This window comes from Setaria viridis, chromosome 4 (assembly GCF_005286985.2).
Source record: "Setaria viridis chromosome 4, Setaria_viridis_v4.0, whole genome shotgun sequence".
Taxonomy (NCBI): Eukaryota; Viridiplantae; Streptophyta; class Magnoliopsida; order Poales; family Poaceae; genus Setaria; species Setaria viridis.
The window spans coordinates 21086557-21158645 of NC_048266.2; the positions used below are offsets into that span (position 1 = coordinate 21086557).

The 72089-nt window shown below is 46.4% G+C and overlaps 2 protein-coding genes across 2 annotated transcripts; one reads left to right on the forward strand and one right to left on the reverse strand.

Moving 5' to 3' along the window:
* Positions 1–23938: 23938 nt before the first annotated feature.
* LOC140222608 (uncharacterized) lies at positions 23939–25276 on the forward strand. Its single transcript, XM_072293441.1, has 3 exons — positions 23939–24165; positions 24247–24572; positions 24786–25276. The coding sequence occupies exons 1-3, from the start codon at positions 23939–23941 to the stop codon at positions 25274–25276; spliced, it is 1044 nt and encodes a 347-aa protein (XP_072149542.1).
* A 4354-nt stretch (positions 25277–29630) lies between these two features.
* LOC140222502 (uncharacterized) lies at positions 29631–35059 on the reverse strand. The gene is made up of 3 exons (XM_072293193.1): positions 34705–35059; positions 30231–30433; positions 29631–30131 (listed from the first exon to the last, which is right to left on the reverse strand). Exons 1-3 carry the CDS (start codon positions 34807–34809, stop codon positions 29867–29869), a joined length of 573 nt encoding a protein of 190 aa, XP_072149294.1. The 5' UTR covers positions 34810–35059; the 3' UTR covers positions 29631–29866.
* Between the last annotated feature and the right edge of the window lie 37030 nt (positions 35060–72089).

Sequence of the window (72089 nt, forward strand, 5' to 3'; positions counted from 1 at the left end):
ACTCGTCGGCAACTCAGCCACTCGAGCACTCCAGCTTTGCGAGCTCCTGTGCCCCGCTACCCGTTCTCGACTCAACTTCATCAAGACTCCGAGTCATCACAACTCACAAAGGTACCCACAATTACTGAAGCTCCAGTTCGAGTTCTTAACTCGTCTCCACAAGACTAAAGCAGGCTTCACAAAGCCACGACTACATCATTAGGCTTCACAAAGCAAGATTGACACAACCATCGGATAAGTACTCAATTGCATCTTTTGCATTGAATAATTTCCACAGTTACATGCAACTACTTAACGAAGTCAGGGTACACAAAATACAATACAACAGCACAACAACGACTACAAGCAACTGCCTACTGGTAGTCTGCATAGAAGTCCCAAGCTTTTATTATATCACAAGGATACACAGGCCTGGCGACTACTAGATCACCAAGGTGTAAGCAGTGTGAAAATGTAGGACCTGCACGTGAAAGCACTCAACCACAACGGATAAAAGTGAACAGTTCACCCGTGCACTCCTCTCAAAGTACAAAGGAAATTCAGAATGCCTTCAACAGCAACACCAATAATTGATGACGCAACAGATACTATGACTACTCGATTACTTGGACTTGTTCTTCCTGACTACAAAGATCAGCCAGGATAAAAGATCATCGATCACAATTCAGACTTCAAATAAAATTCAGAGAATTGTTTTGAGTACTCCCACAAAGTACTCGACAGGTTACAACTCAAAAAGTTTACAAGACTAAGGCTCTTCTAAAGATACAAACTCAGACATCTTCGAAGCAATTGGCTCAGCCTCCTCAAGATACTGCACATAGGCATCCTCTGTGCAGTTCCGAGCAACTCCATCACCAACCACCGTCAAATCTGCCCTCGGGTAATATGACTTGACCACTGCAAGGACTTGTTTGCAGACAACCTTACAGAGCCCAACAACTTTACCCGGAGTAGCTCTTAGTGTCTCGACTAGTAAGTGAGGACCAGCATCATCTTCAAGTGGAGCAATGGCATTGACTACATCTTGCGCAGCACTCTGTCAACTCTTGGAGCTCGCCTTGCAGTCTCTCTATGGTCCTACCGTGGTCCCTACATGCCACCATTGCCATAGCAAGCATAACTCCATTTTGATTCTTCCTGTTCCTCTCATGCTCATATGCAGACTGAACCTCAGCCAGCGATGCCCGGAGATGGGCAGCCTCATTAGCTACTCGATCATGAGTGTTCCTCCAATCAAGAACTTGACTACTCGCAGCAGTCTCTTCTCTCTTGAGCTCTGCGCCAAGCATCACAGATCAGAACCTACCGCTATAGTCAAACATACTCAAAAGATTATGAGTACTCACCCTGATATTTCTTGTTCAAAGATTTATAGCGATTCTCCAATCGCTCTTGAAGGACTTCATGGTCATTCTGCTCCACTGCAAAGGACTTTGCAGCCCCCTCATGAACTTTCAAGGACTCTGTAAGTCGGCTACATTCTTGCTCCAGTTGCACCACTCGCTTCATGGTGTCATTACGCTCCTGGAGGGCCCTAGTATTTCTTTGGGCTCTGTCATACAAGTCCTGCAAGCAACTCAAAATAAGTCGTCAAGACTTGTCAAAACACAATTAGTAAAAAGAAAATAGTTCACACACACCTGAAAGCTCTGGATAGCTCTTCGAAACTCTGTCTCCGACGGCAGCTCGTGTACCAGACCCTCGGTATTCTTAGCAATTTGAGGCTTCGGACTTTCACCCACAACAGCCCCTGACAACAAAAACTCATGGGTCATTATAGGATACAAAAGAAATCCCCTTCAAAGCATCTATACTCCAGTAACATACCCGGTGCGCCGACTTCACCCACTTTAGTTGCATCAACTAAAGCCAAGGCACCACCAACAATCGTTGAAGACTGCACACCCCCAGAACTCGAGGGAACTGTTGGGCCCTCCACTAAGCGGATAACTTCTTGCAGCATGGAGATAATGGCACCAAGACGACTTGTGTCTCCAACCTCAAGTGCGTCATCCATCGACAAGTCGACCAAGGGACCAGAGAGTGTAGTCGGAAGACCAGCCTCCACTCCTGTATCCATGGGAATGGTATCCTCATCATCCCTAGGTCAAAACACGAGGTCATCATTCGTTTTTCAAAAATTCAAGAAACAATCAAAAGGAAAGATCACATAAAAACTCACCAGGATGATCGCGGCGATAATCGCACATGTTTCTTCTCAGTAACCGATAGTTGAATACTCAGCACCACAGAGGCCATGGGAGGTACGACCTCTACTCCTTCGTCAAGTCCTGAAAAAACCAAGGCTGAAGTACGTACGTAAGACTACCAAAATAAACAGAGTACTCACCACTAGCGATAACATCAGATAACAAGGCACCAACAGCAACCACTGGTGTCTTCACGACATCCGCCACCTCAGAAGACGTAACCCCGGTGTTGACGCCAGATTTTGACACGAGTAAAATCGGCGTTAAGAGAAGAAGTGATTGGAAGACGCGGCGAGATACAAGGGCGATGATTGGAAATCGGCCGATTGGTGCTACAGTCAAGGATCGGCCAATTGATGCTACAGTCGAGGATCGGCCGATTGATCCTTGGAGTTCCGCCTCGCCCGATCCCTGAGGCTTGGGATCGGACGCGCCCGACCCTCCAAGGGAGGATCTCCGCCTCGCCCGACCCCTAGGGTTTGGGATCGGACGCGCCCGACCCTCCAAGGGAGGATCTCCGCCTCGCCCGACCCTCCAAGGGAGGATCTCCGCCTCGCCCGACCCCTGGGGTTTGGGATCGGACATGCCCGACCCTCCAAGGGAGGATCTCCGCCTCGCCCGACCCCTGAGGTTTGGGATCGGATGCGCCCGACCCTCTAAAGGAGGATCTCCGCCTCGTCCGACCTTAGTCCCCAGAGTCGGGATGAGTCTGAGCCCTCGACGTGTGGGTCTTGATCGGTTACCCCCTTGCCAAAGAGGTGATCGGCCGGTTAGGAGGTTAGAATAGTTGGGCCGATGTGGGCTTAAAAAGGATTATGAAGATGAAGAAGGGGTCAGCCCATGAAGCGCGTGAAAATAGTACGAATCGTACTTGTAAATATTCGTTTTCCGTTTAAACTTAGGGATAGAGTTCTAGTCTTCTAGTCGGATAGGGAGTCGTTTGTACGGGGCTATAAATAGCCACCCTTATGGATCTGTAATCATAATCAACTCAATACAACAAACTACTTTTTCCTCGTACTTACTCTCAAGCAGGCGACTTCGCCAACACTTTTTCTCCTTTTTCACGAGTTCGTACGGGTTGGAGGGGCTGCATCAACTTGACCTCCGGCCGATCTTGTAAGTTCCGTTTATCGAGTAATTTCTAAGCTTTAACTTCGGGCGCATTGCTGTCGTTTCGTTTAGATTTATTCACCAGTTATCGATATTTACTAGAATTCTAGGTTTTACCTGTTGTTCTAGTTTTATCACCAGTTATCCAGCTAAGAATCAGTATTTTCGGCTTTTCTTGTATTTTGCTGTTTAATTTACCTATTTCATGCATAGCCGATCAGATCTGTTCCTAGTGTTGCTACCGTAGCGTTGTTTAGATTACTCTAGTAGTTTTCTTTATAAACATTGCCTAGTAATCGGTTGCATCATAGCCGATTTCCTTATTACTGTAAATCGGCCGATTCGCTGATAAGCCTTCTCAAGATCGGAATCTTAGCCGATCGCAACCTCTGGGAACTGACACGTTTATTTCCTTGCCAATCAACAGGTCAGATTGGCTGGCACGCCGCGCGAACCGCACCAGAACGATCACCCGAACAGGAGTTAAGCAGATTCTCCTAGGTCGTGTGTCCGACGCTGGGAATTCGATCAGTGATTTCTAGCGCCAACACACTTTTGACACGCCCGGTGGGACCAATACAACCGCCACCATGTCGAAAGCTGCTGAAGTCTCCGAAGATAACGTCATCGAAGTGATAGAGGCAGATCTCAGGGATGACCAGAAGGAAGAACTAGAGAGGCAGACGGCATACTACCGGAAGACATGTCTGCAGTCCTTCAGTTGCACCAGGAGCGGGGAAACTATCAAAAAGGCTCTGTTTCCAACTCCTCGCCAGACACAATCACCGAGGACTTGGACAAGATGTCCGAGATGGTCCAGCAATCCATCTATCAAGCTTTCATCGATCAATCCCCGGTGCTTGCTAATACGGTATACAATGCCGTCATCAGCTCCTTGGCTAGCGGTGTATCTCAAGGGTATCAGGGACCGGCATATGCTCCGCCGATTACGGCTCCGAACAAGAATACACCTTATTCGGCTTCTCAGCCGATCCAATTTCCAGTTGGGGGTTCTGGCGCTTCCTCATCATCGACCCCTATGGGGTTTAATGGCCCGCAACACCTCCAGCCACGTCCCATTCAGTTGTCCTCTGCGCAGTTTCCTCCGGTTAATCCAGCGCCTTGGGGGGCACCATCAGTGACGGCCGTCCAGGATCAATCAGCCAATCATGGAAGCCCTCAATTCCAGGCTTCTTTCCAGGCGGCCACTCGACCAACCATGCCGCAGTACCAGCCTGTCGCACCAGAGATGAGCAAAGCAGCAGAGCTCGTACTATATGATGAAATGAACGGCTCATTCAAACAGCTGACCCTGAATACGCAGCCAGCTATGACACATCAAATGCCACATGCTTTCACTCAGCATCAAGTCATCTCGCCGCCAATATACCAGCACGTACCAGTCCCTTAGCCGACGGTTTACCAGCAACAGCTGGACTGGTCGGCACGTATAGCAGAGGTGATTCAGGAACAATTCGGCTTGAAGCCGAAGGCGCAGACCTACACCTACAGGACAACATACCCGTCTACATACGATTTACTGCCGTTTCCCCATCGGTATAAAGTTCCTGATTTCACCAAGTTTTCGGGGCTGGACGACACCTCAACCGTAGAACACGTGAACAGATTCATCATCCAATGCGGAGAGGCAGTAGCGCAGGATGCTCTACGGGTGCGACTTTTCTTGTCATCCCTGTCTGGTTCGGCCTTCCAGTGGTTCACAACTGATGAGGACACCACAAGTGCATCTACATCAGCAGCACCTCAGGCACCTCCAGTTGCTCCTCCACCTCAGGCGCCTACAGTTGATCATCCAGTTGGGCCAATCACTCGGGCCCGTGCGAGAGAATTAAACTTCATCATGGTGTTAAGGAACGAAGGCCCATCGGAATAAGAAGATGGCCCAACAAGGCAGCCCAGGTGGGGCACCTAGGGTTGGGCGCGCGTGACCCCTTCGGACTCCAGGGGCTGCGCCCCCTTTATTTAGTCTGAGTCCTTTTTGTTTACGACTTGAGTTTTGTTTTACATCTAGCTTTAGCTACTCTTGAACACGCGCAAATACGCGTTGTCCTTGTGTGATTCAGAACTCCACCTTCGAGTGATATTTAGATTGCTCGCCTCTTTTTCTTGTTCGTTCTTCGATTGCGGACAGGAATTGATCTTCGTGATCAGGCTGATCTCGCACCGGCGAGGTTGGTAACCATCGGGAGTTGGTTCAGCGATTGCATTGGCGCTTCGGGTTCGCTCGTCGTAGTCGGATCGTGAGGGTCTACTTCCACCAAGTCGAATTTATCTCCACTCACCGAAAGATCGGGCACTCCGACTCTATCAAGTGGTATCAGCTTTCCAGGTTGATCGGTGAGTTTTACCGAGTGTTTTTCCCTTCCTACAGTCCACAAAAACCAAAACAAATTTTTTTCAGGTTAGATCCTTTGTCCCAGCAACCGTTTAGCCTCGCACATTCTTTCAATAAGTGTCTTTGTTGAATTTGTGTGCCACTCGTTCAATTGTTGCTGGTTACTTGTGTTTAATCTCTTGTTTCTCGTTTTTCCTCTAACCCTAGTTTTCGCCGCCGCCGCCGTCCCGCTGCTCGCCAACCCTACCAGCCACGCCCACCGCACCCCCCCCCCCTCGCGACAACCGCGCCGCGCCATCCCACCACTCCGATCGCCCCTCCCCTGTCCAAAAAAAAGATAGACAGCAATAAAAAAAAAGGAAAGTGCAAAAAAAAAAGGAAAGAAGCAAAACAACAAAACAATCCAACAGGGAGATGGAAGGTGATCCGGTTTTGTTTCAGTGGAAACTCCTTGCGCGTGCTGTGAACTCCGGGGCAACTCCGTCACCCCCCCACGCATACCACGCCCTTCCCCACGCATCCCGTGCCAGCTTTTCATATCCATATCTCTCTTTCTTGGTCCTTTTTTCTGAGGTTCGCCTTACTCTGTTCTTTCGATTTCCCTTGTTACCAGCAACTCTTGTTACGTGTTTGGCACTATCTTTCAACTTTGCATTATTGTTTGATTGTGCTAATCCTTCATTTGAGTGCAGCCTTCCCAGAACTCCACATAGTTCTACAACGAGCATATTTTGTTTCTCCAGGCAATCGTTCCTCCAATCTTTCGCGAGTTCCACCGGTTGGTTGCAGTTCGCCCCTGTGTGCGTGGTAAGAACGGATAAGAATTTGATAACAGCACAAGTGTGAGCGCCTTGTGAGCCGTTACACCCCTGTTTTGTCGTCGCTTGTGTTCTTGTATTTGCGCTAACCATGGCAGATGATGTCGACGCGGGGGCTAACCAGCTACAGGGCATACGGGCACAAGTTGAAGGGCTTGTCACCGACATTCAGACGATTCATGAACGGCTGGACTCGACGATCTCCTCGACGACCGAGCGGTGTGATCAGCTCGACCTTGCACAGACGGCCGCTAAGGCCACACTCGACTCAGTTGTGGCAAGACTCGATGCATTGCACACAATAGTCGCAGAGTTGCAGCAGGGTTATGGTGGTGACTCGGACCAGGACGATGGCGACCGCCGAGGCCGTGCCCGCCGCGTGCCACGCCGTCCCGGTAATGATTCCTTTTCCAAGATTAAATTTAAAATTCCACCTTTTAATGGCAAATATGATCCTGCCGCATATCTTGATTGGGAATTAGAAGTTGAACAGAAATTTTCATGCCATGATATTCTTGCTAATTCTCAAGTTAAAGCTGCTATTAGTGAATTTACTGATTTTGCTTTAATTTGGTGGCGTGAATATAAACACAAACATCCCAATACCATTCCAACCACTTGGGAGCAATTAAAAACTGCTATGCGCCACAGATTTGTGCCTTCTTATTATGCTCGCGATTTGCTTAATAAAATGCAACGTTTTCAGCAAGGTTCCAAATCTGTTGAGGAATATTTCCAGGAATTACAAATAGGCATGATTCGTTGTGGGTTATTGGAGGAAAACGACGCTGCTATGGCACGTTTTCGTGGTGGTTTGAACCGCGAAATTCAGGATATACTTGATTATAAGGACTACACAGATATGACAACATTATTTGAATATGCTTGCAAAGCTGAACGTGAAGTGCAGGGACGCCGCTCGAAGACATATGCTAACTCTTTTGCAGGAAGAAGCTCGACATCCAACTCCGCACCCGCTCTCCCTGCGCCACCCACGCCCACCACTACACCGCGCGAGCGAACGGCCAAACCTGCCAGCGCTGCCCCTTCCACAGGCGCCGCCCCTCCCACAAGCCGTACACGGGATATTCAGTGTCATCGTTGCAAAGGATTTGGCCATGTGATTCGGGACTGTCCGAACAAGCGCACTTTGCTTCTTCGTGACGATGGTGAGTACTCTTCCGCTAGTGATTCTGAAGATACTCGACCTACGATGCTTGCCACTGACCATGCAGCTATGGAGGTACATGTCAACCCGGGCGACGCCGATAGGTATAAAAGTCTTGTTGTGCAGCGTGTTCTTAGTACACAGGTCGCCCCGTCCGAGAAGAATCAGCGACACACTCTTTTCCATACCAAGGGCGTTGTGCAGGAGCGGTCGATTCGCATCATCATCGACAGCGGCAGCTGCAACAATTTGGCGAGTACCACGCTGGTTGAAAAGTTGTCTTTACCCACTCGTAAGCATCCACATCCATATCACATTCAATGGCTTAATGATGGTGGGAAAATTAGAATTACTCGATCAGTCCGTGTTCCTTTCTCCATGGGTGCTTATTCTGATTTTGTCGATTGTGATGTTATTCCCATGGAAGCATGCTCTCTGTTACTTGGGCGACCTTGGCAATATGATACTGATAGCTTGCATCATGGTCATTCAAATCACTATTCTTTCATGTTTAAGGGTCAAAAAATAATTATACATCCAATGACACCTGAACAAATTCTTAAAGATGATCTTGCTAGAGCTGCTAAAACTGCTAAACAACTTGAACCATCGAAATCTATTAATTCTGAAATCAAGTTGAATGCTCCTGTTTTGCTTGCCACACGTGCTGATTTTGATGAGTTACGCGATGCTCCTTTGCCATGCTATGCCCTTATATGCTCTAGTGTGCTCGTTTCACTTGATGCTGCACCATCTTTGGATATTCCCCCTGCGGTTGCTAACATTTTGCAGGAGTACGCTGATGTCTTTCCAAAAGATTTGCCACCAGGACTCCCACCACTTCGTGGCATTGAGCACCAGATCGACCTCATTCCCGGCGCACAGCTTCCGAACCGCGCACCGTACCGTACAAATCCGGATGAGACGAAGGAAATCCAGCGCCAGGTACAGGCGTTGCTTGACAAGGGTTATATTCGTGAGTCTCTTAGCCCTTGCTCCATTCCCATGTTACTTGTTCCAAAGAAAGATGGCTCTTGGCGTATGTGTGTAGACTGTCGTGCTATTAATAACATTACCATTCGCTACCGATACCCTATACCACGCCTTGATGATATGCTAGATGAGCTTAGTGGTGCCATTCTTTTCACTAAGATTGATTTGCGTAGTGGCTACCATCAGATTCGCATGAAATTAGGTGATGAATGGAAAACGGCTTTTAAAACGAAATTTGGGTTATATGAATGGTTGGTTATGCCGTTTGGTTTGACAAATGCGCCCAGCACATTTATGCGTTTGATGAATGAAGTTCTGAGGCCCTTCATAGGATTGTTTGTAGTTGTCTATTTTGATGATATCCTCATTTACAGCAAGTCTATGGAAGAGCATTTAGAACATTTGCGTGCTGTTTTTGATGCATTGCGTGCGGCCCATTTATTTGCTAACCTCGAAAAATGCATGTTTTGCACACAACGTGTCTCGTTTCTTGGCTATGTTGTTACTCCACAGGGCATTGAGGTGGATAGCAGCAAGATTGATGCCATTCGGGAGTGGCCTACACCGACGACGGTCACACAAATTCAAAGCTTTCTTGGCCTTGCAGGTTTCTACCGCCGGTTTGTTCGTGATTTTAGCTCCATTGCAGCGCCTCTACATGAGCTTACAAAGAAGGATGTTCCCTTTGCTTGGAGGGATTCGCAAGAGGTTGCGTTCAGCACCTTGAAAGATAAGTTAACCAATGCTCCTCTCTTGCAGTTGCCTGATTTTACTAAAGTGTTTGAGCTTGAATGCGATGCTAGCGGTATTGGGCTAGGTGCTGTTTTGTTACAAGAAGGAAAACCTGTTGCTTACTTTAGCGAGAAATTAAGTGGTGCTAGCTTGAATTATTCTACTTATTGGTCCCTCCTCAAACTGGTAAGCCGTTTAAACTATATTTATCAGCCGATGAACGAGCTATTGGGTCGGCTCTGGTCCAGGAGTTCGAAGGAAAGGAACGGGTAATTTATTATGTCAGTAGAAGACTCCTGGACGCCGAAACAAGGTATCCTCCAGTGGAACGGTTGTGCCTATGCCTTTACTTCTCATGCACCAAACTCAGGTACTATTTGCTGTCAGCAGAATGTGTGGTCGTATGCAAGGACGACGTGGTAAAATACATGCTGTCACTGCTGATTTTGAAGGGATGAATCGGAAAATGGATCTTGGCTCTGTCGGAGTTTGACCTTCGATATGAATCGGCAAAGGCCGTTAAGGGTTAGGTCATGGCCGATTTCGTTGCCCAACACTGCGGACCAGAGACTACCTTCGTGGAACCGGTACCTTGGACCTTATACTTTGATGGATCGTCATGTGGGGCCGGATCAGGAATCGGCATCGTCCTCATATCGCCTCGGGGGGCAAGCTATGATTTTTCTCTGCCGATAGAAGCATCTGCCACTAACAATCAAGCAGAGTACCGAGCTATACTGAAGGGATTACAATTGCTAAGAGAAGTCAAGGCCGATTCTGTCAAAGTTTTTGGAGATTCTATGCTTATTGTGGATCAATTAACAGGGAAGTTCGAATGCAAGGACGATGTGTTGAGGATTTATTACGAAGATTGCCTGCAGCTTCTGAAAGAATTCAAATCGGCAGTTATTGAACACATCCCAAGGAATCACAACGAGGATGCCAATAAGCTCACCCAACACGCATCTAGGTATCGGCCGATTCAAGGCGCTATGGCTCTAGAGCTCGCAGCCGATGACTGGCAAAAAGAGATTGCCGATTACCTGAAAGATCCATCCAAGAAAGTGGATCGGCGGGTGCATTTCCATGCTACCAAATACGTGTTACTGGAGGATGACTTGTTCTATCGAACAATCGATGGTGTCCTACTCAAGTGTCTAGGAACGGAGGAGGCTAAGACTCTGATGGGAGAAATCCATGAAGGAGTGTGTGGAGCCCACCAATCGGCACATAAGATGAAATGGATGATTAGGAATAATGGGTATTACTGGCCGACGATCCTCGAAGATTGCTTCAAATATTATAAAGGATGCCAGGATTGTCAAAAATACGGGAATGTCCAGCATGCACCCGCATCGGCCATGAATCCCATTATCAAACCATGGCCGTTCAGAGGTTGGGGAATAGACCTCATCGGCCAAATTTATCCTCCGTCAAATAAAGGGCACAAGTTCATTCTGGTGGCCATCGATTATTTCACCAAATGGGTGGAGGCAATTCCGTTAAGGGCCGTAACATCGGCTGCCATGGTTGACTTCGTAAGGGACCATATCGTCTACCGCTTCGGCATCCCCTAGACTATCACAACCGATCAAGGGACGATGTTTACGTCAGGAGAATTCGAGGAGTTCACGGCCGATATGGGAATCAAATTGTTAAACACCTCTCCGTATTATGCCCAAGCTAACGGCTAGGCCGAATCCTCTAATAAAGGGATAATAAAGTTAATCAAGAGGAAGATAGAGGAGCAGCCGAAAAAGTGGCATCTATGTCTGACTGAAGCCCTATGGGCGTAAAGGATGGCTTGCCATGGGGCCACCAAGTTGTCCCCTTAGTACTACCATGGGAATTGAGGGCGGGGTCGAGACGCACTTCGCTCCAGGACCAGTTGACGGCCGACGACTACTCCTTGCTCATGAAAAGGGAACTTGATGACTTGGCTGGCCAACAATTGAGAGCTTTGATAAGCATCGAAGAAAACAAGAACAAAGTGGCTAGGTGGTATGATAAGAAGGTCAAAGTCAAACAATTCTCTCCGGGGGTCCTGGTTTGGAAGTTAGTGTTGCCGATTGGGTCGAAAGATCCTAAATTCAGTAAGTGGTCCCCTACATGGGAAGGGCCGTATAAAATCGGCAGATGTGCTCTAGGAAATGCTTATATTCTGGAAACAATCGAAGGAGAAGAGTTTACTAGGGCTCTGAACGGAAGATACTTAAAAAGGTACTACCCTAGTATATGAGTCGGAGCATAAGGATCTACCACGATGAACAACACACAGCCGATGCAAAAGGATTCGTCTAGAGAAAACACGTAATCGTCCAAATCGGCCGATATATTTCATTCGGTACGGACGGTGGGTTACACGGCCGACAAGGTACAAGTCGCCCTTAGAACAAAAAATAATTAATCACGCTTTTTCTTACGCTCTCTCTCAGCCCGACCTAGTGCTATCAGAAGACGGATGTACTCTTCTTCTATCTCTTTCATCGAAGCCTCCGCTTCGACTTGACGGGGGAGAGGGTGACTCCGGTCCATGGCCGGGCGTGATGTTCCTGCTGCTGCATCTTCGAGGACGATTTGATGGGGAAGCGGATGACTTCGGTCGGCTTGAAGTCGCCGGTGGTCGTTGCCGTCCAGAAAATCCCAGATTCGGCGAACGTCAGCAGGGACGTGCTCTTGAAGTTCGTCGCGATGAGCCCTGATTAAGTCCTTGTCTTCTTACGACAGCGGTTCGTCGGAATGCATGAGTCCGATGGCTCGTTCGAGTTCAGGGCTAAGACGCCGCGGCTGCGGAGAACAACAATATACGTATAGTCGCCAAAAAGGTGATTTCCTTCAGAGGAGTCAAATTAAGAAAGAGAATGAAGGCAAATCTTTTACCTGATTAACAGAAGAGGTAGAAGATGAAGAAGACATGACTGAAAGGCGCACCGACGAAAATAGGTTGGGAAGATGAAGCCGAGCTAGACAGGTGCTCTCGGAACAGGGACCTAGGCCGGCATTTATAAGAAAGGAAGGCGTGAATGTTTGGTAAGACGCGTCCCATCGGAAGTGGAAAAGGTAATAAATAAAGGGGGCGCCGCGAAGGACGGTCAAAGGAGGCATTAAATGTTTGTACAAGAACTGCCAGTACTTTTACAGGTCACCCAGAAGGGCATCGATAGCTGCGACCGCTCAGCGCCGGATCTGATCGGCAGAGTCCAGGACCCGTTGTTCATCCTCTGCCGATCCGGGGACTTCTGACATGTGGCGGTGGAGTCTGAGGGCTTCGTGAGCCAGGTGCTGCCTCTCCCGTTTCAGATCGGCAATGACGGAAGGGAGTTCTTGAAGCCTCTTCTCTTCGGCATCTATTGCTTTGGTCACCTGCTCCATCTCCTTGGCAAGCTCTGCCCTTCGGCGTTTTAGGCGATCTATCGTGCCAACGATCCCTGGGCGAGAGTCTTCTAGAAAGTGAATCCGTTGATGCACCTCTTGAGCTTGACGCTTGTACGTGTCTTCTTCTTCACGAGTCTTGGTCAGCTTGGCGCAATCGGCCATGTGGCGCAGGGCCCTAAAGACCGGAATCCTCATCGACTCGATGTATGCGGCCAGCGCCAAGGCCTCTTCCGCTTCTTCTGGTACTCGCTCGCTGACGTCACCAAAAAGTTGCCGAATCAGCGAGGCGTCTTCTACTAATCGGCCGATGTCCTCTTAAAGAAGGGATCGGATGCTTGCGAGTTTGGCACGGACGTCATCAGGAACAGAGCTCAAGGTGACCTGGCAAGAGGCGACTTCCTCGTCATCGGAGAGTACGACCGCAAATGAGAAAAGGCTGTTGTTGGGGGTGTCCTGTTCCTGAAAAATAATAAGCCAAGAAGAAAAACAAATCAGCCGATGATGATAGCAAATCGGCCGAGTAAGGGTGAAAAGTCTCTTACCTCCTTGAAACGGATTTCTTCAAACTGTGTTTGAGAGGCTGTTATCCTCGATTCAGGGGCCTGTATCATTGGTTCGCCAGAAGTAGAAGACTCCACCATGATTGGTGCTTTGCTCGGGCCAGCTTCTCGAAAGATGACCATTGGTTGGCTAGGTAGAGCGCTAAGTGTACCGGTGACCTGTGACAAAAGATTGAATAAGAATATTATCCAAATACTGGAAAAATCGGTTGAAGAGTAGTCTACCTCGGCAGATGGAAGCGTGGGCGTGTTGATGACCGATTGGGTTGCTGCCGATTGTTGTGAGTCCATAGAAGTAAGTTGTGCAGTCTAAAATAAGATGAGTCAGTATAGGGATGGCAATCGGTAGGATCAGACAACAAGTTTACCTGCATAGCCTCCACCAGTAATGATGCAGCGACCGCTCCAGCTTGCGTGATGACTTGAGTATCCACTTCTCCAGCAGCTGGAAGGGGCAAGGCGGCCAAAGTTTCTGCCGATGTGATCATAGGAGGGTCGGCCGGTTCTATACGAGTTCGTACTCGGCGATTGGTCTTCTTGGTAACCTTCTTCCGCGCCTGCTTCGATCGGCCGGCAATCACATCCACGGAAGGGGCATCATAGCCGATAAGGGGGAAGATGGTGTATGGGTGATGATCCTCTAACGGCCGGCCACTCCGACTGTGTGTTGGGGGAACGCGGTTTTCAGACTGAAGTAACAGCAAGATGTTAGTGTATATATTTAACCGCATTAATAAAGGAATGAAGATCGGCTAGGGGGAAAAATACCTCGGTGTTCGGATCGATGTTGGCTGGGTCCAAGAGATTGCAGTATGTCAATGCTGAGGCGCAGAACAGGTACTGTTTCCATTCGGCCCACCATAGCTTGAATTGTTGGACAGCAAAGGGGGCTACTATCTAGTCATTCAAGTCTATGGTGCTGGAGTCTGGTATCCGATCTCGCAGCCGACTATAGTCAAGGCCCTTGGTGAGCTCATCTCTGAACTTTGCTCGGCCGATGAAGTATGCCTGAATCGGCAGTTGACCCATGCCGAATTGCCATGCTGCAACAGAGGGGTTGTAGAATTCATATGTAGGGGCATCTTTTCCTGAGAAGAAGTTGGCCGGTAAGATCCCCGGTTTAATTAACTTATCTGTAAGATCTTCGTCGAATCGGCCGGTGGTTGAGTCGAAGCAAGAAGGGAGTTCAAAGATTGGGTCATCTCTCCGATAAGGGAACCATACGGTTGCATCTTCATTGAAGCCGTTATAAAAACACCGGAAGTATTCGGCCACCTTGGTCGCAGAGTATGAGCAACCAGAGAAGGCCGATGCCGCTTCGCCGAAAGACGTACACCGGCGTCGGACAGTGAGATTCTCTTCCGATTCGACGCTAGGGAATGTCATATTTTCCACTCGCTGCTGAGAGATCTCGCTCATATACTAGTTCAGCCATAAGTTAATGAACCACCAGGGCCCACCTGGGTTTCCAATCGGCTCCCCTTGGGATAGCTTGGTGCCGATTTGGTGAAGCATGTGGTAGACTGCTCCCAGTAAGTGCTTTCCAAGAGGAACAGGAGTCCCTATTGATAGTGCTTCGGCCAGAGCTTGGGTATTGGTAGATGGACCAGCTGCTCTCCCACAGAAGAAGTGCTTCTCTAGCCACATCATCAGGAAGGCCGTATACTCTCTGTTCTCGACAGATCCGGCCCTTTTGTTGCATCTGATGAAACCTTTCCACCCGCCGATTCCCCTGGTGTCCAGCCGATGTGATGTTGCGGCTATAAGGTGGAAAGGGGTGTCCGGGGAAGAAATGTCCATGCCGGTCAGCAAGACTACATCGGCCAATGTGGGGGTCATAGGTCCGTGTCCAAACAAGAATGCGTTGAGAGCATCGGACCAGAAGTAAGAAGCTGCCATCACTAACGGCTCATTCCGTTCCATTTGGGACAAGGACAAATCAATGCATTGGCCAATTTTGAGCTCGTCCCACTGGACCTTCTTGGAGGCGGCTATCCGCTGGTACCATTCCCTCCAACCGGGAGTTTCGTTCGGCCAAGACCTAAAGGTACCCGACCAGTGATCTAGGTCCATAGTTGATTGTTTGAAGGGGATCCTATGGGTTTCCAAATTGATTAAGTCAGTTGGATCTGGATTTCCCATGGGCCTGAGGCAGATAAGGCCGAGGCTTTCTGTAAGGCGAATGGTGATGCGATGCCTAACTGCCTAAAAAAGAAAAAGGGGGTGCGAGGGTAAGAAATAGATCTAAGGTAAATGCATTACTAATAAAGGAAAGTTTCGGTAATGACCTCCGGGATGAAGCTCCTCGTAATCGGCGGAGTCGCCGGTGCAACTACAGATGATGAAGCTGCCAATGGGATCTCGGATGAAGATTCAGCTTTCGCCGATGGAGCTCCTTCTTCCGTCAATGGAGCCGCCGCTATCGCTTCTGGAATCTCCGCCGAAGGCGCCATTTCTGGAGCTTCGCGCGTTTGTGAGGTGTCTGAAGGTGCCACCATTGGAAAAGTAGGAGGGAATGCGAAGGGAAGGAGGCGCTGGAGAATTGGAGGATTGAGGAAAGTGTTGGAGGGAGAAGAAAGCCTGTGCGCTGAAGAAGAAGGACGTGAACTCGTAGGGAGTACGGGATGTGCTGATATTTAAAGAAGGTCTGAGAAGGGGTAAAAGCGGAATTTTTACCGCGCCGGCGTTTTGAGTTTTTCGGGAGTAGTGGTTGTCGTGGGCGCCCATTTCAAAAAGATTGCAATCATCAGGTTGGAGACCGCGAAATGGAAGGATATTTTCATGGCGTCTGTTTCAGACGGGAAGTTGAAAAGAATTTCGAAGTAAAGACTATGTTTTACTCCGAAACTGGGGGGCATGTGTTGACGCCAGATTTTGACACGAGTAAAATCAGCGTTAGGAGAAGAAGAGATTGGAAGATGCGGCGAGATACAAGGGCGATGATTGGAAATCAGCCGATTGGTGCTACAGTCAAGGATCGGCCAATTGATGCTACAGTCGAGGATCGGCCGATTGATCCTTGGAGTTCCGCCTCGCCCAACCCCTGAGGCTTGGGATCGAACGCGCCCGACCCTCCAAGGGAGGATCTCCGCCTCGCCCGACCCCTGGGGTTTGGGATCGGACGCGCCCGACCCTCCAAGGGAGGATCTCCGCCTCGCCCGACCCCTGGGGTTTGGGATCGGACGCGCCCGACCCTCCAAGGGAGGATCTCCGCCTCGCCTGACCCCTGAGGTTTGGGATCGGATGCGCCCGACCCTCTAAAGGAGGATCTCCGCCTCGTCCGACCTTAGTCCCCAGAGTCGGGATGAGTCTGAGCCCTCGACGTGTGGGTCTTGATCGGTTACCCCCTTGCCAAAGAGGTGATCGGCCGGTTAGGAGGTTAGAATAGTTGGGCCGATGTGGGCTTAAAAAGGATTATGAAGATGAAGAAGGGGTCAGCCCATGAAGCGTGTGAAAATAGTACGAATCGTACTTGTAAATATTCGTTTTCCGTTTAAACTTAGGGATAGAGTTCTAGTCTTCTAGTCGGATAGGGAGTCGTTTGTACGGGGCTATAAATAGCCACCCTTATGGATCTGTAATCATAATCAACTCAATACAACAAACTACTTTTTCCTCGTACTTACTTTCAAGCAGGCGACTTCGCCAACACTTTTTCTCCTTTTTCACGAGTTCGTACGGGTTGGCGGGGCTGCATCAACTTGACCTCCGGCCAATCTTGTAAGTTCTGTTTATCGAGTAATTTCTAAGCTTTAACTTCGGGCGCATCGCTGTCGTTTCATTTAGATTTATTCACCAGTTATTGATATTTACTAGAATTCTAGGTTTTACCTGTTGTTCTAGTTTTATCACCAGTTATCCAGCTAAGAATCAGTATTTTCAGCTTTTCTTGTATTTTGCTGTTTAATTTACCTATTTCATGCATAGCCGATCAGATCTGTTCCTAGTGTTGCTACCGTAGCGTTGTTTAGATTACTCTAGTAGTTTTCTTTTTAAACGTTGCCTGGTAATCGGTTGCATCATAGCCGATTTCCTTATTACTGTAAATCGGCCGATTCGCTGATAAGCCTTCTCAAGATCGGAATCTTAGCCGATCGCAACCTCTGGGAACTGACACGTTTATTTCCTTGCCAATCAACAGGTCAGATTGGCTGGCACGCCGCGCGAACCGCACCAGGGCGATCACCCGAACAGGATTTAAGCAGATTCTCCCGGGTCGTGTGTCCGACGCTGGGAATTTGATCAGTGATTTCCAGCGCCAACACCCGGTAACCTACTCGGGCGCTACCAACTCAGGAGCTGCCGATGCCAATGTTGCTCGCTCGGAGGCTGTTGTCTCCGGGTTCGAAAGCGGCACCCCCACAGGCAACTCTTCAACAACCACGACACTGACAACTGCGTCTTTGGCAATTGCGACTACTTCACCATAAGTAGCCTCATCACCCCCGATAGTCAAGTCGTCAGCCTATCCAACCGACTAACATCATCAGCGTTCTACAAAGAAATAACTTTCCAAAAAAGTACTCGAATACACGACTATGTACCTTGGCACTCTGTGACCCCTTGGGGGTCAAACTCGATAAAGAAATAGGCTAAACAGCACCTTTCTTTTGAACTACTCGCCATTTATTGGCAGGAGGAGAAGGATCATCGTTAGTGTCAACCACAGCAATCTCCCTACCCTCAGACGGTGGCAAGAAGCCGAAAAGCACCCGAGACTACAAGCCAATAATTATTACTCGAAAAAGTGTTACCATGCCTTGACTACACAAATTAAGCAAAGGAACATACCTTTGTTGGTCCATACCAACTATCAAATTGACGAAGAACTCCTGGAAATACTGATACCCCTTGATAGTTCTTGAATAACTTCCCCAACAATGCCTCAACATCATCATCAGATATGTCATCAGGGGACATCCGCGACGGGTCATCAAAACCCAAGTACTCCGAGCCTGAGCGAGCTCGTTGTTGCAAAGGCTGAACCCTCCGCTTGAGAAAACTGGCGTCCACATTGATGCCAGTCAAGCCCAACAACTTCAACTCGGCAATCTGAGTCAGCAGGTTAGCAATTTCAGGGGTGTCCTCGGGCTCGCTAACCCAATTATCCGCATGCTTTGGAGCATGACCGGTGACCACTAGCAAGACAGGATCATGATTCCCAACATAAAACCATCTTTTCTTCCAGTCGCCATGAGAGTCAGGCAGGACATTCGAGATAAGCACTCGAGTTCCTCAGCTGAAACCCAGCCCCTCCAAACACCTCTGTCCTAGTTGCACTGGGTTGCGGCTTATAGCGAAACAACTTTCTAAAAAGATCAAGACTAGGAGGGACACCTAGTTACACCTCACACAAGTGTACAAAGATAGCCATATGGAGCACACCATTGGGATTCAAGTGAACTAACTGAAGGTTGTAGTACCCGAGAATACCTCTGAAGAAGTCAAAGGTGGGCACTGTTACTCCTCTCTCAACGAAATGTGTTAGCATGACTGTCTCCTTCAGGTGCTCCTCAAACTGCCATGCATTCCCAAATGCAGGCCTCCACTCGAGTTCAAGTTTTGGTTGAAGAAGCTTTACGTCAACCAAACCCTGGACCGCTGGTTCCTTCATCACAGAGTGCTACCAGGTGATCCCAGGCGGCGGCGATGTAGTCTGATTTGTTGGACCACACTTTGGTGCTGGTAGCGCGAGCTCTTTGCCTTTCTTGGATTTAGATCTTACCTTACTGGTGGCCACGGCTTCACCCTGGGTTTTCTCCGATTTCTTCCCCATCTTCTTGACGCGCATCAGTCAGTCTCAGGAAGGGTGGAGGAGGAGCGACAGCAGATCTCCCTCAAGGGTAAGGACAAGGCAACAATGGCAGTGGCGGTGCAGGGAAGAGTGGCGGCTCTAGATGCACAGGAAAGGGGCGCAAAAAACAGATCTGCTAAAAATGACGTACCACTAATCACCATTGGGCCTCCCTGTTATATCTACATCACCTCCGGATTTCAAGCATCAATCAAGCAACGGTCAGATATAAATCACATTTACCACCATAATTTCCAATGAATACTCTAACCAAAGGTTTGACTCCTTCATCGACTGCAAGTAATCACCTAAGTGCTCGGGGGCTGCGGATACCGTACCTGCTGGATAAAGTTTTCTTTTTTCTGAAGACTACATAAGTGAGAGCGAAGTCACAGATTTGACCCTCAGCCTGATTCTTCGATTCAACCTAAGGCTCGGGGGCTACTCCATATGGAGTGCGATTGTCATCGCACTACCATATAAAAAAAAGTTTCAAGGAAAAGGTTACTCAAACATCGAGGATGCTGAGAGTACCTTCCAGTCATGCGACAACACTAGTACTCGAAGGATTGGCCGCGTCTACAACTTAGAAAGCACCAAGGAGAACTCGAGCGACGTCCTCAAGTACCCGGAGCTATTCCTCTCAACTACAAAGTACTCGGGGGCTTGTCGGGCATACATCCCCAGGCCCACGAGTAGGCCTTGTACGGCCCAATCAGTGACGTACTCGGACGAGATTAGGATATGGGAGGCTACACCGCAGGGTAGCATAGCCTCCATGGACTCCTGAAAACTAGTTGGAATAGACAAGGAAACTACTCTACTGATTAGGAGTAGAACTCTATAACCATGTTCAACTAAGACTCCACCCTGTAACCCTACTCCCCCGACTATATAAGGGCAGGCAGGGATCCCCTCAAAACAGGGGCTAAGAAGTTCAATACAATCAACACACAGGATGTAGGGTATTACACAATCTAGCAGCCCGAACCTGTCTAAATCATGTTCCTTGCATCACCATCGACTCCTTGATTCTCGACGACACCCACCGCACAAAAGACCACCTAGGGTACCCCCTAGGCAGGTTGCCGGTCTAAAACACCAACACGTGGTGCCGGCAAGTCTCTTGCAGTAGTGTACGTCGTGTCTAAAAAACATACATAATTCATGTCTCAGTGCTAGTGCTATCTCAGCACTTTCAAGAGGTCACAGGTTCGAGCCTTGCTATGGACACTCTTTCCTTTTTGTTTTTCTTCCTTTTTTTATCTCAGACTAACATAACAGTGAATTCTGAATGGTAAATATGTTGGAATCAAATTGAAAGTATAAACCAAAGTGGCATAATCAGATGGCATGTCAAGTCATTCATCACAATAAAGTTCACAATCATCATCGTTACTTATCATAATTTGCCAAATAGTACCATCAGCTACCAAAATCAATGCACAATCCCCACTTCTCAACCATCTACCTTAGCAATAACAACAAACATCGCAACAGCAACAAGCCGCAGACATCACAGCAGCAACATGTTTTATAAGATGGCATGTCATAGCCATTCATCATTACAAAGTTCATAATCATCATTAATAGCTATCATAATTTGCCAGATAGTATCATCAGCTACCAAAATACAAGCATGATCCCACCTCTCAACCATCTACCTAGCAATAACAACAAACATCATATTATGCCTTGTCATCGTCCCTGAATGACCTTATATTTGTGGCCTGCAGCAGCGATTGCTTGACCTTCTTCACCCCATTGGTGGCTTGATCCAGGTGTCCCTTCACCTTCTGCAGCTCAACAGCAGTCACTTCAAGCTCCATGTTAGCCTTTGTGCATTCTTCCTTCCATATCCTTGTTGCGTCATTTTCAGCTTTCAGATTCCTGTTACCATTTCCCATTTTTAGGTGAGACATCACTGCATCATGTCTAATTTCTTCCTCATGTTCATCAGCTCATTGGTTGTCTCCCCAAAGTGTCGCTTCATCATGTGCATCTCATAGATTGTGTCATTGGCCTCCATCTTAGCAATTCTGAATTATTCTTCCCACGACCTTGCTTCCTCTTCAGCTTTTTCGTTCATTTTTATCAGCCTGACCAGAATACCTTTAGTCCTAGCATCCCATTCAGGATCAGCCCACTTAAACGCCGCGCATTTAACCCATTCAGGTTGCAGACACCAATTACATTCATACAATTCGCCATTTACCATACTAACATCAAGGGTACAAGCAAGGTTTATTAGAATTGAAATAAGTTATCGTTTACCTCGCAGCAGGATGCATAGCGGCGCCCAGGGTTGTCAAATATCCAATCATACTTCACATGAAGAGGAAACTTGTGCTCGCACTTATTTTCAGGATGCACAACGATAACATTAGGCGACGGCGATCTAGTGCGATTAGTGACTCCAGGTTCATCTGGAAGCTAATAAAATACAAGAACCTATCAAATTATAAACTAACTGCATCACCAAAGTCATCGTAACTTGAAAAATTAATGTTTAGCTTTGCACTTCATAAACTATAGTCTATCAACTTCTAACACCAATCGAAATGCAAATCTAAGGGTACGACGAAATCGGAATCTAGTCTCTTCAACCCAGATTCCCAAATCCAGAAATACCCTTCCCTAGGATGATAGGAGAAAGTAGCAGCACAAACCAGGGGACTGACCTGACCGTACCTCCTCCTCCTCCCATTGCCTCTAGAAGCTGCCATTCCCGCCACTAGCCGTTGTAGATCTACACACTAACGTTAGCTCCAGTCTTTGCCATAGCCAACAGGAGCGTGATGCCGGCGAGTCTCTTGCAGTAGTGTATGCCATATCGAGAAATGAGAAATATCTAGCCAATGCTTGGGCCTGCAACTAGCATGTGGACCACACTTATTAGAAGCAAGATATATAAAATGTATCCTATCTAAAAAATATACATAGTTCATAACTAGTAGTGCTGTCTCAGCACAATCAAGAGGTCACAGGTTCAAGCCTTGCTATGGACACTCATTCCTTTTAATTTTTCTTCCTTTTTTTCATCTCAAACTAACATAACTTACCAAAAATTCTGCCACCAACTCACCTAAAACTTACATGTGCGATCCAGTTGCAGTAATGAATTCCCCTTCGATCGGTAACAGGTTCGACCCACGGGAGGAGCATGTTTTCCATTTTATTTTACCACCCTATTTATCAGCTTCAACTTACATGTGGGACCCTAGTTGGTTTATGACGTTTTCGCGGACCTTATATCGTCACAAAACCACCATGAAAAAGCAAGTGACGATTTCTTTTTGGCTACAGTGGCAACTTTTCTGATATTCCATAAATTTGTCACTAAATTTGCTCGGATATGAAACTTTATGACGTTTTCAGCCAGAAATGTCATAGATATATGACGAGAACAAATGTGTCATAAAATTTTCATCATAGATCGACACATTTCTTATAGTGATAACTTCGCGAAGTTATATTCTTATTGAACTTCCAATACCTAAGATAGTACGTGAAGGTGCTCCATCTCCCTCAACCCCCAACCTTCCATGTACATGAGACAACGCCTCCTCCTCCTCATGGCCCAGTGCGCCGCCGGCCTCGCGCGTGTGCCACATCGATCCCGCACATGTTGCTAGCCTTGCTCGTGTGCACTGCCGGTCTTGTTGCCTCCCCCCTGGAACCGCAGTCGTCGGCCACATCACGACTGTCTCTGTTGCCGCCGCTGCCTATTGCTTCCACCGAGAAATGGTCTACAATTTATTTTTAAAATGTTGATCTAAGTTTCGGCAAATATTGAATGCATTCTTCAAAATATGTGGTTCAAAATGTTGAAGGTAGTGTTGTTCACCATGTTGATATACAATTTAAAAAAATGTTGAATCTAATCTTTTAAAACGTTGGATCTAATTTACTGAAATATTGAATCTAGATATATAATTTGGATCCAATGGACTTTAAAATTATATTCCTTAACGAACTTCCACCAAGTTATATAGGACCTCCGGGAGCGGAGAACAGATCGGATGCTCCAGCTGCTTCGGGTGCTCCCGTGCACCCGAGCACTGGCGTTGGATGCACGATGGACGGATCAGATGCGCACATTTTTTTGATGGCAGGTTTCATTCGTGAAAAGTGCAGGGTTGAAATGTAAAGTGCATCAATCTAAATTGTGCATTTAATCCGTTCGTTGTGCATCTGGTCGGATGCACGAGAGCACCCGAAGCAGCTGGAACACCTGTTCTTTCCAGAGCATGGGGCCGGTGTGCATCCGCGAAACGCATAAGAGTAACTCCAACAGATCCTCAAAAAATTCTTCCCCAAAACGAGGTATTGGAGGCTATGCTAAAAAAAAATTTCCTAAAAAATATATCAGCCCACAGCAGATCGCTAAAAACTACTCCCCAATAATTTAAAAGAGGCCACGTCATCGGATTGAGCCTATTTAGTATCCGTTAATTTTTTTTCTCCAGTACCGGAGCCCGTCAAAAATCTCCGGTACCCTATCACGCCGCTGCCCCGCACGGACGCCGCCAGCCCCCTGTGCGCACGGTGAACAGCTCTGGCACAGGGTGAACAGCTCTGGCAGCCCCTGCGCAGGATTCCTGGTGCTTCCTACGTCCACGTCCTCCTGCGCTGGATGAAGGTAATGATTAGGCATCATTTGTTTTTTGTTTTTTTTACGTCACATGCTATAATGAGGATTCTGTCGTAACGAGGTTTTTTGGCCGCCAATACCTAGGATAAACAGTTGCTTTGATCTCCAACTATAATTCGAGATAGGTGAAAGGGAATTGCTATGAATCGACGAAGCTTTTCGATGCATCTAGTGTTGGATTCGTCGTCAGATGATGACAATGATGATTTCTTAATCTCTATTACTCATGTGGCCGTGAATGCGAATGAGTCCGATGATGAAACAAAACATCGTGGTTCTATCATAGGTCATCAAGTACTTCAGCGAGATAGACAGACAGGGCATCAGAGATTGTATCAAGATTATTTTTCAGATGATCCTACGTACGGACATAGTTATTTCAGACGACGGTATGTAAACAATAGATTTATTTGGACCATTTTTTAAAAAAAATCATATTATACATGTGTCTCATTACTCTTGACATGCAGGTTTCGAATGAGGCGTACACTGTTTGTACGCATATGGAATGCCGTAGAGCAACATGATGAATATTTCGTTCAGAAAAGAAACGCTGCCGGTGTGCTTGGCCTTTCTAGTCTGCAAAAGATTACCGCAGCATTTCGGATGTTAACTTATGGAGTAGCAGCTGATGCTACAGATGATTATATCCGTATTGGTGAGAGTACTGCTATTGAGAGTCTGAGAAAGTTTGTCAGTGCTGTTGTTGAGATTTTTGGAGATGAGTACTTGAGATCACCTAATGAAGATGATACTGCTAGATTACTTGCCATTGGAGAGAGTAGAGGTTTTCCTGGTATGCTTGGGTCGATTGATTGTATGCATTGGAGGTGGAAAAATTGTCCTTCGGCATGGCAAGGTATGTATACCGGGCATGTGCATGAGCCTACAATTATACTTGAAGCTGTTGCAGATAAAGATCTTTGGATTTGGCATGCTTTCTTTAGGATGCCTGGTTCCCACAACGACATCAACGTTTTGCACCGGTCTTCTTTATTCGCTCGGCTAGCTGAAGGTCAAGCTCCAAAGGTGAATTATACCATTAATAATAATGAATATACAATGGGTTATTATCTTGCTGATGGCATATATCCCTCGTGGGCTACAATTGTGAAGAGTATACCTGAACCACAAGGTAGCAAGAAGAAATATTTTGCAACTGCCCAAGAAGCTTGTAGGAAGGACGTGGAACGAGGATTTGGGGTTTTACAGTCTCGTTTCGCTATCGTTAGGGGGGCAGCTCGATTTTGGGATCAAGACACCATCGGACAAATCATGAGGGCTTGTGTCATTATGCACAACATGATAGTTGAGAATGAGCGCGATGATTTAAATTATGATGGGGTGGGAGAAAAGGTGAATATTTCTCACGATGAAACACCTGAACTTGAGGAGTTTATTAAAAATTACAGGGATATAAGGGACAAAGATATTCACAATCAGCTTCAAGATGACCTCATTGAGCACCTGTGGCAACATCATCCAGACCTCTACAAATGATTGTCTATAGTTCATAGTAATTGTCCGGATTTTTTGCTACGTTATGCTTCAATAATTTTTGTTACGTTATAATTTTTTTTTAGTTTAAGATAAACCATACAGACATACATAATTCTCTTTCAATAATTGTTACTTTCATAGGCATTCAGTCTCCATGTATTGCTTCTCCAGTGCCAAGTAAATGCGCTACACATCATCTGGTCAATCGGCACTAAACCAAACAAGCCTTGTGATAAGGACATGCTTACGATGCTCAAAATAAGTCCCAGTCTTTCACAGTACTAGCAGCAAATACTTTCACCGAGTATTTATTTTCAAAAATAGCACAGGCACAAGACCATATCCATGCACTCACGGCAATTAAATTGACATTAATTTATCTCACCAACCACTCACAGAGCGATAGACATATAATAGCTGAGTAAATAGGTTCCAAAGTGAATAAAATAAGTCTGTAGTTGGAAAATAGTTCCTAAATCAACAAAACACAAACATGATAGTAATTAAGCACTAGGCATAGATAGTCGGCTCATGATCTCAGCCCGCAAGGACATGTAGTATTTCTTTTATTCATCTGGCATGGTAGTAAGGTCCATGCTCATAATCCTCTCTTCATCCCTCCTTTTCTGCAACTGGACCTCCTGGCTCCTCAGCTCAATAAGTAGTTTTTCATTTGCAACTCGATCCTGTTCAAGAGCAAATGCTTTGTTGAACCTCTCCTCTTTTTTTAGCTCCTTCTCCCCATCAATTTCTTTCTTCTATACCCACATATTTTCTAAGGTTGTTGTCACACTTTTTTTCTTCTCTTGTAGCAGTGCTGCTTTTGCCTTCTTCTTACCAATTGGCCTTGTCAGTGCATTATCTTCTATGCCTTGAACCTCACCTTCTCCTAATTCACTTGGTAAACTTGCACTTGGGCCAGCATTTGAGCTTGTCTTCTGCTTCTTGTTAGATGTTTTACCAACAGCCAATTCATCAATTTTAGCAAGCCATTTTGGTTGTGTTCTCAGCTTATTCCAGCAGTGCATGAACTGGAATACTTTTTGATGTTCGTCTTCAGACTTGTACAAAGCACATGCCTCTGCAACCTGCACACACCAACATCCAAGGGATATTCATATATGATATATAAACATAAAGTACTGCTTGCATGAATATATGAACTCCTGTGTCCAATTGGTGGTAGCATGGCCGGTGGCTGCAACTGGTTCAATTTCAGTTGAACTCCTGTGTCCAACTGAATATTTATGTACTGCAATTGGTTCTCTACAATAGATTTGAATGCAACTAACTCTTGTCTTGTTATTAAGTTTATGCGTAATTCAATTTCAGACTATGCCTGGTTTCTGAGTATGAATTGAACAAGGGATATTCATATATGATATATAAAAATAAAATAGTCGAAATAAAACCTAGTACTGCATAGTGAGTAAAGTACCTTATCTTGTATTGTAGTACCACTCTAACGTCTTAACTCAATTCGTGATAGACATCCACAAAATTTGTTCACACATTTTTGTATGGTCTCCCACCGATGCATGAGCGAATTCATGGTACGCGTAGAGGGGCACGTCTTGTGTTCATTGAAGTACTCATATATACGAGACCAATACTTGGCACCTTTTTGATCTTTGCCTACGACCGGATCCAAGCTTACATTCAGCCACCCAGAAACCAAAACCTCATCTTCGTGGTCACTGAAATTCTTGGATCTCTTATGGTTTGGCCTCGCGGAAGGAGCTGCTGGAACTTCTTCAATTGCCTGTGACTGTTGGTCAACATATGTGTTGCTATAATTATGAAAATCCCCTTAATTGGTTTCATCCATCATCATGTTGGAAAAATATCCATTTCCTGCAAGCATTTAATCACTGATAAGCTGATGAACAGAGGTAATTATAATTTATTTTTGAGAATGATCCAAAGAGTTCTAACTTGCTACAAGAAAAATCCCAGTGAGGGGGCAACAGTTACAGCGTTGTCTCATACAACTATCTCAGCATGGATAAAAGCATCAAATCAAGCATCAAATCAAGCAGATACATTTACATCTAGAAATGTCAAATGTTCCCCATCAATCAGCAAGCGATAATGTTCCTGGAAAAAAATGGACAGACAGCTAGTTCATGGAACATGTTCTCTCTAGGAACATTGAAGCCTGCAATCATATATGTACTTACATCTCTGCATGTTACTAATAGAATTAGTATTTAGAAATCATTTTTTTATGCAAAGCATTTACGAAATCTGGAAATGACATCAGCAAATACGTTGGATGCTTCCATTTTTTCCCACAATTCAGGAAATGCTCATTTTGTCTGTCATGAAGCAGTAGATTACTTGCTTCAGCCTTTGTTTTCCTTGAATTCCAATGACAGGAGCTTCTTGATCAGCTCCCTGTGCCATTCGCAGGACGACTGTACTGAACCGGAACATCTTTTAAGAGCTTGTTGCCTAGAAAGGAGTTATGTAACTAACTGATCATGAAGAGCAACTGTTCTTACTCACTTTAGATAAAGCTAACTGGGGATTGTGCATGAATGCCATGTTCCTATCTATATAGTAATATTACCATATACTGCCCAATAATCAGTTCCCTCAAAAAAGAAAACTGCCCGATAATCTGTTCCCTCAAAGAAGAAAACTGCCAATTGTAGCACTGCAATGCCCAGCTTACAATTCTACTTGTCTCACATTGGACATGGTATCTTTAGAAAGTTTGTAAGAGCTAGCTTTGCTAAATGGAAAATTCTCTTGTTCAGGGACAATGCACAGCATTTCAGATAATGCACAGCATCAAGCATCAAGCACATAGGCCAGCACTCAGCATTTCAGATGCACCATAAAGATAATGCACAGCATCAAGCACATAGTAACATCAGCAGCTCAGGGAAGACTAGTACAAGAACTACAAGATATGACGGGTAACGTAAGGCTTAAGACTTTCAGCACGAAAGTACAGCCACCATTTTCAACTAATTAGATGCTAACTTGACTACAGCAGCAATCACAACCAAACAGCTTCAAGATAAACTTAAAACATGAATTTGATTGATGAATTTCTACAAAATATGAGAACCATACTGTTCAGAAAAGTGTTGCCATCGGCCATGTGCTCAAAAGATGTAGAGGGGGTATCGCTACCAAGGTACTGTTGCGCCAGGGGATCATCGTCGTCGCCGGCAAAGCCTACCATCGGAGGACATGGTGGTCGTCGACCCTACCCTTCACTTTGCATCTCACCTCCACCGGTCCGGCCAAGATACTCACCGCCGGCAAACTGCAAATCTTGGACACCGCCATTCCATTGGGCATTGGGGCCACCGACGGCCATGACCCGACGCATCTGCTGCCTGCCGCGCCGATCTTGAACTTGCCGGACGGGAGCACTCGACATTGGCGGAACCTTCTGCAGGCCGGGCGCCACCGCCGCTTGGGGAAGATAGGCCGGGTGTTGCTGATGCTCGGGGAAGAGAGGCCAGCCGCCCCTGCGGCTCGAGGAAGACAGGTGGCCGTGCGCCGCCGGCGGTCGGGGAAGTTAGGCCGCTTGGGGAAGACGGGTCGGCCACCGCCGCAGCTCGGGGAAGACAGGCGGGCGCCGCCGCAGCTCGGGGAAGACAGACGGGCGCCGCCGCCGGTCGGGGAAGACAGGCTGGGCCCGCGCGGGGGGCACCGGCCGGGGCGGCTCCGGCCCCCGGGCGGCCTTCGGCCGGCAGCGGCCGCGGGGCCTTCGGGCGGGCGCCGGGCGGCCTTCGGCCGAGCGCGGCCGCGGAGCCTTCGGGCGGGCGGGCGCAGGCCGGGGCGGCTCCGGGCGCCGGGCGGCCTTCGGCCGGGCGCGGGCGCAGGGCTGTCGGGCGGGCGGCCACCGGACGGGGGGGCGCGGCCGCGGGGAGCTTGGGGCTGGGCGCGGGCGCGGGACCTTCTGGCGGGCGGCCGCCGGTCAGCGAATCTCGGGCACCGCCGCCACTGCCTCCGCACGGGCAAATGGCGCGCGCGGTAGAAAAAAAAGGTGCGCGACTGCCGATCTGGGCGCGCGAGAAAGGATTGGGGAAGGAGATGCGCTCCGGATATTTGCGGAAGAAATAGACGCGGATGCGGGTGGCTGTAAATATGCGGGAGTTGTACTGGAGTTGTTGGAGCTACTTTTTTGACTATTTTTCCCTATTTAAGATTTTGGGGGAAATTAAAGGGATCTGTTGGAGTTGCTCTAAGCGGGAGTGCGGGAATCGCTCCCTCGTTCCCAGTGAGTGGGGGTGTGCGTCCGCCAAACGCATAAAGTGGGACTGCGGGAGTTGCTCCCCTCTTTGTGCGTGATGCCGGGACCGTGCACCCAAGAAATACCCATTACCCAAAATGTTCAAACGACAAGTTCATATTGTTTGTTGCAAACACTTTGTTTACACAACCGACGGTCTGTCAGATAAGGTAGCACCACAAGAGTACTTTGGTTTTGCAAAGATTAAACTATACACATAAACATTTAAGCGAAACTAAGTCATGTCCCAAAATTACTCACTGCAGTGTTACAGAAAATACCACAAATACAAATATGCTTTTTTTTTCTATCACAAGAGAGTTCTATTAGATTGCTCATGCATAGCCAGTCATGCTAACGCTGGGGGTTGTCTTACTGATCTTTTTGGCAGCTTGGCTCGTGGCCTTTGCATAGTACATGTAGAAGTACACGTTCAGAATCATGGTGAACACCACGAAAACTGCTCCTGCAATAAAAACTCCTTTGCGCAGAGATTGACAAGTCCAGTTACCAGCATATACCATATCCCTATACTTTGTGTGGTATGCGTTCTTTGTTGCTCCGGCAATAAGGCACGCCTCTGCAATTGAGAATGTGATCCTGCAAATTTGCCAAGAAAATCTATATGGTTGGGCTACTAAAATTGGCAAGTACAAAAGTCTGTTTACTTTGGGTCATGTAAGGGAGCTTAGAAATAACCATGACGATGCGAAGTATATAATGGACCAGGCTCTGGTTCCACCTGGCGCAAGTGGGGCGCCGAAGCACATGCATCTTGTAACACCCATAAGCAGTGAGTGGCCTGAGAGAAGAAACAGGAAAGCACCAACACCATAGCCGGTAGCAATATCGGAGTCATAAACACAAAATGTGGTATTGGAGCTGTCCGTGACTATTGAACCCTGTTATAACAAAGTAGAATGTAGCAACTATTCAGGATCATAAAAAGATTTTCATGCAGCTCTTGTAAAATATGTTCTAGCTAACTAAGGGTTTGTTTGGGAGCATTCCACTACACAATTTTGAGCTCTACTCCAAAACTCCATGGTGGAGCAGCTCCACCAATCTCTAGAGCACACCTTGACATGCTCCATCAATATCACCCAAATGAATTAGGGGGGTCTCCAGCTTCATGGAGTTGGTTGCTCTAGAGTTTGGTTGAGTTGGGATGGTTTGGTGGGAGTCCAATCCATGGAGCTAAACCATGTGGAGTGGAGCAGTCACAAACAGGTCATAATTTTCTTTCTTATTTGCCATAATCAACAGCACATGCTCATGGTTTTGTGACAAATGAACGTAAAATTAAACTGATTTATATATGACAAAGATCACTCATCATAACCTTTCAAAAAAGGATCTCATAGGCATCTATTTTTAGCAATTTAGAATTGTTAACAATGCCCTAATTAACTGTAAGTCTGTAACATAGGAATGGTAAACTTAGGCCATGTAGACTGTTATGGGGTGGCAGCCAGCCAGCCCTGTCATGAGGGGCAAACGATATTCAAGGCGTGCCAAGAAAGGAAGTGGTTAGGAAGCCTTAATTACCATGATTTGCTCCCCGGTTGATTAGCAAGGATTAGAATCCCGGGCAATCAATTGGCCAATTAAGTGATAGAGAAGAATCAGGAGAAAATGCATGGTGTGCTTATAAACCTGGCTAATTAATTGGTGAGGGAAGAAAAGAAGGAAGGACAAATCCAATCCCATCCCCCCCCCCTCTCAAAATCTAGTCTCCCTGCAAGCCAACTTTGCCCGGCTATCTTCCTAGTAATGGTTATCCCCTAATGATCTAAGGATCATAACATAGACCGAAAACTTGTCACAATCCTATACGACGATGGATCTGCTAAAACATATGTGATGCCAATTAAATTTACTCAAAAAAATACTAACTGCATATGTTTTGTGACAAGATAGTTGTTGACAGTCAAAATTGGCAGATCTAGGCAAACCGGTCTCTAAACCCGTCAGACCGGTTTGGCTAAACTGCTCAAGTTGCAAATTGGACTTCACCATTGTGTACCTCTCATCAAGACGATCAAAATGCATATGTAGAGTGTTTGATTTGGAGTTCGGATGAGAGAATTATGACTTCGGAAAATTCTGCACCTCACAAACCAGTCAGACCAGTTTGCTAGGTTAATCCGGCTGGTTTGGTCCGTGTAGTCCAATTTAAGAGTTGTATTTTGACACGAAGTTTGTAAGGGTTTTGACTCATAATCGGGCAAGACCTCCCCTTCCTATAAATATAAAGGGCCAAGGCTGATTGAGGGTATCCAATTGATCAAATCAACTTATCTTTTTTACCTTTTTCCTCTTTGCCCTACTTTTCCAAACCCATGAGCTGTTCTTTTCCTGTCTCCATGGCATGAGGAGGCACCCTAGCTAGCCTGCCAAGCCTAGAGCAACCCAAGGTGCGCCTAACCCGATAGGGTCCCTCCCGGGCGGGCGTTCGTTGGATCCTCGCTAGGCTCTGCACATTCGGTGTTCAAGTATTTGGCGGCACATTTCCGTGCCAACAATAGTTAATTCAGTTCCTTCAAAATCACCACTGCACTAGAATATTGAAAGAGTAACAATTAAACCATATAATATCAATGAGCATTCATATGTTAAACCATAGTTAGGGCTCGTTTGGTTTGCACCCATATGTGCCGCGCCAATGCGTTGGCTAGCCAAAAGATTGCAAAGGATTTCACTACCCGCGATTCACCCAGAATTGGCAAAAAGTACACGTACTAGATATTGTCGGACGTTGGCACACCAAACATTGGCGTTGAACCAAACTAACGAGCGGGCTGGAGTCAATGATTGATTTTTTGGTCGGGCGTGCATGGGCGTCAATCCAAACATCCCCTTACTTTACAGATTCACAATTCAACCTTTTCAACATCAAATTGCAAATTGCCCTCATTTGGAGCAAAGAAAGAAATCTACTCGGCAGGGCCAGGGGTCAGCTGTGGCCACTGTGGCATGAGCCTGATGGGCACACTAAATGTTAGGCCAAGGAAGGCATTAGCTGAGCTTATTGATTCGTTAACAGTAAGATCTATTTGTTATTTGTAGAATAAGATTTATTTGCTATTTGTAAAATCTAAGATTTGGACATGTTCAACGAAGGCCTCCGGAGGCACCAGCGTGTAATGGAACCCTAAGGCGTGATAGTAATGTGAAGAGAGGCAAAGGAAGACCAAATTGACATGGGAAGAGGTAATAAAAGGAGATTTGAAGAGATGGAATATACCCAAAGATTTAGCCCTGGATAGGAGTGCTTGGAAAACAGCTATTCATGTGCCCAAACACTGATTTGTGGCTCTTGTTGGGTTTCAACTCTAGCCTACCCCAACTTGCTTGGGACTGAAAGGCTATGTTGTTGTTGTTGTTGTTGTTGTAAAATCTAAGATTTGGTTCGTTCAAGGTTGTTAGACAGCTGATATATTGCTTCATTTATAATCAGTGAAGAATAAGCCTTCCCCAAGAGAATGACCGACTCCACTCTCTTTCAACATATGAAGAATCGCTCAAAAACTATTTTCCTCAACATAATATGATTAAAAGATTGGTACCCACAGAAGGTCTTAGATAAAAGTAAGGGTTCCAAACAAAAATTCCAGGAAGACATATCACTACACATGATAATGCAATGACGATAGGACAACAGGGTATGAAGGAACTGCATAGTGCCCTTTAAGTGTAAGGTTACTGATGCATTAAAGATAAAGTTTTAGATATTCTATACCATTACCAAACCAGTTTACATTCTTCCTAAATCATGAAGAACAACAAAGAAGTGGTGCAAACTAGGCCTAAGACTCAGCAATCACATTCGAGTAATTAGCCCAACTGTTGCGCTTGAATGTGTTGAGACTGTGCAGACTGCCCTTTATATAATTTGCTTATTCCATTATCTAAGAAAAAGAACAGTCGGTAAACCCTTGGTTAAACCAAATAGCTCGAAATAGTCACAAAACCAAATATTACACAGTCTGGATCATTGTATGTGGCCTCTAGGTTTGATTCCAGTAACTAAACCATAAATACTCTATCTTAAATCATACAGCTTATTCAAAAAAAATTAAATTGGATCCTGGTTGCTTCTAGTAGCATGCAAGTTGCAGAGATTGTGTTTGATCAAAAAGAAGTTAACTAGCTGAGTACTAAGGGGGTATAAATATTCCAAATTGTTTCTCAAACCTCAAATACCTATAGTCAAATCACAAATCTGTGTTTCCCTATTCAAGCATAAATTCAACCTTTTCAACATCAACATCCAAATTAACCCCCATTTGAAAAAAAAAAGAGAAAAATCTCAGGTCCAGGAGCTAACTTTGGCACTGGCATGAGCCAGATGTACACTCCCAACTTCAGATCATGGAAGGCTACTGGGCTTACTAATTCATTGGCAATAAGATATATATTTTCTATTGTAATATATAAGATTTGGTTGGTTCAAGATTGTTAAGTAGCTTGATATATATTGCTTCTTTAGAAATGAATAAAGAATAAGACTTGCCCAAGAGATTGACTGCCTTCACTCTGTTTTAACATAGGAAGAATTTATGCTCAAAGACTATTTGCATCAACATAACATGAGCACAACGATAGTTACCAACACAATGTTCCAAAAAATCATCTTGATAATAAAAGGGCTACAAACACAAATTCAGTAGGACATATCTGCACATGATAACACAAGGATGATAGCATAGCCAATATGAATGGACTGCAGAGTGACCCTTTTTTTGTAAATTACAGATTAACTAAAAATAATATGTTAAGGTATTCTCCACCATTACCAATCCCGCATTGGCCACCCTAAACCTGAATAATAAACGAGTTCTAAAGACAAGATATTGAAAACGTAGCAATGGTAGTTGAGTGATTAGTCCAACTGTTGCGGTTGGATCTGTTAGGATTTGGGTATTAAGATAGACGCTTGAATTTTAATTTGTTAATTTCATTATTAAATATTAAAAATGGATAGCCGCAAAAGTCAACCCTTTGTTAAACCAAATAGCAGGAAATCTCCAATACAAGCGTTAAAATCCAACCCCAGATCTCCGCGCGTCCTAGCGATGCAGTTTATGTGCAGATCAAGGGGGCGGATGCTTGCTGGTTTATGGATGCGGGAAGCAAAGTTGAAAGGCAACTTGCGGGAGTGTGTCATTACCGTGCTGCGGCGGCGCTCGGCGGCGATGGCGAAGCCGAAGGCGGTCAGGCAGAGAGCAATCACCAGAATGTGCACCAGTATGGAGCTCCTCGCCGTATCCCCCATAGCTGACCTTCTCCCTCTGTTCCCTCTCCTCTCCTGGGCAAGGATGGTGGTTGGTGGCGCAGCGACACTTGCTGTCCCTTCGGTTTGCTAGGTCTCTGCCGTTTGGGACGAGGAAATAAGGATTTGACTCTCGGGTTGGCAAAAAGATTACTTTAACCCGTGACGATTCCGTTTCGGTTGAGTTTGCCCCGGCTGGTTTTTCAATCACCTCCTACTTGGTGTTCTTCCGGATTATGGTTACCTCCGGATTATGGCCCACCGCTGCGCATAAGCTCGCGCGTCGCACAACGCCATGCGTGTTCTTCGGTTACTCTTCTTCGCACAACGCATAAGGATTTGACTTTGGCAAAAAGATTAGTTCCCATATTCACTACATTATTCCAATAAATTATCCATTTCCCACTCTCCAAATTTTCCACTCTCCAAATTGTAACGGACAGTTTTCTCTCTAAAAATATACACTTTTCATCCACTTCAAAAGTTGGGATTCAGAAAAAAAACATAGCTCTAGCACAAAAAAAACACAGCTCTAGCACCCTACCCTAGCGTAAGTAGCATAAGGAGGCATCAAAATCCACCCTTTCAGCCCCATCTCCCACGGGTGTCTAAGAGGTTCCTACTCTCTGGTTTTTTATGTTTCCTCTCTCCCGCGTCCGCCTCCTCTTCTCTGCTGGCTTTTTCCCTGCGCCGCCGGCCTTTAGCCTCCACACTCGACGCTCGACCCCAAGTCCCACTTGGCCTCGAGTCCCACCCGCCGCTCATCGCCCGACCCCGAGCCACGCCTGCCGCTCACCTCCTCGCCCCGAGGCTCCCCAGTCGCAGCCTGCAGGCCCGTGCGCTGCCCGACCTCGACCGCCACCAGCGATGTGAACTCGTAGGGTTGAATCTTGATCTTTTGATGAGAGGGGGGCTAACTCAATTGGTGGTTGGAGACAACACTCACGACCCGACTAAAGTCTTCCAAGGATGCTGCGCCTTAGCAATCGATACACTGCCTCCAATGGCTAACGCGATGTTGTGGAGTACCACACTCGGCTACTTGGGCACTCGTTCTGCAAGCAATCAAAGAACTAGCAAACAAGTAGAACAAGTACCAGTTAGTAGATGTAAATGAAGGTTTCAAACTCAATCTCAATTATGGTGGGGTTCCGAAGATAAGAAGACGGGCGGCTGATCCAACATGCACGCTTATAAGGAAGTAGCAAAAGATAAACTTGCATGTAAACAAAACCTGAGTGTTTCTAGTGGCACCTAAGGTGTATAAGAATATGTGAGGATGACCACCAGGGTGTTGGGGTCATGCTCCAACCCTAGGACGCGCTTAATACACGGCCCATTGGCTCAAAATAAGGTGACGCAGCACCTTGGACAGAAAAAATCTTTGTAGTAAATTGATGATTATGGTCGCCTCGGAGAAGATATGGACATGAGTCTAGATCCATATGAAAGTAGACTTGAAAAGCTTTCCATAAAGTGCTTGAACGCCCAAAAAGGAGTCTGCACGAAGTCGTGGCGGTCGTTAGAAGTTGTTGTTGTCTTGCAGTCCGAGTCCAGCCAGCGCGAGTCCTCTCCCCTTCTGATCCACTCCATCATTGCTAAGCAAAACAAGAGTACACACATCGCCATGATCTAAATATGATGGATATGAACTCAAGAGTGTACTCACCTGATGGTTGACTTGACAAGCACGAGCACGAGTAATTGGACTAGAAATTGGTACTTGTGTCGGTGTGGATGTATCATTGGTGTTGATGTCCTCATCATCCTCCCCTTCTTGCATTTGAGTCGTCCTCAACCCAAGCTCAGCTTCCTCTCCCAAATATGGCTTTAAATCTGCAATATTAAAAGGTGGGACTAACCCTAAAGTCTGCAGGCAGATCTAGCTTATATGCATTGTCATTAATTTTCTCTAACACTTTAAATGGTCCATCAACCCTAGCCATCAATTGAGATTTTCACAATTGAGGAAACCTATTCTTTCTATGAAGCAACCAAACTAAATCTCCAAGTTCAAATTTTAGTTCCTTTCTACCTTTGTTACCAGCAAACATATACTTAACATTTATGCATTCTATGTTTTTTTAGTTGTTTCATGCAGTTTTAACAACAATTCAGCATATTTGGTAGCATCAAAATTTAGTTTTTCAGAAGATGGCAAAGGCATTAAATCAATAGGAGTACGAGGCAACAAACCATAAACTATCTGAAAAGGGCACATCTTTGTACTAGAACGCAGCGAGCAATTATAAGCAAATTTAATATGAGGAAAACATTCTTCCCACATCTTAATGTTGTTCTTGAAAACAGCCCTTAATATAGTAGATAAAGTTTTATTTACAGCTTCAATTTGACCATCAGCTTGGGGATAACATGTAGTAGAAAACAAAAGCTTAGTCCCCAATTTTCCCATAAAGTCTTCCAAAAATGACTATGAAATTTAACATCACGATAAAAAATAATGGTGTTTGGCACACCATGCAAACGAACAATTTCTCGAAAGAACAAATCAGTAATATGAGTAGCATCATCAGTTTTATGACATGGTATGAAATGTGACATCTTAGAAAATCTATCAACAACCACAAACACACTATCACGTCCCTTCCTAGTCCTTGGCAATCTCAACACAAAATCTAGAAATATCTTCCCAAGGAGCGCTAGGAATAGGTAAAAGCAAATCCAAACCGTGTGGATTTAACCGTGACTTAAGCCTCATTCATTTCGGCCGGAATGGCCCAGAACGAGGTCCGTTCCAGGTGGTTTGGTCCAGCTCGGAATGAAATCAAACCTCAATGGAAATTGCTGTTCAGTTGGCCTAGTTCGGAACCAAACCTAGCCCGGCTCGATTGCACCCCTTCACTCCGAGGCCCGGAACGAAACCCCACCCTATCCCCTCCGGAACGAATCCTCGAGAGGACGGGAGTTGGCGACACGAGACGGTGTGGCGGCAGTGCAAGCTGGTGGTGCGCGAGGCGACTGTGACCGGCTCCTGTCCGGTGTCCACCCTCTCCATTGCCTTCTCACCAATACTTGAATTCACTGTTTCCGGGTAGCGAACTTCCGATGGATTTTTCGCAATGATTGCATCCAATCTACCTCATTAGACCCTAGAACAACACTTTTGGGAGGACTTTGGAGCATTTCGCTACCGCACAAAAAATGATGCGAAACGAGTTAGTATCGGCACCCGAATGTACTCTTTTCGGGTAGTGAACTTCGGATTTTTTCACAATGAATGCATCCAATCTATCTCTAGGGTCGGGTAGCGAACTTCCGATGGATTTTTTCGCAATTAACGCCTCCAATCTACCTCATTAGGCGCTAGAACTTGTTTGGAAGTATTTTAGAGCATTTCGCTGTTACATGAAAAATGATGCGAAACATGTGCGTTTCAGTACCCGAATGCACTATTTCTGGGTAGCGAACTTCCGACGGATTTTTTCGCAACAAACGCATCCAATCTACCTCATTAGACCCTATAATATGTTTGGGAGAGTTTTGGACATTTCACTACTGCACGAAAAACGATGCGAAACAGGTGTATTTCGGCACCCAAATGCACTGTTTTCTGGTAGAGAAATTCAGATGGATTTTCTCACAACGAACGCATCCAGTCTACCTCAATGGACCCTAGAACATATTTGGGAAGGTTTTGGAGCATTTCGCTACCGCACTAAATGATGTGAAATGGGTCCGTTTCAGCACCCAAATTCACTGTTTTCGGGTAGCGAACTTCCGATGGATTTTTTTCACAACGAGTGCATCCAATCTACCTCATTAGACCATAGAACATGTTCAAAGTGTTTTGGAGCATTTCGCTACTGGACAAAAAACAATGCGAAACAGGTGCGTTTCGGTACCCTGACGCACTGTTTCTAAGTAGCAAACTTCCGACTGATTTTTTTCGCAAAGAATGTATCCAATCTACCTCATTCGACCCTAAACCATTTTTGGGAGGGTTTTGGAGCATTTCGCTACTGGACGAAAAATGATGCGAAACAAGTGTGTTTCGGCAACCGAATGCATTGTTTCCTGTAGCGCACTTCTGACGGATTTTTTCGCAACGAACGCATCCAATCTACTTCATTAGACCTTAGAACACGTTTGGGAGTGTTTGGGAGCATTTCACTACTGCACGAAAAATGATACGGAACAGGTGCGTTTCGACACCTGAATGCACTCTTTCTGTGTAGCAAACTTTCAACGGATTCTTTTCGCAACGAACTCATCCAATCTACATCATTAGACCCTAGAACATGTTTGGGAGTGTTTTGGAGCATTTCGCTGCTGCACGAAAAATGATACGAAACAGATGCGTTTGGGTACTTGAGTTCACTATTTCCGGGTAGCGAACTTCCGACAGATTTTTTCACAACGAATGGATCCAATCTACCTTATTAGACCCTAGAACTTCTCTAGGAGTGTTTTGGAGCATTTCGCTACTGCACGAAAAGCGATACGAAACAGGTGCGTTTCGGTACCCTAATGCACTATTTCCGGGTAGCAAACTTCCGACAGATTTTCTCGCAACAAACGCATCCAATCTACCTCGTTAGACCCTAGAACATGTTTTGGAGGGTTTTGAAGCATTTCTCTACTACACGAAAAACGATGTGAAACAGGTGCATTTCCGTACCCTAATGAAGCAGGTAATAAAATTCCGATAGATTTTTTTGCAACTAACTCATTCAATCTACCTCATTAGACCCTAGAACAACATGTTTGGGAGGGTTTTGGAGAATTTTGCTACTACACGAGAAACGATGCGAAACGGGTGAGTATCGGCACCCGAATGCACTGTTTCTGTGTAGCGAAGTTTCGACGTATTGTTTCACAACTAATGCATCTAATCTACCTCATTAGACCCCAAAACATGTTTGGAAGTGTTTTGGTACATTTCACTACTAGATGAAAAACAATGTGAAACAGGTGCGTTTCGGTACCCTAATGCACTTTTTCCAGGTAGCGAAGTTGCAACGGATTTTTTCGCAACGAACACATCCAATCTACCTAATTAGACCCCAGAACAACATGTTTGGGAGGATTTTTGTAACGCCCGTAGAAATCTACCGAATTAAATCACTCGTTAAAAATGCATTCCAAAATTTTCCAACCGCTGAGCCCCGTCAAATCTCCCCGTTTCCGTCGGATTCGCCGTTCCAGTCCCGACGTCGTCGACCCTCTTTTTCCGTCCCCGTATTTTTCGCCGCATGCCCGTCAAGTCCATCACGCGTGCCGTCATATCCCGCAATCCCCGCCATTTTCCCCCTCCCTTTTCTCCCTTCTCTTTCCTTCTTTCTTTTCCCTCCTCTTCCTTTCCCTTTTCCTTTTCCTTCTCTTTCTTCCTTCTCTTTCTTCCTCCTCCTTCTCTCTCCCCTTTCTTTTCTCCGCCCCCCCCTTTTTCCTCTGGCGCCTGGCGCCCCCCCTTCCTGGCACGCGCGCCGAGGCACCCTGTGCGCGCACGCGCGCTGGGCCGCGCCGCGCCACGCTGCGCCCGCTCGCGCCTTGGCGTCTAGTGCTTGGCCGGGCGCGTCGCGTCGTGTCGCCGGTCGCCGGTCGCCGCTCCTGTGCCCTCGTCGACCACGCCGCCACGCCGTCCACGAGCTTCACCACCCCAGCACGCCACCGGCCAAAGGTCCGGCCGCCATCATTGCCTCGGCCTCCGCCCGCCCGTGCGCCGCCTATAAAAGAGGGGAGCCGAGCCCTGCACCTCCACACCATCACCACGAGCACCTTGCCTACCTCCACCACCGCCACCAGAACACCACCGGCGCCCCTTCCTTCCCACCCGCGACCGGCCAAGGTGAGGGCCAAAATGGGCCCCCCACACCCTCCTCTTCCTCCCCTGCCGCTCGGCCTCGCCGCCGGCGAGCCCGGCCGGCCGGCCCACCGCCGGTCATCCCTTCCTCCACCTCCTGTTGTTTCCAGGAAGAAGAAAGGGATAAATCCCTCTCCTCATGATCTAACCCACCAGTTTCCCTTATTCGCGAACAAGTCCTCCCACCATTCCAGAAATAATTACAGATAGGCCCCTGCTCTCGCGGTTCAGTCCTAAACCTCATTTTAAAGCCCCTAATACTCCTTTAACCCGTCATTTCATGCGCCAAATTTCCTCCAATCGATCCCAAATTCGACCACGGCATCCTCTCATATACTTCCGCCGAGGCATATCCAAAGCTCATGAAAATACCCTTCCTACCTATTTTCCATTCATATTTCCTGTTCGGAGCTCAACAGGTAAAATCTTTTTCCTTTTTATTTATTGTGTGCTCGTTTGTGTGTGCCGTAGATCGTGGTGTACCCGAGGAGGAGCGCGAGGAGGAGTTCGACCGCGAGCCCGAGCCCGAGGACCAGTACCGCGAGCAGGAGCTCCCAGAAGGCTTTGAGAACGGCAAGTCCAATCTCACCCTTTGATGCATATTTAATACCCAGATTTTCATACACAACCTATTGGCCTGTTTATAAAATACATATTGTTTTATTGCAAGACATGGTTGGATAGCCACCCCTTGATTGTTATGGTTATTCCTTGTTGTCCCATATTTATCTCTAAATATGAGTTGCTCTGTTTAGACGATAAATACTGCTAGAATGCTTAGGAACTCATTATCCAAATTCAATCACGACTACACCTGTTTATTCGGAAAATAAATGTGTGAGTGTGTTCAACTGAGGGATTGGGTTTTCGGGTGCAAAGGGAGGTGGTGGATGAGATGGATGGGCGTTTCTTGTGTGGAATGCCGGATTGTTAAGCTCGTACCTTAGTGGTTGAGCAGAGTTGGGAGATATCCATTTTGTCATGGCTAAGGACCGTTGATGTGTCATCCTGCCTAATTCCATCATCGTGCAACCACTCGACCGTTGTATGGGCAACGGCTTAGCATAAACCCCACTAGCTAAACTGCTAGGCTTCAGGTGTGCTGGTGAGCAACAGGAGCCCCTAGAAAAGGACAAAGCTCTTGGTGACTTAGGTCCCGGTTCGGCCCCGTGGGTGGGTTGCTAACCCTTTGGGTGCTTCCGTGTTGACTAGTCAGTGTTGGCTAAGGTGGGTAATGGCTTTGTTAGGATCCGTACCGTCACTAAGGTGATCGTGATACGGTACCCTACTTGTGGGAAAAGTGTACAACCTCTGCAGAGTTAAAACCTATCCGGGTAGCCGTGTCCACGGCATTGGACGAGTTACGGCTCGGTCACACAACTAGCTTTTGGGAGATGACTGGTATTTACGGTGTGTGTGTGTGTGTGTAGGATTTTGGAAGTGTCCGGCAGTTATGCCGTGCGCTACGGCGGACGGGGAGTCCGGTAGCGATAAAACTTGGATCCTTTGTGTAGGATCAACCCCACTTGATATATCATTTATTAAGAAAATGTTTTATGAAAATTCTTTAAAATGAAACCCTGCATATGTCAAAAATCTAGCTTTATTGCAAATGAACCTTAACCATGTCCTTGTTGAATCATATGCATATTCTTGTTGTATCCCCCTCCGTGGATGTGGTTGGACTTGTTGAGTACTTTTGTACTCACCCTTGTGTTGTTGCTTCAGAGGAGGATCCGGACTTCGTCGCCGAGGACTTCGAGTAGGAGGTTGCGTCTGCACCCAACGCTGCCTGCGGTGTTGGCCCTTTTGCAGGATGCTTCCGCTGATGCTTAGTTCTGATTGCAGCCCGGAGTCCGACTGGACTGCAACTTGGATTTGTATTGTTATCGCTTTAGTCTTGCTTTGGGTGTGGCTTGCCCGCCCGCTCCTTCGGGAGTTGTACGGTTTCTGAACTATCTGTTGAATAAATGTGTTATCAGCCTCCTGGGACTGATAATTGGATCACATTTAGTCTCTACTTATGTGGGGACGCTTCAGGTGGTATCAGAGCCGTCGTTGGCCGTAGGACGTAACCATTAGAACCGGAAAAGCCTTTTTGACCAAATTAAATGATTTACAAAATTTCTTACTTCCTCTGCTCAATTGCAAAACTGATTTACACCCCGATTCTTTCCAGATGGCCGAAGAAGGTTGGATCAACAGCCATTGCCTGGAGGAGCCCGGTTTTCCCAGGTTGCTGTTCGCTTGCATGGACCGCCTCGGGGCGTCCGGAGTACTCTAGCCAGGAGTATGAAGACCGTAGGACTCTCCGGTGCGAGATGACCATCTTTGTGGGCAGGAACAGCCGCTTCCCCGACATTCAGCCCTGGAATGTGTCTGCCACTGGTTTCCGGTGGAAAGACACTTACCAGGCGGCAGCTCGGAAAGCCTTGCGCTACCTGTGCCAAATTTATGAGAGGCACATCGGACGCACACCGATGAGGTTTTACCCGCCTATCAAGAAGAACCGCCCGGTTTGGCTGGCCCGGGTGAGGACTTTGGAAGGACGTGGACAGTGCGAGGATAACCCCACTGTGCTCCATATGGCTGCCTACCTCCTCACTTTGGATGAACTCTGCGATGAGCAGGCCGCCCATCTGAAGCAGCAGATCCGCAGAGCCGAGGACGCCGAGGTTATGGTGAGGAGGCTCCAGGTGAGATTGGCAGCAGCTGAGGCACGAGTCGCGGCCGCCCAAAGCAATGAGGCCCTCGTCATCGAGGCCCTCAAGGAGGCTGAGGACCGGCACGCGCGGGCATTGAAGGAAGTCCACCACTCGAACCGCACAAGGAGGAAAATGCGGGTCGTGGAGGACGACGAGGCCCCAGTTTTGGATGGAGTCCCTGTTGCCCAGGGGTCCGGAAAGCGGAAGAGCCCCGACGCCCCACCAGCACCACCACCTTTGGAAAGGGACTCTGAGGTGGCCAATGGAGAAGCCTCGGAACCCCCTCCCGCTGGTGGGACCCTAAGGGACGAGGTGCTGGCCCTCCTTATTCCGCCAGAAAACCACTCCGTGCAGTGTGCAGATTCGTCCCGCGAGTAGAGTGCCCCACCTAGAGTTGTACTCCAGAAGCTGTCCCGAATCTAGATTTGTACCCCCAGTTGTGTTGTTGTACCGGTCGTGTAGTGCGTGTTTTGGCCCTAACCCAAGTGTTGTAACCGCCCCGGCAAAATAATAAAATCATTTGTGCTTGTTGTTTGTTAGTCTGTGTGCTTGTCGACAGGAGGTGGATTTTGTCTCTTCGAAAATTCGAATTAATTAACTAAACATCACCTTAATATCCAAATCCAAGTCTCATGAAAGTTCACTCAATCTGCAGATGCCTCCCAAGCGTGCCACCAGGACCTCCCCGAGTCAAGCACGTGCCACTCCTAGTGCAGAAAGACAGCTGGAAAGGCAGGGACCCCCACCAGTAGTGCACCATGAGGAGCAAGAGGTGAATCAGCCCGAGGGCAGGGGGGAGAGTCAAGTGGGAGCACAGGAGCCACCGCCCCCACCGGTCATTGATTTGGTACAAGTCATGAACAACCAGACCCTTCTGCTGGAAGCTTTGGCCAATGCCATCACTCGCCAAAGGCCCTGCGGACAGGGCATGAATGAGAAACTGACAGATTTCCTCCGGACCAAGCCACCCACTTTTGGCAGGTCCATCAACCCTCTGGACGCAGATGACTGGCTGCGGGTCATCCAGAGGAAGCTAGAGCCATTCGGCTGTGAGAGCAGGGACAAGGTTCTCCTGGCTGCTCATCAACTCACTGGGACTGCTTTAGCTTGGTGGGAGAACTGCTGCACTGCCGCCCAGGATGCCTCCACTATCACCTGGGATGAGTTCGTGACAGAGTTCCACCGCTATCACATTCCTGCAGCTACCATGAAGCGCAACGCGGATGAATTTCGTGAACTGCGCCAAGGCAACAAGTCTGTGGAAGAGTACACCTATCAATTAATGGATTTGGCCCGCTATGCTTTAGAAGAAGTAGACAAGGATGAGAAGAAGCAAGACATGTTCAAGAAGGGTTCGAGCGCAGAACTGAGGACCCTGCTTACTCCTCAGATCTACCCTGACTTCAACACTCTGATGAACATGGCCATCCTGACTGAGAGGGCCAAGGAAGATGAGAGGAGGGACAATAAGCGCCGGTTCCTGGACAGCAAGGCCCACCAGCAGGACAGGTTCCAGAAACCAAGGAGCTTTGGTCACCCCATGCCCAGGTCCCAAGCCCCCATGCAGTACCGGACCCAGTCTCAAGCCTCCGGTTCCCATCAGACCAATGCCCCATTCAGAAGCCAGAACCCCGTCAAAGCCCCACAGAACAGCGCCAGCCAAGTCACCAACAACGGCAGGGCATGCTTCAACTGCTGTGAGCCAGGGCATTTCATTGCCAACTGCCCCTACGCCAACAAGCTAGCTGCATCGGCCTTCTCCAACGCAGTGACCGGGCCAAGGGCAGCAGTGTCAGGAGCCAACCGTGTTTCCGTCCGCAGCAACAACCCCGGCAACAACAACAACAGCCAGCAGATGAGGCAGCCCCAGCAGTCGTTTGGACGAGCCCGCGTCAACCACATCAGCGCGCAAGAGGCTCAGGAGGCTCAGGGTGCGTTGTACTCGGTGAGTTTCTAGTCAGCTCAGTTTTGGCAACAATACTCTTCGATTCTGGAGCATCACATTCATTTATATCATCAAGTTTTGTGGATAAGCACCATATACCTACAGTACTACTAAAGGTACCCCTAATAACCCGGACGCCTGGTGCCGACATCCAGTGTCGACTAGGTTGTTCCCGGGTAAGGATCAATTTAAGTGGGGTAGAATTCCTAGCAGACTTGGTAGTACTTGAGTCTAAGGGGATAGATGTGATCCTTGGAATGGATTGGCTAAGCCTACATGATGGACACATAGGATGTGCTGATAAGGTAGTGCGCCTAATTAACCAGGATGGTGTACCAGTGACCTGTCACACCCGGGGAAGTGGGCCCGACCCAATGGTTTTTAGCATGGAAGCCAAGGCCATAGAAGGAGTCCCGGTAGTGAGTGAATACCCAGATGTCTTTCCTGAAGAACTACCTAGAATGCCCCCGGATAGGGATATAGAGTTTGTGATCGACCTTATCCCTGGAACCTCCCCTATAGCCAAGAGGCCCTATAGAACGGCAGCATCTGAGTTAGCAGAGCTGAAGAAACAGTTAGGTGAACTGCAACAGAGTGGTTTCATCAGACCTAGCTCATCCCCGTGGGGAGCCCCAGTGCTCTTTGTCAAGAAGAAAGACGGAAGCATGAGGATGTGCGTGGATTATCGCGCACTAAATGAGGTCACCATCACGAATAAATATCCCTTTCCCAGAATAGATGACCTATTTGACCAGTTGAAAGGAGCCAAGTATTTCTCCAAAATAGATTTAAGATCAGGGTACCACCAGCTCAAGATCAAGGAAAGTGATATCCCAAAGACAGCTTTTGTCACCCGTTATGGCCAGTTTGAATTCACAGTGATGTCCTTTGGACTGATCAATGCCCCTGCTTATTTCATGAATCTCATGAACAAGGTGTTTATGGAGGAGTTAGACAAGTTTGTCGTGGTCTTTATCGACGACATACTTATTTACTCCAAGAGTGTCCAAGAGCATGAGCAACATCTACGAGTAGTGCTGGAGAAATTGAGAGCCCACCGACTCTATGCTAAATTCGGTAAATGTGAATTTTGGCTCAAGAAAGTGGCATTTCTTGGTCACATTTTGACCACAAAAGGAGTAGCAGTCGACCTCGAGAAAGTTGAAGCCGTCTCCAACTAGCAGCAACCCACCAATGTTAGTGAAATCAGGAGATTTCTTGGTTTAGCTGGGTATTATCGGAGGTTTATTGAAGGATTCTCTAAGATAGCCCGACCCATGACAGAGCTACTTAGGAAGGACAAGAAATTTAATTGGACAGAGTCATGTGAGAGGAGTTTTCAGGAATTGAAAAGAAGATTGACGACCGCCCCAGTATTAACCCTACCGGATATCCAGCGGGACTTCGTCATTTATTGTGATGCTTCCCGACAAGGGTTAGGGTGTGTCCTGATGCAGGATGGGAAGGTAGTAGCATATGCCTCCCGCCAACTTAAGCCCCATGAACAAAATTACCCCACCCATGATTTGGAATTTGCAGCTGTAGTGCATGCCCTCAAGATCTGGAGGCACTACCTAATCGGGAACAAGTGTGAGATCTACACGGATCACAAGAGCCTAAAATATATCTTCACCCAACCAGATCTGAATTTAAGGCAAAGAAGATGGTTAGAGTTGGTCAAGGATTATAATCTGGAAATTCACTACCACCCCGGTAAGGCCAATGTGGTAGCGGATGCTTTAAGCAGGAAATCCTATGGGCAGATCGGACCTAAGGACCCCCACTTACAAGAGGAAATGGCCCGATTAAATGTACACATCATCCCTCAGAATACCAGCCGCAAGCTAAGTGTTCAGCCCACCCTGAAAGAAAGGATCCGAGAGGCCCAAGGTTCGGACCCGGACCTGGTGAGGATTCGCAGGCAAACCGGAGAGAATAAAGCCCCAGACTTCAGAGTGGATGAAAAGGGAACCTTGTGGTACAAGGATAGGATCTAATCTACCTCATTAGACCCAACAACATGTTTGGGAGTGTTTTGGAGCATTTCGCTACTCATGAAAAACGATGCGAAATAGGTGCGTTTGGGTACTTGAATTCACTGTTTCCGGGTAGCCAACTTTTGATGGATTTTTTCGCAACAAACACATCCAATCTACCTCATTAGACCCTAGAACAACATGTTTGGAAGGGTTTCGCAGAATTTTGCTACTACACGAGAAACAGTGCGAAATGGGTGATTATCGGCACTCGAATGCACTGTTTCTGTGTACCGAACTTCCAATGTATTAGTTTGCAACGAATACATCTAACCTATCTCATTAGACCCGAGAACATGTTTTGGAGTGTTTTGGTGCATTTCACTACCGGATGAAAAACGATGCGAAACATGTGTGTTTTGGTACCCTAATGCACTTTTCCAGGAAGCGAAGTTCCGACGGATTTTTCCGTACCAAATGCATCTACTCTACCTCATTAGACCCTAGAACAACATGTTTGGGAGTCTTTTGGAGCATTTCGCTACTGAAAGAGAAACAATGCGAAATAGGTGAGTATCAGCACCCGAATGCACTGTTTCTGTGTAGAAAACTTTCGAAGTATTATTTCACAATGAACGCATCTAATATAGCTCATTAGATGCTAGAACATGTTTCGGAGTGTTTTGGAACATTTCGCTACTGCACAAAAAACGATGCAAAACAGGTGCGTTTCGGTACCCTAATCCATATTTTCCAGGTAGCGAAATTCCGATGGATTTTTTCACAACGAACGCATCCAATCTACCAAATTAGACCCTAGAACAACATGTTTGGGAGGGTTTTGGAGCATTTCACTACTACACGATAAACGATGCGAAACGGGTAAGTATCGGCACCCGAATGTACTATTTTTGTGTAGCGAACTTCCGATATATTATTTCACAATTAACGCATCCAATCTACCTCATTAGACCCTAGAACATGTTTCGGAGTGTTTTGGAGCATTTCACTATTGCGTGAAAAACGATGCGAAACAGGCGCGTTTGGGTACTTAAATTCACTATTCTCGGGTAGCGAACTTCCGACGGATTTTTTCGCAACGAACGCATCCAATCCGCCTCATTAGACCCTAGAACAACATATTTGGGAGGGTTTTGGAGCATTTTGCTACTGCATGAGAAATGATGCGAAATGGGTGAGTATCGGCACCCGAATTCACTATTTTTGTGTAGCGAACTTCTGACGTACTATTATGCAACGAACGCATCCAATCTACCCCATTAGACCCCAGAACATGTTTTCGAGTGTTTTGAAACATATTTCGTGCCGTAACCGAATGCTCAAAAATGCTCCCAAACATGTTCTCGGGTCTAATTAGATAGATTGGATGCGTTCGTTGCAAAAAAATCCACCCGAGTTTCGCTACCTGGAAATAGTGCATTCGGGTGCTGAAATGCACCCATTTTGCATCATTTTTCGTGCCGTAACTGAATACTGGAAAATGCTCCAAAACATGTTCCTGGGTCTAATTAGGTAGATTGGATGCGTTCGTTGCGAAAAAATCCACCCGAGTTTCGCTACCCGGAAATAGGGCATTCGGGTACCGAAATGCACCCGTTTTGTATCTTTTTTGTGCCGTAATCGAATATTGGACAATGCTCCCAAACATCTTCTAGGGTCTAATTAGGTAGATTGCATGCGTTCATTGCGAAAAAATCTACCCGAGTTTCGCTACCCGAAAATAGTGCATTCGGGTGCCGAAATGCACCCATTTTGCATCATTTTTCGTGCCGTAACCGAATGCTAGAAAACGCACCCAAACATGTTAAAGGGTCTAATGAGGTAGATTGGATGTGTTCGTTGCGAAAAAATCCACCCGAGTTTCACTACCCGAAAATAGTGCATTCGGGTGCCGAAATGCACCCGTTTTGCATCGTTTTTCGTGCCGTAACCGAATGCTGGAAAATGCTCCCAAACATCTTCCTGGGCCTAATTAGGTAGATTGGATGCGATTGTTGCGAAAAAATCAACCCGAGTTTCGCTACCTGGAAAGTGCATTCGGGTGCCGAAATGCACCCGTTTTGCATCATTTTTCGTGCCGTAACCGAATGCTGGAAAACGCTCCCAAACATATTCTAGGGTCTAATTAGGTAGATTGGATGCGTTTGTTGCGAAAAAAATCCACCTGAGTTTCGCAACTCGGAAATAGGGCATTCGGGTGCCGAAATGCACCCATTTTGCATCGTTTTTTGCGCCATAACCGAATATTGGAAAAGGTTCCCAAACATCTTCTAGGGCCTAATTAGGTAGATTGGATGCGTTCGTTGCGCAAAAATCCACACGAGTTTCGCTTCCCGAAAATAGTGCATTCGGGTGCCGAAATGCACCAGTTTTGCATCATTTTTCGTGCCGTAACCGAATGCTCAAAAACGCTCCCAAATATGTTCTAGGGTCTAATTAGGTAGACTGGATGCGTTCGTTGCGAAAAAATCCACCCGAGTTTCGCTACCCGGAAAGTGCATTCGGGTGCCGAAATGCACCCGTTTTGAATCATTTTTCGTGTCGTAACCGAATGCTCAAAAACGCTCCCAAACATGTTCTAGGGTCTAATTAGGTAGATTGGATGCGTTCGTTGCAAAAAAATCCACCCGAGTTTCGCTACCCGGAAATAGTGCATTCGGGTGCCGAAATGCACCCGTTTTGCATCGTTTTTCGTGTCGTAACCGAATGCTGGAAAACGCTCCCAAACATGTTTTATGGTCCAATTAGGTAGATTGGATGCATTCGTTGCAAAAAAAATCCACCCGAGTTTCGCTACCCAGAAATAGGGTATTCGGGTGCCGAAATGGACTCGTTTTGCATCATTTTTCATGCCGTATCCAAATTCTAAAAAACGCTCCCAAACATGTTTTACGGTCTTATTCGGAAGATTGCATGGGACCGTTGCGAAAAAATCCATCCGAGTTTCGCTACCCGGAAATAGAGCATTCGGGTGCCGAAATGCACCCTTTTTGCATCGTTTTTCGTGCCGTAATCGAATGCTCAAAAACACTCCCAAACATGTTCTAGGGTCTAATTAGGTAGATTGGATGCGTTCATTGCGAAAAAATCCACCCGACTTTCGCTACCCGGAAGTGGTGCATTCGGGTGCCGAAATGCACCCGTTTTGCATCATTTTTCGTGCTGTAAGCGAATGCTCAAAAACACTCCGAAACATGTTCTAGGGTATAATTAGGTACATTGGATATGTTCATTGCGAAAAAATCCACCCGAGTTTCGCTACCCGCAAATAGTGCATTCGGGTGCCGAAATGCACCCGTTTTGCATCGTTTTTCGTGCTGTAATCGAATGCTCAAAAACACTCCCAAACATGTTCTAGGGTCTAGTTAGGTAGATTGGACACGTTCATTGCGAAAAAATCCACCCGAGTTTTGCTACCCGGAAATAGTGCATTCGGGTGCCGAAATGCACCCGTTTTGCATCGTTTTTCGTTCCAGAACCGAATGCTCAAAAACACTCCCAAACATGTTCTAGGGTACATTTAGGAAGATTGCATGCGTTCGTTGCGAAAAAATCCACCTGAGTTTCGCTACCCGGAACTAGTGCATTCGGGTGCCGAAATGCACCCGTTTTGCATCGTTTTTTGTGTCGTAACCGAATGCTCAAAAACACTCCGAAACATGTTATAGGGTATAATTAGGAAGATTGGATACGTTCATTGCGAAAAAATCCACCCGAGTTTCGCTACCCGGATATAGTGCATTTCGGTGCCGAAACGCACCCGTTTTGCATCGTTTTTTATGCCAGTTACGAATGCTCAAAAACACTACCAAACATGTTCTTCGGTCTTATTAGGAAGATTGCATGCGTCCGTTGCGAAAAAATCCACCCGAGTTTCGCTACTCGGAAATAGTGCATTCGGGTGCCGAAATGCACCCATTTTGCATCGTTTTTTGTGCCAGAATCGAATGCTCAAAAACACTACCAAACATGTTCTAGGGTCTAGTTAGCTAGATTGGATGCGATCATTGCGAAAAATTCCACCCAATTTTTGCTACCCGGAAACAGTACATTCGGGTGCCGAAATGCACCCGTTTTGCATCGTTTTTCGTTCTGGAACCGAATGCTCAAAAACACTCCCAAACATGTTCTAGGGTATATTTAGGAAGATTGCATGCGTTCGTTGCGAAAAAATTGACCCGAGTTTCGCTACCCGGAACTAGTGCATTCGGGTGCCGAAATGCACCCGTTTTGCATCATTTTTTGTTCTAGTTACGAATGCTCAAAAACACTACCAAACATATTCTTGTGTCTTATTAGGAAGATTGCATGCGTCCGTTGCGAAAAAATCCACCCCAGTTTCGCTACCCGGAAATAGAGCATTCGGGTGCCGAAATGCACCCTTTTTGCATCGTTTTTCGTGCCGTAATCGAATGCTCAAAAACACTCCCAAACATGTTCTAGGGTCTAATTAGGTAGATTGGATGCGTTCATTGCGAAAAAATCCACCCGACTTTCGCTACCCGGAAGTGGTGCATTCGGGTGCCGAAATGCACCCGTTTTGCATCATTTTTCGTGCTGTAAGCGAATGCTCAAAAACGCTCCGAAACATGTTCTAGGGTATAATTAGGTACATTGGATATGTTCATTGCGAAAAAATCCACCCGAGTTTCGCTACCCGCAAATAGCGCATTCGGGTGCCGAAATGCACCCGTTTTGCATCGTTTTTCGTGCCGTAATCGAATGCTCAAAAACACTCCCAAACATGTTCTAGGGTCTAGTTAGGTAGATTGGACACGTTCATTGCGAAAAAATACACCCGAGTTTTGCTACCCGGAAATAGTGCATTCGGGTGCCGAAATGCACCCGTTTTGCATCGTTTTTCGTTCCAGAACCGAATGCTCAAAAACACTCCCAAACATGTTCTAGGGTACATTTAGGAAGATTGCATGCGTTCGTTGCGAAAAAATCCACCTGAGTTTCGCTACCCGGAACTAGTGCATTCGGGTGCCGAAATGCACCCGTTTTGCATCGTTTTTTGTGTCGTAACCGAATGCTGAAAAACACTCCGAAACATGTTATAGGGTATAATTAGGAAGATTGGATACGTTCATTGCGAAAAAATCCACCCGAGTTTCGCTACCCGGATATAGTGCATTTCGGTGCCGAAACGCACCCGTTTTGCATCGTTTTTTATGCCAGTTACGAATGCTCAAAAACACTACCAAACATGTTCTTCGGTCTTATTAGGAAGATTGCATGCGTCCGTTGCGAAAAAATCCACCCGAGTTTCGCTACTCGGAAATAGTGCATTCGGGTGCCGAAATGCACCCATTTTGCATCGTTTTTTGTGCCGGAATCGAATGCTCAAAAACACTACCAAACATGTTCTAGGGTCTAGTTAGCTAGATTGGATGCGATCATTGCGAAAAATTCCACCCAATTTTTGCTACCCGGAAACAGTGCATTCGGGTGCCGAAATGCACCCGTTTTGCATCGTTTTTCGTTCCGGAACCGAATGCTCAAAAACACTCCCAAACATGTTCTAGGGTATATTTAGGAAGATTGCATGCGTTCGTTGCGAAAAAATTGACCCGAGTTTCGCTACCCGGAACTAGTGCATTCGGGTGCCGAAATGCACCCGTTTTGCATCATTTTTTGTTCTAGTTACGAATGCTCAAAAACACTACCAAACATATTCTTGTGTCTTATTAGGAAGATTGCATGCGTCCGTTGCGAAAAAATCCACCCCAGTTTCGCTACCCGGAAATAGTGCATTCGGGTGCCGAAATGGACCAGTTTTGCATCGTTTTTGTGCCGTAACCGAATGCCCAAAAACACTCCCAAACATGTTCTAGGGTATAGTTAGGAAGATCGCATGCGTTCGTTGCGAAAAAATCCACCCATGTTTCGCTACCCTGCAATAGTGCATTCGGGTGCCGAAATGCACCCGGTTGCATCGTTTTTCGTGCCGTAATCGAATGCTCAAAAACACTCCCAAACATGTTCTAGGGTCTAGTTAGGTAGATTGGACGCGTTCATTGCGAAAAAATCCACCCGAGTTTTGCTACCCGGAAATAGTGCATTCGGGTGCCGAAATGCACCCGTTTTGCATCGTTTTTCGTTCCGGAACCGAATGCTCAAAAACACTCCCAAACATGTTCTAGGGTACATTTAGGAAGATTGCATGCGTTCGTTGCGAAAAAATCCACCTGAGTTTCGCTACCCGGAACTAGTGCATTCGGGTGCCGAAATGCACCCGTTTTGCATCGTTTTTTGTGCCGTAACCGAATGCTCAAAAACACTCCGAAACATGTTATAGGGTATAATTAGGAAGATTGGATACGTTCATTGCGAAAAAATCCACCCGAGTTTCGCTACCCGGATATAGTGCATTTGGGTGCCGAAACGCACCCGTTTTGCATCGTTTTTTATGCCAGTTACGAATGCTCAAAAACACTACCAAACATGTTCTTCGGTCTTATTTTCAAGATTGCATGCGTCCATTGCGAAAAAATCCACCCGAGTTTCGCTACCCGGAAATAGTGCATTCGAGTGCCGAAATGCACCCGTTTTGCATCGTTTTTTGTGCCGAAACCGAATGCTCAAAAACACTACCAAACATGTTCTAGGGTCTAGTTAGGTAGATTGGATGCGTTCATTGCGAAAAAATCCACCCGATTTTTGCTACCCGGAAACAGTACATTCGGGTGCCGAAATGCACCCGTTTTGCATCGTTTTTCGTTCCGGAACCGAATGCTCAAAAATACTCCCAAACATGTTCTAGGGTATATTTAGGAAGATTGCATGCGTTCGTTGCGAAAAAATTGACCCGAGTTTCACTACCCGGAACTAGTGCATTCGGGTGCCGAAATGCACCTGTTTTGCATCGTTTTTCGTGCCGTAACCGAATGCTCAAAAACACTCCGAAAACATGTTCTAGGGAATAATTAGGTAGATTGGATACGTTCATTGCGAAAAAATCCACCCGAGTTTCGCTACCCGGAAATAGTGCATTTGGGTGCCGAAACGCACCCGTTTTGCATCGTTTTTTGTGCCAGTTACGAATGCTCAAAAACACTACCAAACATATTCTTGTGTCTTATTAGGAAGATTGCATGCGTCCGTTGCGAAAAAATCCACCCCAGTTTCGCTACCCGGAAATAGTGCATTCGGGTGCCGAAATGCACCAGTTTTGCATCGTTTTTTGTGCCGTAACCGAATGCCCAAAAACACTCCCAAACATGTTCTAGGGTATAGTTAGGAAGATTGCATGCGTTCGTTGCGAAAAAATCCACCCAAGTTTCGCTACCCGAAACTAGTGCATTCGGTGCCGAAATGCACCCGTTTTGCAACGTTTTTCGTGCCGTAACCGAATGCTCAAAAACACTCCGAAACATGTTCTAGGGTATAATTAGGTAGATTGGATACGTTCATTGCGAAAAAAATCCACCCGAGTTTCGCTACCCGGAAATAGTGCATTTTAGTGCCGAAACGCACCCGTTTTGCATCGTTTTTTGTGCCAGTTACGAATGCTCAAAAACACTACCAAACATGTTCTTGGGTCTTATTAGGAAGATTGCATGCGTCTGTTGCGAAAAAATCCACCCGAGTTTCGCTACCCGGAAATAGTGCATTCGGGTGCCGAAATGCACCCGTTTTGCATCGTTTTTTGTGCCGGAACCGAATGCTCAAAAACACTACCAAACATGTTCTAGGGTCTAGTTAGGTAGATTGGATGCGTTCATTGCGAAAAAATCCACCCGATTTTTGCTACCCGGAAACAGTACATTCGGGTGCCGAAATGCACCAGTTTTGCATCGTTTTTTGTGCCGTAACCGAATGCCCAAAAACACTCCCAAACATGTTCTAGGGTATAGTTAGGAAGATTGCATGCGTTCGTTGCGAAAAAATCCACCCAAGTTTCGCTACCCGAAACTAGTGCATTCGGTGCCGAAATGCACCCGTTTTGCAACGTTTTTCGTGCCGTAACCGAATGCTCAAAAACACTCCGAAACATGTTCTAGGGTATAATTAGGTAGATTGGATACGTTCATTGCGAAAAAAATCCACCCGAGTTTCGCTACCCGGAAATAGTGCATTTTAGTGCCGAAACGCACCCGTTTTGCATCGTTTTTTGTGCCAGTTACGAATGCTCAAAAACACTACCAAACATGTTCTTGGGTCTTATTAGGAAGATTGCATGCGTCTGTTGCGAAAAAATCCAACCGAGTTTCGCTACCCGGAAATAGTGCATTCGGGTGCCGAAATGCACCCGTTTTGCATCGTTTTTTGTGCCGGAACCGAATGCTCAAAAACACTACCAAACATGTTCTAGGGTCTAGTTAGGTAGATTGGATGCGTTCATTGCGAAAAAATCCACCCGATTTTTGCTACCCGGAAACAGTACATTCGGGTGCCGAAATGCACCCGTTTTGCATCGTTTTTCGTTCCAGAACCGAATGCTCAAAAACACTCCCAAACATGTTCTAGGGTATATTTAGGAAGATTGCATGCGTTCGTTGCGAAAAAATTTACCCGAGTTTCGCTACCCGGAACTAGTGCATTCGGGTGCCGAAATGCACCCGTTTTGCATCGTTTTTTGTGCCAGTTACGAATGCTCAAAAATACTACCAAACATATTCTTGTGTCTTATTAGGAAGATTGCATGCGTCCGTTGCGAAAAAATCCACCCCAGTTTCGCTACCCGGAAATAGTGCATTCGGGTGCCGAAATGCACCAGTTTTGCATCGTTTTTTGTGCCGTAACCGAATGCCCAAAAACACTCCCAAACATGTTCTAGGGTATAGTTAGGAAGATTGCATGCGTTCGTTGCGAAAAAATCCACCCATGTTTCGCTACCCGGCAATAGTGCATTCGGGTGCCGAAATGCACCCGTTTTGCATCGTTTTTCGTGCCGTAATCGAATGCTCAAAAACACTCCCAAACATGTTCTAGGGTCTAGTTAGGTAGATTGGACGCGTTCATTGCGAAAAAATCCACCCGAGTTTCGCTACCCGGAAATAGTGCATTCGGGTGCCGAAATGCACCCGTTTTGCATCGTTTTTCGTTCCGGAACCGAATGCTCAAAAACACTCCCAAACATGTTCTAGGGTACATTTAGGAAGATTGCATGCGTTCGTTGCGAAAAAATCCACCTGAGTTTCGCTACCCGGAACTAGTGCATTCGGGTGCCGAAATGCACCCGTTTTGCATCGTTTTTTGTGCCGTAACCGAATGCTCAAAAACACTCCGAAACATGTTATAGGGTATAATTAGGAAGATTGGATACGTTCATTGCGAAAAAATCCACCCGAGTTTCGCTACCCGGATATAGTGCATTTGGGTGCCGAAACGCACCCGTTTTGCATCGTTTTTTATGCCAGTTACGAATGCTCAAAAACACTACCAAACATGTTCTTCGGTCTTATTAGGAAGATTGCATGCGTCCATTGCGAAAAAATCCACCCGAGTTTCGCTACCCGGAAATAGTGCATTCGGGTGCCGAAATGCACCCGTTTTGCATCGTTTTTTGTGCCGAAACCGAATGCTCAAAAACACTACCAAACATGTTCTAGGGTCTAGTTAGGTAGATTGGATGCGTTCATTGCGAAAAAATCCACCCGATTTTCGCTACCCGGAAATAGTACATTCGGGTGCCGAAATGCACCCGTTTTGCATCGTTTTTCGTTCCGGAACCGAATGCTCAAAAACACTCCCAAACATGTTCTAGGGTATAATTAGGAAGATTGCATGCGTTCGTTGCGAAAAAATCCACCCGAGTTTCACTACCCGGAACTAGTGCATTCGGGTGCCGAAATGCACCTGTTTTGCATCGTTTTTCGTGCCGTAACCGAATGCTCAAAAACACTCCGAAAACATGTTCTAGGGAATAATTAGGTAGATTGGATACGTTCATTGCGAAAAAATCCACCCGAGTTTCGCTACCCGGAAATAGTGCATTTGGGTGCCGAAACGCACCCGTTTTGCATCGTTTTTTGTGCCAGTTACGAATGCTCAAAAACACTACCAAACATATTCTTGTGTCTTATTAGGAAGATTGCATGCGTTCGTTGCGAAAAAATCCACCCGAGTTTCGCTACCCGGAAATAGTGCATTCGGGTGCCGAAATGCACCAGTTTTGCATCGTTTTTTGTGCCGTAACCGAATGCCCAAAAACACTCCCAAACATGTTCTAGGGTATAGTTAGGAAGATTGCATGCGTTCGTTGCGAAAAAATCCACCCGAGTTTCGCTACCCGAAACTAGTGCATTCGGTGCCGAAATGCACCCGTTTTGCATCGTTTTTCGTGCCGTAACCGAATGCTCAAAAACACTCCGAAACATGTTCTAGGGTATAATTAGGTAGATTGGATACGTTCATTGCGAAAAAAATCCACCCGAGTTTCGCTACCCGGAAATAGTGCATTCGGGTGCCGAAACGCACCCGTTTTGCATCGTTTTTTGTGCCAGTTACGAATGCTCAAAAACACTACCAAACATGTTCTTGGGTCTTATTAGGAAGATTGCATGCGTCTGTTGCGAAAAAATCCACCCGAGTTTCGCTACCCGGAAATAGTGCATTCGGGTGCCGAAATGCACCCGTTTTGCATCGTTTTTTGTGCCGGAACCGAATGCTCAAAAACACTACCAAACATGTTCTAGGGTCTAGTTAGGTAGATTGCATGCGTTCATTGCGAAAAAATCCACCCGAGTTTCGCTACCCGGAAATAGTGCATTCGGGTGCCGAAATGCACCCGTTTTGCATCGTTTTTCGTGCCAGTAACCGAATGCTCAAAAACACTCCCAAACATGTTCTAGGGTATATTTAGGAAGATTGCATGCGTTCGTTGCGAAAAAATCCACCCGAGTTTCGCTACCCGGAACTAGTGCATTCGGGTGCCGAAATGCACCCGTTTTGCATCGTTTTTTGTGCCAGTTACGAATGCTCAAAAACACTACCAAACATATTCTTGGGTCTTATTAGGAAGATTGCATGCGTCCGTTGCGAAAAAATCCACCCGAGTTTCGCTACCCGGAAATAGTGCATTCGGGTGCCGAAATGCACCAGTTTTGCATCGTTTTTGTGCCGTAACCGAATGCTCAAAAACACTCCCAAACATGTTCTAGGGTATAGTTAGGAAGATTGCATGCGTTCGTTGCGAAAAAATCCACCCGAGTTTCGCTACCCGGAAATAGTGCATTCGGGTGCCGAAATGCACCCGTTTTGCATCGTTTTTCGTGCCGTAACCGAATGCTCAAAAACACTCCCAAACATGTTCTAGGGTCTAATTAGGTAGATTGGATGCGTTCATTGCGAAAAAATCCACCCGAGTTTCGCTACCCGGAAATAGTGCATTCGGGTGCCGAAATGCACCCGTTTTGCATCGTTTTTCGTTCCGGAACCGAATGCTCAAAAACACTCCCAAACATGTTCTAGGGTATATTTAGGAAGATTGCATGCGTTCGTTGCGAAAAAATCCACCCGAGTTTCGCTACCCGGAAATAGTGCATTCGGGTGCCGAAATGCACCCGTTTTGCATCGTTTTTTGTGCCGTAACCGAATGCTCAAAAACACTCCGAAACATGTTCTAGGGTATAATTAGGAAGATTGGATACGTTCATTGCGAAAAAATCCACCCGAGTTTCGCTACCCGGAAATAGTGCATTTGGGTGCCGAAACGCACCCGTTTTGCATCGTTTTTCGTGCCAGTTACGAATGCTCAAAAACACTACCAAACATGTTCTTCGGTCTTATTTTCAAGATTGCATGCGTCCATTGCGAAAAAATCCACCCGAGTTTCGCTACCCGGAAATAGTGCATTTGGGTGCCGAAATGCACCCGTTTTGCATCGTTTTTCGTGCCAGTTACGAATGCTCAAAAACACTACCAAACATGTTCTAGGGTCTTATTAGGAAGATTGCATGCGTCCATTGCGAAAAAATCCACCCGAGTTTCGCTACCCGGAAATAGTGCATTCGGGTGCCGAAATGCACCCGTTTTGCATCGTTTTTTGTGCCAAAACCGAATGCTCAAAAACACTACCAAACATGTTCTAGGGTATAGTTAGGTAGATTGCATGCGTTCATTGCGAAAAAATCCACCCGAGTTTCGCTACCCGGAAATAGTGCATTCGGGTGCCGAAATGCACCCGTTTTGCATCGTTTTTCGTGCCGTAACCGAATGCTCAAAAACACTCCCAAACATGTTCTAGGGTATATTTAGGAAGATTGCATGCGTTCGTTGCGAAAAAATCCACCCGAGTTTCGCTACCCGGAACTAGTGCATTCGGGTGCCGAAATGCACCTGTTTTGCATCGTTTTTCGTGCCGTAACCGAATGCTCAAAAACACTCCAAACATGTTCTAGGGAATAATTAGGTAGATTGCATACGTTCATTGCGAAAAAATCCACCCGAGTTTCGCTACCCGGAAATAGTGCATTTGGGTGCCGAAACGCACCCGTTTTGCATCGTTTTTTGTGCCAGTTACGAATGCTCAAAAACACTACCAAACATATTCTTGTGTCTTATTAGGAAGATTGCATGCGTCCGTTGCGAAAAAATCCACCCGAGTTTCGCTACCCGGAAATAGTGCATTCGGGTGCCGAAATGCACCCGTTTTGCATCGTTTTTTGTGCCGTAACCGAATGCCCAAAAACACTCCCAAACATGTTCTAGGGTATAATTAGGAAGATTGCATGCGTTCGTTGCGAAAAAATCCACCCGAGTTTCGCTACCCGGAAATAGTGCATTCGGGTGCCGAAATGCACCCGTTTTGCATCGTTTTTCGTGCCGTAACCGAATGCTCAAAAACACTCCGAAACATGTTCTAGGGTATAATTAGGTAGATTGGATACGTTCATTGCGAAAAAATCCACCCGAGTTTCGCTACCCGGAAATAGTGCATTTGGGTGCCGAAACGCACCCGTTTTGCATCGTTTTTTGTGCCAGTTACGAATGCTCAAAAACACTACCAAACATGTTCTTGGGTCTTATTAGGAAGATTGCATGCGTCTGTTGCGAAAAAATCCACCCGAGTTTCGCTACCCGGAAATAGTGCATTCGGGTGCCGAAATGCACCCGTTTTGCATCGTTTTTTGTGCCGTAACCGAATGCTCAAAAACACTCCCAAACATGTTCTAGGGTCTAATTAGGTAGATTGGATGCGTTCGTTGCGAAAAAATCCACCCGAGTTTCGCTACCCGGAAATAGTGCATTCGGGTGCCGAAATGCACCCGTTTTGCATCGTTTTTCGTGCCAGTAACCGAATGCTCAAAAACACTCCCAAACATGTTCTAGGGTATAATTAGGAAGATTGCATGCGTTCGTTGCGAAAAAATCCACCCGAGTTTCGCTACCCGGAAATAGTGCATTCGGGTGCCGAAATGCACCCGTTTTGCATCGTTTTTTGTGCCAGTTACGAATGCTCAAAAACACTACCAAACATGTTCTTGGGTCTTATTAGGAAGATTGCATGCGTTCGTTGCGAAAAAATCCACCCGAGTTTCGCTACCCGGAAATAGTGCATTCGGGTGCCGAAATGCACCAGTTTTGCATCGTTTTTGTGCCGTAACCGAATGCTCAAAAACACTCCCAAACATGTTCTAGGGTATAATTAGGAAGATTGCATGCGTTCGTTGCGAAAAAATCCACCCGAGTTTCGCTACCCGGAAATAGTGCATTCGGGTGCCGAAATGCACCCGTTTTGCATCGTTTTTCGTGCCGTAACCGAATGCTCAAAAACACTCCCAAACATGTTCTAGGGTCTAATTAGGTAGATTGCATGCGTTCATTGCGAAAAAATCCACCCGAGTTTCGCTACCCGGAAATAGTGCATTCGGGTGCCGAAATGCACCCGTTTTGCATCGTTTTTCGTGCCGTAACCGAATGCTCAAAAACACTCCCAAACATGTTCTAGGGTATAATTAGGAAGATTGCATGCGTTCGTTGCGAAAAAATCCACCCGAGTTTCGCTACCCGGAAATAGTGCATTCGGGTGCCGAAATGCACCCGTTTTGCATCGTTTTTCGTGCCGTAACCGAATGCTCAAAAACACTCCCAAACATGTTCTAGGGTATAATTAGGAAGATTGCATGCGTTCGTTGCGAAAAAATCCACCCGAGTTTCGCTACCCGGAAATAGTGCATTTGGGTGCCGAAATGCACCCGTTTTGCATCGTTTTTTGTGCCGTAACGAATGCTCAAAAACACTACCAAACATGTTCTAGGGTATATTAGGAAGATTGCATGCGTTCGTTGCGAAAAAATCCACCCGAGTTTCGCTACCCGGAAATAGTGCATTCGGGTGCCGAAATGCACCCGTTTTGCATCGTTTTTCGTGCCGTAACGAATGCTCAAAAACACTACCAAACATGTTCTAGGGTATAATTAGGAAGATTGCATGCGTCCATTGCGAAAAAATCCACCCGAGTTTCGCTACCCGGAAATAGTGCATTCGGGTGCCGAAATGCACCCGTTTTGCATCGTTTTTTGTGCCGTAACCGAATGCTCAAAAACACTACCAAACATGTTCTAGGGTATATTAGGAAGATTGCATGCGTTCGTTGCGAAAAAATCCACCCGAGTTTCGCTACCCGGAAATAGTGCATTCGGGTGCCGAAATGCACCCGTTTTGCATCGTTTTTCGTGCCGGAACCGAATGCTCAAAAACACTCCCAAACATGTTCTAGGGTATATTTAGGAAGATTGCATGCGTTCGTTGCGAAAAAATCCACCCGAGTTTCGCTACCCGGAACTAGTGCATTCGGGTGCCGAAATGCACCCGTTTTGCATCGTTTTTCGTGCCGTAACCGAATGCTCAAAAACACTCCGAAACATGTTCTAGGGAATAATTAGGTAGATTGGATACGTTCATTGCGAAAAAATCCACCCGAGTTTCGCTACCCGGAAATAGTGCATTTGGGTGCCGAAACGCACCCGTTTTGCATCGTTTTTCGTGCCAGTTACGAATGCTCAAAAACACTACCAAACATATTCTTGTGTCTTATTAGGAAGATTGCATGCGTCCGTTGCGAAAAAATCCACCCGAGTTTCGCTACCCGGAAATAGTGCATTCGGGTGCCGAAATGCACCAGTTTTGCATCGTTTTTTGTGCCGTAACCGAATGCCCAAAAACACTCCCAAACATGTTCTAGGGTATAGTTAGGAAGATTGCATGCGTTCGTTGCGAAAAAATCCACCCGAGTTTCGCTACCCGGAAACTAGTGCATTCGGGTGCCGAAATGCACCCGTTTTGCATCGTTTTTCGTGCCGTAACCGAATGCTCAAAAACACTCCGAAACATGTTCTAGGGTATAATTAGGTAGATTGCATGCGTTCGTTGCGAAAAAAATCCACCCGAGTTTCGCTACCCGGAAATAGTGCATTTGGGTGCCGAAACGCACCCGTTTTGCATCGTTTTTTGTGCCAGTTACGAATGCTCAAAAACACTACCAAACATGTTCTTGGGTCTTATTAGGAAGATTGCATGCGTCTGTTGCGAAAAAATCCACCCGAGTTTCGCTACCCGGAAATAGTGCATTCGGGTGCCGAAATGCACCCGTTTTGCATCGTTTTTTGTGCCGTAACCGAATGCTCAAAAACACTCCCAAACATGTTCTAGGGTATAGTTAGGAAGATTGCATGCGTTCGTTGCGAAAAAATCCACCCGAGTTTCGCTACCCGGAAATAGTGCATTCGGGTGCCGAAATGCACCCGTTTTGCATCGTTTTTCGTGCCGTAACCGAATGCTCAAAAACACTCCCAAACATGTTCTAGGGTATAATTAGGAAGATTGCATGCGTTCGTTGCGAAAAAATCCACCCGAGTTTCGCTACCCGGAAATAGTGCATTCGGGTGCCGAAATGCACCCGTTTTGCATCGTTTTTTGTGCCAGTTACGAATGCTCAAAAACACTACCAAACATGTTCTTGGGTCTTATTAGGAAGATTGCATGCGTTCGTTGCGAAAAAATCCACCCGAGTTTCGCTACCCGGAAATAGTGCATTCGGGTGCCGAAATGCACCAGTTTTGCATCGTTTTTCGTGCCGTAACCGAATGCTCAAAAACACTCCCAAACATGTTCTAGGGTATAATTAGGAAGATTGCATGCGTTCGTTGCGAAAAAATCCACCCGAGTTTCGCTACCCGGAAATAGTGCATTCGGGTGCCGAAATGCACCCGTTTTGCATCGTTTTTCGTGCCGTAACCGAATGCTCAAAAACACTCCCAAACATGTTCTAGGGTATAATTAGGAAGATTGCATGCGTTCGTTGCGAAAAAATCCACCCGAGTTTCGCTACCCGGAAATAGTGCATTCGGGTGCCGAAATGCACCCGTTTTGCATCGTTTTTCGTGCCGGAACCGAATGCTCAAAAACACTCCCAAACATGTTCTAGGGTATAATTAGGAAGATTGCATGCGTTCGTTGCGAAAAAATCCACCCGAGTTTCGCTACCCGGAAATAGTGCATTCGGGTGCCGAAATGCACCCGTTTTGCATCGTTTTTCGTGCCGTAACCGAATGCTCAAAAACACTCCGAAACATGTTCTAGGGTATAATTAGGTAGATTGGATACGTTCATTGCGAAAAAATCCACCCGAGTTTCGCTACCCGGAAATAGTGCATTTGGGTGCCGAAACGCACCCGTTTTGCATCGTTTTTCGTGCCAGTTACGAATGCTCAAAAACACTACCAAACATGTTCTTGGGTCTTATTAGGAAGATTGCATGCGTTCGTTGCGAAAAAATCCACCCGAGTTTCGCTACCCGGAAATAGTGCATTCGGGTGCCGAAATGCACCCGTTTTGCATCGTTTTTTGTGCCGTAACCGAATGCTCAAAAACACTCCCAAACATGTTCTAGGGTATAGTTAGGTAGATTGCATGCGTTCGTTGCGAAAAAATCCACCCGAGTTTCGCTACCCGGAAATAGTGCATTCGGGTGCCGAAATGCACCCGTTTTGCATCGTTTTTCGTGCCGTAACCGAATGCTCAAAAACACTCCCAAACATGTTCTAGGGTATAATTAGGAAGATTGCATGCGTTCGTTGCGAAAAAATCCACCCGAGTTTCGCTACCCGGAACTAGTGCATTCGGGTGCCGAAATGCACCTGTTTTGCATCGTTTTTCGTGCCGTAACCGAATGCTCAAAAACACTCCGAAACATGTTCTAGGGAATAATTAGGTAGATTGGATACGTTCATTGCGAAAAAATCCACCCGAGTTTCGCTACCCGGAAATAGTGCATTTGGGTGCCGAAACGCACCCGTTTTGCATCGTTTTTGTGCCAGTTACGAATGCTCAAAAACACTACCAAACATGTTCTTGTGTCTTATTAGGAAGATTGCATGCGTCCGTTGCGAAAAAATCCACCCGAGTTTCGCTACCCGGAAATAGTGCATTCGGGTGCCGAAATGCACCCGTTTTGCATCGTTTTTTGTGCCGTAACCGAATGCTCAAAAACACTCCCAAACATGTTCTAGGGTATAATTAGGAAGATTGCATGCGTTCGTTGCGAAAAAATCCACCCGAGTTTCGCTACCCGGAAATAGTGCATTCGGGTGCCGAAATGCACCCGTTTTGCATCGTTTTTCGTGCCGTAACCGAATGCTCAAAAACACTCCGAAACATGTTCTAGGGTATAATTAGGTAGATTGGATGCGTTCATTGCGAAAAAAATCCACCCGAGTTTCGCTACCCGGAAATAGTGCATTTGGGTGCCGAAACGCACCCGTTTTGCATCGTTTTTTGTGCCAGTTACGAATGCTCAAAAACACTACCAAACATGTTCTTGGGTCTTATTAGGAAGATTGCATGCGTTCGTTGCGAAAAAATCCACCCGAGTTTCGCTACCCGGAAATAGTGCATTCGGGTGCCGAAATGCACCCGTTTTGCATCGTTTTTCGTGCCGTAACCGAATGCTCAAAAACACTCCCAAACATGTTCTAGGGTATATTAGGAAGATTGCATGCGTTCGTTGCGAAAAAATCCACCCGAGTTTCGCTACCCGGAAATAGTGCATTCGGGTGCCGAAATGCACCCGTTTTGCATCGTTTTTCGTGCCGTAACCGAATGCTCAAAAACACTCCCAAACATGTTCTAGGGTATAATTAGGAAGATTGCATGCGTTCGTTGCGAAAAAATCCACCCGAGTTTCGCTACCCGGAAATAGTGCATTCGGGTGCCGAAATGCACCCGTTTTGCATCGTTTTTCGTGCCAGTTACGAATGCTCAAAAACACTCCCAAACATGTTCTTGTGTCTTATTAGGAAGATTGCATGCGTTCGTTGCGAAAAAATCCACCCGAGTTTCGCTACCCGGAAATAGTGCATTCGGGTGCCGAAATGCACCCGTTTTGCATCGTTTTTCGTGCCGTAACCGAATGCCCAAAAACACTCCCAAACATGTTCTAGGGTATAATTAGGAAGATTGCATGCGTTCGTTGCGAAAAAATCCACCCGAGTTTCGCTACCCGGAAATAGTGCATTCGGGTGCCGAAATGCACCCGTTTTGCATCGTTTTTCGTGCCGTAACCGAATGCTCAAAAACACTCCCAAACATGTTCTAGGGTATAATTAGGAAGATTGCATGCGTTCGTTGCGAAAAAATCCACCCGAGTTTCGCTACCCGGAAATAGTGCATTCGGGTGCCGAAATGCACCCGTTTTGCATCGTTTTTCGTGCCGTAACCGAATGCTCAAAAACACTCCCAAACATGTTCTAGGGTATATTAGGAAGATTGCATGCGTTCGTTGCGAAAAAATCCACCCGAGTTTCGCTACCCGGAAATAGTGCATTCGGGTGCCGAAATGCACCCGTTTTGCATCGTTTTTCGTGCCGTAACCGAATGCTCAAAAACACTCCGAAACATGTTCTAGGGTATAATTAGGAAGATTGCATGCGTTCGTTGCGAAAAAATCCACCCGAGTTTCGCTACCCGGAAATAGTGCATTTGGGTGCCGAAACGCACCCGTTTTGCATCGTTTTTTGTGCCAGTTACGAATGCTCAAAAACACTACCAAACATGTTCTAGGGTCTTATTAGGAAGATTGCATGCGTTCGTTGCGAAAAAATCCACCCGAGTTTCGCTACCCGGAAATAGTGCATTCGGGTGCCGAAATGCACCCGTTTTGCATCGTTTTTTGTGCCGTAACCGAATGCTCAAAAACACTCCCAAACATGTTCTAGGGTATAATTAGGTAGAATGCGTTATTGCAAAAAAATCCACCCGAGTTTCGCTACCCGGAAATAGTGCATTCGGGTGCCGAAATGCACCCGTTTTGTATCGTTTTTCGTGCCGTAACGAATGCTCAAAAACGACCAAAAAGGGTATAATTAGGAAGATTGCATGCCGTTGCGAAAAAATCCACCCGAGTTTCGCTACCCGGAAATAGTGCATTCGGGTGCCGAAATGCACCCGTTTTGCATCGTTTTTCGTGCCGTAACCGAATGCTCAAAAACACTCCCAAACATGTTCTAGGGTATAATTAGGAAGATTGCATGCGTTCGTTGCGAAAAAATCCACCCGAGTTTCGCTACCCGGAAATAGTGCATTCGGGTGCCGAAATGCACCCGTTTTGCATCGTTTTTCGTGCCGTAACCGAATGCTCAAAAACACTCCGAAACATGTTCTAGGGTATAATTAGGTAGATTGGATACGTTCATTGCGAAAAAATCCACCCGAGTTTCGCTACCCGGAAATAGTGCATTTGGGTGCCGAAACGCACCCGTTTTGCATCGTTTTTCGTGCCAGTTACGAATGCTCAAAAACACTACCAAACATATTCTTGTGTCTTATTAGGAAGATTGCATGCGTTCGTTGCGAAAAAATCCACCCGAGTTTCGCTACCCGGAAATAGTGCATTCGGGTGCCGAAATGCACCCGTTTTGCATCGTTTTTCGTGCCGTAACCGAATGCTCAAAAACACTCCCAAACATGTTCTAGGGTATAGTTAGGAAGATTGCATGCGTTCGTTGCGAAAAAATCCACCCGAGTTTCGCTACCCGGAACTAGTGCATTCGGGTGCCGAAATGCACCCGTTTTGCATCGTTTTTCGTGCCGTAACCGAATGCTCAAAAACACTCCGAAACATGTTCTAGGGTATAATTAGGTAGATTGCATGCGTTCGTTGCGAAAAAATCCACCCGAGTTTCGCTACCCGGAAATAGTGCATTTGGGTGCCGAAACGCACCCGTTTTGCATCGTTTTTTGTGCCAGTTACGAATGCTCAAAAACACTACCAAACATGTTCTTGGGTCTTATTAGGAAGATTGCATGCGTTCGTTGCGAAAAAATCCACCCGAGTTTCGCTACCCGGAAATAGTGCATTCGGGTGCCGAAATGCACCCGTTTTGCATCGTTTTTCGTGCCGTAACCGAATGCTCAAAAACACTCCCAAACATGTTCTAGGGTATAATTAGGAAGATTGCATGCGTTCGTTGCGAAAAAATCCACCCGAGTTTCGCTACCCGGAAATAGTGCATTCGGGTGCCGAAATGCACCCGTTTTGCATCGTTTTTCGTGCCAGTAACCGAATGCTCAAAAACACTCCCAAACATGTTCTAGGGTATAATTAGGAAGATTGCATGCGTTCGTTGCGAAAAAATCCACCCGAGTTTCGCTACCCGGAAATAGTGCATTCGGGTGCCGAAATGCACCCGTTTTGCATCGTTTTTTGTGCCGTAACCGAATGCTCAAAAACACTCCCAAACATGTTCTAGGGTCTAATTAGGAAGATTGCATGCGTTCGTTGCGAAAAAATCCACCCGAGTTTCGCTACCCGGAAATAGTGCATTCGGGTGCCGAAATGCACCCGTTTTGCATCGTTTTTCGTGCCGTAACCGAATGCTCAAAAACACTCCCAAACATGTTCTAGGGTATAATTAGGAAGATTGCATGCGTTCGTTGCGAAAAAATCCACCCGAGTTTCGCTACCCGGAAATAGTGCATTCGGGTGCCGAAATGCACCCGTTTTGCATCGTTTTTCGTGCCGTAACGAATGCTCAAAAACACTCCCAAACATGTTCTAGGGTATATTAGGAAGATTGCATGCGTTCGTTGCGAAAAAATCCACCCGAGTTTCGCTACCCGGAAATAGTGCATTCGGGTGCCGAAATGCACCCGTTTTGCATCGTTTTTCGTGCCGTAACCGAATGCTCAAAAACACTCCCAAACATGTTCTAGGGTATAATTAGGAAGATTGCATGCGTTCGTTGCGAAAAAATCCACCCGAGTTTCGCTACCCGGAATAGTGCATTCGGGTGCCGAAATGCACCCGTTTTGCATCGTTTTTCGTGCCGTAACCGAATGCTCAAAAACACTCCCAAACATGTTCTAGGGTATAATTAGGTAGATTGGATACGTTCATTGCGAAAAAATCCACCCGAGTTTCGCTACCCGGAAATAGTGCATTTGGGTGCCGAAATGCACCCGTTTTGCATCGTTTTTCGTGCCAGTTACGAATGCTCAAAAACACTACCAAACATGTTCTTGTGTCTTATTAGGAAGATTGCATGCGTTCGTTGCGAAAAAATCCACCCGAGTTTCGCTACCCGGAAATAGTGCATTCGGGTGCCGAAATGCACCCGTTTTGCATCGTTTTTCGTGCCGTAACCGAATGCTCAAAAACACTCCCAAACATGTTCTAGGGTATAGTTAGGAAGATTGCATGCGTTCGTTGCGAAAAAATCCACCCGAGTTTCGCTACCCGGAAATAGTGCATTCGGGTGCCGAAATGCACCCGTTTTGCATCGTTTTTCGTGCCGTAACCGAATGCTCAAAAACACTCCCAAACATGTTCTAGGGTATAATTAGGAAGATTGCATGCGTTCGTTGCGAAAAAATCCACCCGAGTTTCGCTACCCGGAAATAGTGCATTCGGGTGCCGAAATGCACCCGTTTTGCATCGTTTTTCGTGCCGTAACCGAATGCTCAAAAACACTCCGAAACATGTTCTAGGGAATAATTAGGTAGATTGGATACGTTCATTGCGAAAAAATCCACCCGAGTTTCGCTACCCGGAAATAGTGCATTTGGGTGCCGAAACGCACCCGTTTTGCATCGTTTTTCGTGCCAGTTACGAATGCTCAAAAACACTACCAAACATATTCTTGTGTCTTATTAGGAAGATTGCATGCGTTCGTTGCGAAAAAATCCACCCGAGTTTCGCTACCCGGAAATAGTGCATTCGGGTGCCGAAATGCACCCGTTTTGCATCGTTTTTCGTGCCGTAACCGAATGCTCAAAAACACTCCCAAACATGTTCTAGGGTATAGTTAGGAAGATTGCATGCGTTCGTTGCGAAAAAATCCACCCGAGTTTCGCTACCCGGAAATAGTGCATTCGGGTGCCGAAATGCACCCGTTTTGCATCGTTTTTCGTGCCGTAACCGAATGCTCAAAAACACTCCGAAACATGTTCTAGGGTATAATTAGGTAGATTGCATGCGTTCATTGCGAAAAAATCCACCCGAGTTTCGCTACCCGGAAATAGTGCATTTGGGTGCCGAAACGCACCCGTTTTGCATCGTTTTTTGTGCCAGTTACGAATGCTCAAAAACACTACCAAACATGTTCTTGGGTCTTATTAGGAAGATTGCATGCGTTCGTTGCGAAAAAATCCACCCGAGTTTCGCTACCCGGAAATAGTGCATTCGGGTGCCGAAATGCACCCGTTTTGCATCGTTTTTCGTGCCGTAACCGAATGCTCAAAAACACTCCCAAACATGTTCTAGGGTATAATTAGGAAGATTGCATGCGTTCGTTGCGAAAAAATCCACCCGAGTTTCGCTACCCGGAAATAGTGCATTCGGGTGCCGAAATGCACCCGTTTTGCATCGTTTTTCGTGCCGTAACCGAATGCTCAAAAACACTCCCAAACATGTTCTAGGGTATAATTAGGAAGATTGCATGCGTTCGTTGCGAAAAAATCCACCCGAGTTTCGCTACCCGGAAATAGTGCATTCGGGTGCCGAAATGCACCCGTTTTGCATCGTTTTTTGTGCCAGTAACCGAATGCTCAAAAACACTCCCAAACATGTTCTAGGGTATAATTAGGAAGATTGCATGCGTTCGTTGCGAAAAAATCCACCCGAGTTTCGCTACCCGGAAATAGTGCATTCGGGTGCCGAAATGCACCCGTTTTGCATCGTTTTTCGTGCCGTAACCGAATGCTCAAAAACACTCCCAAACATGTTCTAGGGTATAATTAGGAAGATTGCATGCGTTCGTTGCGAAAAAATCCACCCGAGTTTCGCTACCCGGAAATAGTGCATTCGGGTGCCGAAATGCACCCGTTTTGCATCGTTTTTCGTGCCGTAACCGAATGCTCAAAAACACTCCCAAACATGTTCTAGGGTATAATTAGGAAGATTGCATGCGTTCGTTGCGAAAAAATCCACCCGAGTTTCGCTACCCGGAAATAGTGCATTCGGGTGCCGAAATGCACCCGTTTTGCATCGTTTTTTGTGCCGTAACCGAATGCTCAAAAACACTCCCAAACATGTTCTAGGGTATTATTAGGAAGATTGCATGCGTTCGTTGCGAAAAAATCCACCCGAGTTTCGCTACCCGGAAATAGTGCATTCGGGTGCCGAAATGCACCCGTTTTGCATCGTTTTTTGTGCCGTAACCGAATGCTCAAAAACACTCCGAAACATGTTCTAGGGTATAATTAGGTAGATTGGATGCGTTCATTGCGAAAAAATCCACCCGAGTTTCGCTACCCGGAAATAGTGCATTTGGGTGCCGAAACGCACCCGTTTTGCATCGTTTTTCGTGCCAGTTACGAATGCTCAAAAACACTACCAAACATGTTCTTGGGTCTTATTAGGAAGATTGCATGCGTTCGTTGCGAAAAAATCCACCCGAGTTTCGCTACCCGGAAATAGTGCATTCGGGTGCCGAAATGCACCCGTTTTGCATCGTTTTTTGTGCCGTAACCGAATGCTCAAAAACACTCCCAAACATGTTCTAGGGTATAATTAGGAAGATTGCATGCGTTCGTTGCGAAAAAATCCACCCGAGTTTCGCTACCCGGAAATAGTGCATTCGGGTGCCGAAATGCACCCGTTTTGCATCGTTTTTCGTGCCGTAACCGAATGCTCAAAAACACTCCCAAACATGTTCTAGGGTATAATTAGGAAGATTGCATGCGTTCGTTGCGAAAAAATCCACCCGAGTTTCGCTACCCGGAAATAGTGCATTCGGGTGCCGAAATGCACCCGTTTTGCATCGTTTTTCGTGCCGTAACCGAATGCTCAAAAACACTCCCAAACATGTTCTAGGGAATAATTAGGTAGATTGGATACGTTCATTGCGAAAAAATCCACCCGAGTTTCGCTACCCGGAAATAGTGCATTTGGGTGCCGAAACGCACCCGTTTTGCATCGTTTTTCGTGCCAGTTACGAATGCTCAAAAACACTACCAAACATATTCTTGTGTCTTATTAGGAAGATTGCATGCGTTCGTTGCGAAAAAATCCACCCGAGTTTCGCTACCCGGAAATAGTGCATTCGGGTGCCGAAATGCACCAGTTTTGCATCGTTTTTTGTGCCGTAACCGAATGCCCAAAAACACTCCCAAACATGTTCTAGGGTATAATTAGGAAGATTGCATGCGTTCGTTGCGAAAAAATCCACCCGAGTTTCGCTACCCGGAACTAGTGCATTCGGGTGCCGAAATGCACCCGTTTTGCATCGTTTTTCGTGCCGTAACCGAATGCTCAAAAACACTCCGAAACATGTTCTAGGGTATAATTAGGTAGATTGCATGCGTTCGTTGCGAAAAAAATCCACCCGAGTTTCGCTACCCGGAAATAGTGCATTTGGGTGCCAAAACGC

Coding starts and splice junctions, on each gene's coding strand:
- LOC140222608 (XM_072293441.1), top strand. CDS start 23,939: ATGCATCTAGTGTTGGATTCGTCGTCAGATGATGACAATGATGATTTC. Junction 24,166..24,246: donor CATAGTTATTTCAGACGACG/GTATGTAAACAA, acceptor CTTGACATGCAG/GTTTCGAATGAGGCGTACAC. Junction 24,573..24,785: donor AGAGAGTAGAGGTTTTCCTG/GTATGCTTGGGT, acceptor TCGCTCGGCTAG/CTGAAGGTCAAGCTCCAAAG.
- LOC140222502 (XM_072293193.1), bottom strand. CDS start 34,809: ATGGGGGATACGGCGAGGAGCTCCATACTGGTGCACATTCTGGTGATT. Junction 30,434..34,704: donor CCGAGCGCCGCCGCAGCACG/GTAATGACACAC, acceptor TTGTTATAACAG/GGTTCAATAGTCACGGACAG. Junction 30,132..30,230: donor ATATACTTCGCATCGTCATG/GTTATTTCTAAG, acceptor GCAAATTTGCAG/GATCACATTCTCAATTGCAG.